This window comes from Crassostrea angulata, chromosome 7 (genome assembly GCF_025612915.1).
Source record: "Crassostrea angulata isolate pt1a10 chromosome 7, ASM2561291v2, whole genome shotgun sequence".
In the NCBI taxonomy this organism is placed as follows: Eukaryota; Metazoa; Mollusca; class Bivalvia; order Ostreida; family Ostreidae; genus Magallana; species Magallana angulata.
In genome coordinates, this window is record NC_069117.1 from 1,883,513 (window position 1) to 1,944,460 (window position 60,948).

The 60,948-nt window shown below is 32.9% G+C and overlaps 2 protein-coding genes and 1 long non-coding RNA gene across 4 annotated transcripts; 1 reads left to right on the forward strand and 2 right to left on the reverse strand.

The window, feature by feature from the left end:
* Positions 1–12,989: 12,989 nt before the first annotated feature.
* On the forward strand, positions 12,990–14,476 carry LOC128191188 (uncharacterized). The gene is made up of 3 exons (XR_008244425.1): positions 12,990–13,126; positions 13,689–13,830; positions 14,128–14,476. It is a non-coding gene; the product is annotated as an uncharacterized LOC128191188 (long non-coding RNA).
* A 22,447-nt stretch (positions 14,477–36,923) lies between these two features.
* Positions 36,924–48,415, reverse strand: LOC128191237 (uncharacterized). 2 transcript variants are annotated; one of them, XR_008244429.1, is made up of 12 exons: positions 48,271–48,415; positions 47,925–48,174; positions 46,925–47,167; positions 45,418–45,576; positions 44,838–45,188; positions 44,310–44,372; positions 43,018–43,170; positions 42,734–42,767; positions 42,481–42,527; positions 42,067–42,079; positions 38,985–39,100; positions 36,924–37,099 (listed from the first exon to the last, which is right to left on the reverse strand). XR_008244429.1 is itself a non-coding variant. In XM_052863329.1 (11 exons), the coding sequence occupies exons 2-11, from the start codon at positions 47,977–47,979 to the stop codon at positions 37,024–37,026; spliced, it is 1,194 nt and encodes a 397-aa protein (XP_052719289.1). In that variant the 5' UTR covers positions 47,980–48,174; positions 48,271–48,415; the 3' UTR covers positions 36,924–37,023. The 2 variants fall into 2 exon arrangements, 1 of the variants encoding a protein (XP_052719289.1); XM_052863329.1 differs by lacking the exon at positions 38,985–39,100.
* Positions 48,416–48,624: 209 nt separating this feature from the next.
* On the reverse strand, positions 48,625–58,832 carry LOC128156589 (uncharacterized). Its single transcript, XM_052818776.1, has 9 exons — positions 58,684–58,832; positions 55,820–56,068; positions 52,117–52,275; positions 51,157–51,243; positions 50,875–50,964; positions 50,749–50,761; positions 50,583–50,647; positions 49,951–49,972; positions 48,625–48,857 (listed from the first exon to the last, which is right to left on the reverse strand). The coding sequence occupies exons 1-9, from the start codon at positions 58,733–58,735 to the stop codon at positions 48,785–48,787; spliced, it is 810 nt and encodes a 269-aa protein (XP_052674736.1). The 5' UTR covers positions 58,736–58,832; the 3' UTR covers positions 48,625–48,784.
* Positions 58,833–60,948: the final 2,116 nt, after the last annotated feature.

A 60,948-nucleotide genomic window follows, 5' to 3' on the forward strand; every position in this document is an offset into this window, starting at 1 on the left:
AGGTAATCACCACATTGAACAAAGACATTTTTGAATTTTATTTGGAATGCCAAATGTGATAAAATAAAACGTGCAGTAGTTATTCAAGAATATCAAAAAGGCGGTTTAAAAATGTTGGATATTAACAAGTTTATTATGTCATTAAAATGTTCATGGATTAAAAGATTAATTGTTGGACATGGCTCATGGACTTCCATATTGAAGGCCATTAATGGTGAAGACTTTGTCAACTTGTTACTTGATTTTGGTGATGCATTAATTACTGAATGTGTTATTCCCAAAAATATTAATTTTTGGAAAGATGTATTTAAATCAATGCTGTATGTTATAAAATCTTTTGATGATAATGATATTGAAGAAAACTTTTTATTTATGCCTATTTGGTATAATAGTCATATTAGAGTTGGTATGAAAACATTGTTTATAAAAAGTTGGTCCAAAAAAGGTGTAAAGGTCATCAATGACTTTCTAGATGATAATGGAAATTTTTTGTCTCATGTTAGTTTTCAAAAGAAAATTGATTTGCATATTTGTACAATGCAATACAACAGAATAGTTAGTGCTATATCAACATATCTAAAATCCTCTCAACTAGTACATATCAAATGTTTATTTCAGAGATCCTTTACTCCATATTTTCCATTATACATGTATTACAATCCTTTTCTTTTGAAAGATAAATGTACAAAACCAATCTACAAACAAATAATTGCACGTAAAATAACCCCAAAGTGGAATTCAGAATTGGTACAATATGGGGTAGAAATTTGTGTTTATGATGCTTTTAATGTATGTTTTAAGACAACCAATGACTCATCTATTCAATGGTTACAATACAGGTTACTTCATAGAATTCTTCCTGTAAATTACTATTTGAAAAAAATCAATGTTGTATCTTCTGATTGCTGTTCCTTCTGTGAACGTGATGTTGAGACAATCCAACATGTTTTTGTAAGCTGTGAAAAAAATATCAACAATTTGGAGCAACCTAAGCATACATATTTACCAATATACTTCTATACGAATTGGTTTCAATGTTATCAATATTTTATTGGGTGAACTCCAATTGTCAAAAGACAATAAAGTTGTAAACTTTATAATTTTGTATACAAAACCATATTTATTTTGCTGTCTTAAAAAAGATATACGGCCTAGTCTATCAGGGCTGCTATTTTATCTATATAACAAATACAAAGCTGAAAAATATATTTCATGTCAGAAATTTCAAATGCAAAAGTTTACCAACAACTGGCATTTATTGAAACATATATTTGATACCGCTCAGTAATTTTTCATTTTTTGTTTCTTCTTTGTTTATTATTAATATTAACCGTTTGCCTTTGTTAAACAAGAAACCACTGCCAAATCTGGATGAATGTGAGCACGAATGTGTGAGTGGATGAATAAAAAATGGCTTTGATTTATATTATTAAAATGTTTGTATGCATATGAAAAAATAAATAAATTAATAAAAAATAAAAAATAAAACATACTTATTTTTTCAGTACATTTTCATTATTCATACTTTATATGATTTTTTTATTTATTTATAATTAGAATTTATATCAGATACAATGTTGTTGAATAATAAAGATTTTAACATAATGTCCATTGCAGTTTATTTCCTCTTTTCTCGCTGCAGACACTTTTCTTAAACTTACATATAAAAGTTAACTTATCTTAGAGCCCCCCCCCCCTTGCGTTCCAAAAAAAAAAATAATCTTTTTTTTTTATTTTACGTATAAAACATTTCCTTTGGGAGCATGTAATAAATCGAAGTGAAAATAAAGATACCATTTAGCAGCTAGCTAAAATGCTTAAGGCATTCTTCGCACTCCGGATTTGAATTTTCCTGATTTTGATGATTATTTTTATATTTCCTTGTGAAGATTTTTTTTTAATGAGGCTGCCACGCCCTTTTTAAATTTTGAGAAGATTGGTATTCATATTTCTGCAGATTTACAATAACTACTTAAAGTAATTTCCCCTTATTGTGACGTCAAAGTTCACGTCGGTCAAGTACCGCCTGTCTCTTTAAAAAACTACCCTAAAAAAAAAAGCGAAATATACTTTTTTGATATAAAAAGCATGATGTTCTTGAAATTACACATTTAAACCGTTTCTCAAAAGTTTAACTTCGCTTCTCGCGAGAAGGATGCTTTGTGGGTCGAAAGGACTATATATGGTTTGAGCCTAAAATGGCCCCCTTAAATAAACATTGTCATTTTACTGTAATTCTTTGTTTTATTTGTACAAATATACATTTGAAGTTTTTTCATAATTTTCATAGTGCCCACATTTTTTTTTTTTTTTTATTGTAAACAAAGGTTAAATATATAAATCATTTTATGAAACATTTACTCTCTCACTTCTCACAAACTCACATTTTCATCCCATATTGTAATATAAAATAAAGAGTAGGGTAGTTGCTTGTGATAGTTATGCCTATGCAGTAAAACTGCAATCCATGTGAAAAAAAACCAGACAAACAAACCAAAGAAAGAAAAAAAACAGAATACCAAAAAACAAAAAAAATAAAAATATTAAATTGATGCATTATTGTACACATGTTAATTCTAAACTGCCAGATGATTAATAAAATCAATCCAAGGAGAACATGCTTTTTCAAATTCATCAATTTCTGATTTCTGAATATTAATGTACTTTTCAGTCTTGTATCTTTGATTTAAATAGTGTAAAAGCCCTAAAAAATGTGGCGTCTTACTTTGTTTTAAACATAAAAATATATATTGTTTTGTATATAGGATTATAAAGTTTAGAATTCTGTTCTCCCAAACAAGGGGATAAACACCAAATAATACATTACAAACATCAAAATTAACATTTTTGTTGCATTTCTCATATATAAGTATACTAAGTACATTCCATAGAGGCTGGATTTTCTTGCAAGTTGCAAAAACATGTTTTATAGTTTCAGGCATATCATTACAGAACGTACAGCAGTCAGGGGTAGTAATTCTGATTTTCTTAAGATAATATTTAACAGGAAGAATTCTATGGAGAATTCTATATTGTAACCAATTAATAGTTGAATCATTGGTAGTTCTAAAACATATTTTAAAAACATCATGTACACAGAGATCATTTGGCAAAATATCACATAGCTCAGCATTCCATTTGTTGATAGCTGTAGGTACACAATCATTTAAGGTTAAACATATGTATATATGCTTTGTTACTTTTTCTTTCAAAAAAATAGACTCATAATAAAATGGCATAAATGCAGTGCAGTCTCTCTTCAAAGTAGACTTATCAATAGACAAATATGTCAAGTATTTTGATATTGCACATATAACACTATTATATAACATTGGGGGTATATATGAAAAATGGAATCTTTCAGAAAAATCTATTCTTGACAATATGTTTCCATTTTCATTCATAAAATCTCCAATGATTTTAACCCCTTTCATATACCAATCTTTGATAAATACATATTTACATGCAATTTTTATATTTGGGTTGTACCACACAGGAATATTGAAAACATTCTTGGTATTTAATGAGCTTTTAATCATTTTCTTAGTATAGCATAGCCAAGAATTAAAAACATCTTGCCAAAAAATATTGTTTCTTTGAACAACCATGCATGATAGAAAATCATCACCAAAATCAATAAGTTTTTTTGCAAAATCATTACCATTTATTGATAAAAAAAAAAAAGTCCATCCATGGTTTGTAGCCTTGAGTTAATTTCTTAATCCATGAACATTTAAGAGATGCCATGAAATTAGAAATGTTAACCATTTTTAAACCACCCTTTAGGTAATCGAGAGTAACAATTTCTCTCTTAACTTTATCACACTTTGAATTCCAAATGAATTCGAACAGGCTCTTACTAAGAGATAGAATGACATCTTGTATTGGATTTGGAAGTGAAATAAACAGGTGGTTAAGTTTTGGAATAATCAAACTTTTTACAACCGTGATGCGCCCAATGGGAGTTAAAATTCTCCTCCTCCATTGTTGAATTAGAGAAAAAACTTTTGGCAGTTGTTTGTTATAATTTAGTGATGTCATTTTATCTAAGTCGACAGAAAATTCTATTCCAAGTAAATTAAAAGAAGTGGAGCCCCAATCAAGTTTCCAACGTGAATGGTGAAAAACTTCATTAGAAATTTTTTTAGAACCTATCAATACAATTTTTGTTTTAGAGCTGTTTATCTTCAAACCTGAAATGTGTGAAAAAAATTCTAAAGTATCAAGATCTGCGAAAAGTGACATTGGTGAACCATCTAAGATGAGTGAAGTATCATCTGCATACTGAGAAATCTTATGTTCATTGCCATTAACAATTATACCTCTAATATCAAAGTTTTGTTTTATGAGAATAGATAAAATTTCTGCACATATCAAAAATAAGTAAGGAGCTACTGGGTCACCCTGTCTACATACTCTTTGGATTTTGAACTGTTCCGACAGGAAGCCACATTGTAAAACAGAAGCCTTAAAATCTTTGTTGAGAATCTTTATCCAATTTATAATATTATTTCCAAATCCAAAGTATTCTAGAGCTTTGTATATAAAGGACCATGAAACAGAATCGAAGGCTTTCTCAAAGTTAATAAGAACTAAAAGACCTGGTATGTTTTCATTTTCAGTGAATGACATTAAATCATAAATAATTCTAGTATTTTCTCAAATATATCTTCCTTTAGGAAAGCCTGTTTGTGTATCAGATATAATATAGTCTAGTGTAGATTTAATTCGATAACTAATACATCCTGATATAAGCTTATAGAGAACATTCAGAAGAGTGATGGGTCTCCAGTTTTTCAAATACTGTCTTGGTTTGTCACCTTTTGGTAAACATGATATAATTCCCAATCTCTGGGAAATAGGAAGTTCCTTTTTCAGAAAAATAAGGTTGATTGCATTTAAGATAAAAAGTTTTAGATCCTTCCAAAAGAATTTAAAGAATTCAACTGTAAAACCATCACTACCTGGTGATTTGTTATTTTTCATATTTTTTAGAACCTCAAGAACTTCTTTTTCAGAGATTTCAGCTTCTAACGAGCTAAATTTATCTGGTTCTAACTTTAATAATTTCTTCAAGGTTAATATTTATTAAATCTGAATCAGCACATGTATATAGATTTTCATAGAATTCTTTGACGTGATTCAATATATTCGATTGCTTGTATATAATTTCCCCTTCTTCAAGTTCTACTCTTTTGATAGTTTTGTTCAGAAAATTCCTAGACTCCAAATTTAGAAAATATTTTGTTGGTTTTTCTTCCTGCTCGATCCATCTTGCTCGAGATCTTATGAAATGGCCTTGAAGTTTGTGTTTTCTTAAATTTTCAAGATTTGATTTTTTTTGTTCTATTAGTTCACACTTAATGTGTTCTTGAGATTCTAAGGATGTTATTTCATTAACTAGGGAGATTTCAATCTTCTCTCTTTCCTTTTTCTTATAAGATGAGTATGAAATAGAAAGACCCCTTATTTCCATGAGAAGCACCTCTAGGAATATACTGTCGTCTATATCCTTACTGAAAAATGTATGAATATCAGCATTGTATGCATACTGACTCTTTACTCTATCTATAGTTTCCCTAACCTTATCAATGAAAACCATGTCAGTCAGTAAACTACTATTAAATTTCCAAAGCCCCCTACCTCTTTCAAAAGGGTTAAACTTTAGTTCTAAAATAACAATAGAATGGTCAGATCTGTAGCCTGATTTAATATCAAAATTTTCTACTATATTAGACAGACTGTTTGAAATCAAAATATAATCAAGGCGACTTTGCTTTAAAGGTGTTTTTTTTCTCCATGTATATATTTTTTTACCTGGGTTTAAGACCCTGTAGTAATCCACTATCTGCAAATCATCCATAATTTCTAAAAGTTTTTCTCTAGCCCTTGGATTGTTTATATACTTATAGTTGTAGGTATCTATATCTGGATTGAGAACAAGATTGAAATCTCCACATAAAATAAAATACTCATTATCCAATTCTAAAAATATATTTCTAATATTTTCATAAAAACCTGGCTGGTCAGAGTTTGGACCATATATATTAACAAGAGTAACCCTGGTTTCTTCTATGGTAAGATCAACAGCAAGGAAATTACCTTCCCCATCTTTTTTAATATTGTGGATATGAAACTCAAAATTATTATTGAACAATATGCATACCCCACGCGCATTAGACTTATAAGAGTTAAAAATACACTGATATCCCCACTGTGATTCAATAATATGTTCACTTTCCGTTATAAAATGTGTGTCCTGTAAACATAAAATCGAATAACCTTTTTTTCTATAAAATTCAAAAACATCCATACGCTTTGATATTGTAGATAAACCCTGGCAGTTAATCGTTGCAATTTTTAAAGTATCACCTATTATTTACAGTAAATATTAACAAGACAAGCAACTCCCTACCTGATTGAATAACATATACACAGTAATCTCTCGCACCTAGCTTTAATTTCCTTTCACACACTAGCATCTCACATACACACAGGTAAACAGTAAATGTCACTTCCGGTAAAGCCGATCCCGATCTACTTTCAGTTTGTCAAACCGATCCCGGGGTAATTGATTTTACAATGACTCCGCTATTACCGTTTTTTCAACTTATCACTTACTGTGTCCATGATGTCAAATTTGTACCGGTGTCCCTCTTCGTCAAGCGCAAATACCTTTCCGTTATAATACCATGCGGTCTGGATACGTTCATCGTTGTTTAAATCACGTATGAGTTTGGCGTTTGCTGGTGTCAAATGGTCATGCATTGTAAACACTTTTTTGATTTCGCTGTTGGACCTGTTACGAATGATCTTCAATTTACTTTCGGAATTTCGAAATTTAGCAATCACTGGTCTGGGTCCTCTCTGGTTTCCGTTCGGAATACGGTGGATTTCGAGAATATCGGTAGGATCCAGGTCAAGGTTGATCGCATTCTTGAGAATGTGGCAGAGATCATGGCGCAGATTTTCGTTAGTTTTTTCGGCCCAGTTCACAAACTTTATGTTGTTTTTTTGTGAATATTGTTGATTCTGATTTGAAAGGACAATAGCAGATTCAGATTTTATTTGGCAGTCTTTAAGAGAGTTTTGAAGGATTCTGATGTCTCGTGCTTGTGAATGTAGTTTTTCTTTAAGGCTTTCGAAATCCATATTGAACCCCTCTTCGATTTCTTTTGTTTTGGAGTTGAAATCTTTGTATTGTTTCTCTATTTTGGTTTCAAACTCTGTTTTGACATGGTCAGTGACTGATTCTGTGAGATCTTTTTTTTATTTCTGAAATTATTTCCTTTTTTAACTCGTTTTTGAGCCCAGTTATTATTTCTGTCACTATATCTTTAATGTCGGATTTTTTCACCATCGTTTCCTTTATTTCTGCTAAACTATCCTGTATTGTTGTAATGAAGTCTGAGTCGCCGTCTGGGGTTTGATCACTACTGCTTGTTCTAGGCTTCTTGGGGGGGATTTTTGTCCGAGACCACTAAATTTCTAACTGATGAAGGCGCCGACTTTAAATTCAGCTGAACCAGTTTTTTTGTTTTATTTGGTCAGTCTCTGGGGTTTTATTTACAGACTTTTTCTCACCTTTGTTTACTGCCCCCGTCTTGTCCGCCCGATCTCCCATTGTGAGCGACTACTCAGTTGTAACAAAAACAAGCAAACAAACACTTTCCTATGGCGCTATACACAAAAAATTCTAATTCTTCTACTCACTACTTTGAGAAATTAGTATCCTTATAACTTTTCTCCTTTTCCGGGTACTTAGAAAGTCATGAATACCTATTTACAGTAGATGTTAGCGGAGCCGACAAATCTCCGTGTTACTCCATTACCGTCACGTGACACCAGAATCCCACAATTGCCCACAATTTAATAATATGACATCATAAAGTTTACCTTTTCCCGCCATTTTCTCATTTCTAGCATAAAACGACTTGCTTTGAAGCAGTTTTTCTTTAAGGAAACATTGAGTGACCGCTTGAACAAACAAAATATTTTCACCAAAGATGTATTTCTCCAATACTTATAAGTGACAAAAAGTTCGTTCTTGTTCAAAGAGTCGCTCTATATTTCCCATTCGAAAAAAGATATGAAAAATGTCTATTTTTGACTGATTTTGATTGAATTATAAAAATAGCGTCACTTCTGACGTCATATACTGCCAGTGAGTGCATATAAATAAAATAAATAGGCGAAAAACATATTTTATATCAACTCTTTTATAAATTAACACAACAAATTAATGTACCTGAATCATTTTAAAAATAGCGAATTATGGGGGCCGAATTTGACTAATATCATATATAATTCTTTACTGACGCCGAAAAATTCTGTCGGATCAATGTGTAAGAAATCCATTGTGACGTCACTCGAAAGGACGATAACTCTGTTAGTCTTATGTAATGTAATTACGTTGTGTCAGCAGTATATTTACATTGCATGTACATAGCCTTTAATTATTTCATTTTGTTCTCGTGAGAGTGTGAATTTGGAAACCATATTTACAGGGAACTGCTGGTCCAATAAAACAAGGGCATTACTGGTCTGAGTAACTGACGCCTAAAAATCTGTTTAATCAAGGTGCAACTAGTCCGAATTTTCTATTCAAACACATCTTGCCGGTAGAGCTTGCTTCGCTCGCTATAAGATTTATCCTTCCTTAAGCTTGGGTCGCATAATTCAGTAGTTCTGAAATTGTTTTTCAAAGTTGTTTAAATGTGCTGAACGTGTATATCACTTTCATTACATTTTATAACATATTTAGAATTTTTCAGAAGCTGGTCAAAATATTTGATGATATATTGTGTATTGTAGCGGACTTATTACTATTTATTTTACTTTTTCAAGTAAACAACATGTAAATAATTATAGAAAAATCTACCCCTACCACCACCAACCCCCGAACACATATTTTTTAACAATAATTTGATAAACTAAATATCTATCTAGAAATAATACCTTATTATAAGGCTACGGTTTCGTTCTTCTTTAACTTACACGTTGTGTTAATTTGTATATATTCTTAAGATAAAGTATGAGAAACGCCTGGCTTTTTATTTAAAAATACTTCAAACTTTGTTTTCCAGAGATCTTTATGATGATAGATATTATAATGCACAAGGAGATTATAAGTCAAATAGGCGAAAATATGCGAATTTGAATTAAAAAAAAACTATGATTTTCCAAAATTTAATTCAGTAAAAATGAAATAAAGGGACATGGTCACGATTTTGGTCAAAGTCATTTTTCCGATTTGAATAATTACAAGGCTTTAGTGAGACATTCTTAATAGGTAAACAAAATTTGAGTGTCATTTGTTGAGTTAAAAGCGAGTTACAGAGCTTACAATTCTTTGACATGTAAACAAAGCTTTTGTTTACATTTTGAATGTTGAGGTAAAAATTTCAAAATTAAACCTAAAATGAATGTGGTGAACGTTCGGATCTGTTTATCTATGCTTGAAATGAATAAGAATATAGACAAATCAGATTGAAAAAGGTTTTTAATTGGTAAATTGAACCTATGTAAACAAAAACAGGGCACGAGCCTTGTTTACATGACACAGATTTGTGAGCTATGTATCTTGCTTAAAACTTAAAGACCGACTCTTAAATTTCATTTGTTTGTTAGAAATGCATTTCTAAAGCATTCTAAATAATAAAAATAGAATAATAGAATTTGACGAAAATCGTTACCATGCCCCTTTAAAGCCCCATTTGCATTTTAACTCCTGATTTAAGAAATTTCTTATCATTTAATAAAACATTTTCAAATAAAAAAATGTGATGCGTCATTGATCAAAAATGTAAATAATGTAAATGAAGCGGCGCGTATGAATACAAAACAACAACAGTAACAATATTCAAAATGGATGCGCCTCAGCTGATGCAGAGCTATTGAGCTGAATTAAAGGATTAAACACAAATAGTGAGTTAAAATCTGAACCGGCTGAATTGAAAACGAAGGGAAAATACATGCGATAGCTTGTGATATTATTCACTGTGCAGAAAAACTCGTAATAAAACTAGTTTTCATGCGAGATCGCTGGAATATGCAACTGGACATAACCATCCAAGGAAAGGCGATCGTGGATGAAAATAGCTGATATGTCGACAGAGATTAGTATGTATAAGCGACTTTTGTAAACGTTGTGGTAACTAGATAGCCAGTGATGTACTAAAATGGTATATCAGCCGCTTGGAATGCGCAGAAGGAGTTGATGCATCACTCATAGCTTTTCTTTACGACGCTTATTCTGATGACCGATCATGTACGTGTGTAAATTTTAAAATTATCGTTACCAAATTTGAACAGCAGTGTTACCGTGAAAGTGTATAGGCCTATATGTTCGTTATAATATTCCTGGAAAAGGAACAGCCAGCCTCGCTGTAAATGTTGATTGATCTCAAGCAGACGAAATCGTGAGAAGACGCTTAATTTTCTATTTCGTGAATCAAATAATGTGTTTTGTTTATTTTTGAAGGTTAAACTTTCAATTTTTTATATTCACAAGGTTGCATTTTGTTTGCTGACAATAAAACAGACACAACTTTACATTTTCTTGACAGTGTTTATCTTGGAAATTCCCGTTCTATAAATAGTGTTAGATAAGAACAGTTGAGAAAAGTAGATCCGGCAAATATTTTATTGATGCAGGTATCAAAGAAATTTTTCGACCAATCAGAAGCGCTGATATCTCATCAAATGAATAAATATTAAATGATATGGGGTTCAGAGGCCTCAAATTAACCACTAAGCTTTCTTGATATTCCACCTAATAAATTGATGCAAACAACTTAACACAACATTTAAATCACAATCTTGTGACGTAGTTTCTTAAAAATATGTTTTAGTGAAGTACCTTAAAACTATTTCCTGCTTTTCCATGATTTCATACTTATTTCACCGGTTATCTCATACGTACTCTTGATAGAAGGATTTTCATTGTATAAAGATTTGAGCTACCTCATTAAAATACTCAGATTAAAGTGTGAGATAATATGTTAACTTTCAATAACTCTGTATTGATTTCGCTAACTATCCACTTTATTAAAATGGGAAGGTTGGTAGCGGATTCTGTGTCCATCTTTAAACCACCATCGTTGTCCCTTTCCTGTCCTGTATAGGTCACTGTTGTACATAAAAATCTTTGTTTTAATGATAGTCATTTTAGCATATAAGATACTTTCTTGCGGTTTTTCTTGAAAATTAAAAACATACTTTTTAATATTGTTTGTGGAAAACTTTGTACTTCTTTTGAGACCACTAGGATATTGTCGTATTAAGCCAAAAACATATATTGAAGAATTTCTTTATTTTCTGCTTCCAAAATTAAAATTGTAAATAATATGTGAAATATGCAGAAAGATCCTGGATCCACATAGAATCATTGTAATTTGATAATGTATAATAGGTCATGGAGATCTTTGTTAAACAAGCTTTACGAGATTATAACAAACGCGTTTTGAAATATATGTTCTTTGTAATTTATTATTATCATTCATTTCCATCCATTATTAAACCATTTAAATAATTACCTAAATAATGATGCCCTAAAGCCTCCTCAACCGCTGAGTTCTGTTTTATATTGACGAAGAGAAATGCAAGCATTTTGTGTATACTTTACTTAGTGTTTTACGACTTTGTCATAAAAGATTCTAAACACGGACAAAAGAAATAGATGTTTTGTCTTACAAAACAAAAACAGTATATATAAATGCCCTTGATCTTTAACAATGTTTTATTAAGATTTGTTCATGAATATGTTGTTTTGTATTTGCAAACTTTATTTAATGTTTTGAAATTGGAATGGTGACCATTAGATGAAACCTTAAGGTAAACACCTGTGAAATTGAATTTAAACATGTCGATTCTTTTCTGGGAAGTAAAAATCATGTGAATCGATTCGTCTTTTGAAGATTGACGCTGTTAAGTTGAACGGTAATACTTCTTCTTATTCATTGGGAATTCAACGTCTTTACTACACATTCTTTCTTTAAAAAACGTTCATGAAATTGAATGCTTTCATGTTGTTTTTATTGGAATATTTTCAAAAACTTAAACATTCTGATGCATTGGAAATTAAAGTTTCGTAAGTAGAATAAAACCTTTGTTTGATAATTATGTAAATTAAATCAAGAATAAACAGTTTTCTTTTCTTTGCTTTGCTGAATCCATTTATTTATTTATTTGGTTTTCTATAAATTATTTAGCTACACGTGAAATATACTGCTTATAAATGATCATAACGAACAGAACATCAAAGGTTTAGAACAAGAAGTATGCTTCGTGTTAGTTTGAATACCATTTTTGTTTTTAAATTATTTCAATACGATGTAATATTGTAGGCTTTACGATGACTAGGTTCTAGTATAATGACACTTCTCCCAATGATCTGTTAAAGTTTATTTGCAAACAACTCTTTTAAAGTAAATTTACGAAAGTTATGGAAAAAAACGTAAATAGATATAACAAATAGGCCTAAGTGTTAATTCATTTCTGCTTAAAACTGTGCTTCTAATTAGATATCTGATTCAACTGAACTCAACATACGGATGACAATGCAGTCTGATTTACAACTTCAGTAGTCTTTATAGGAGTGATGATCTCTCTATTACCAATCAAAACCATCCGTCATTTTGACGGTTAAATTCTGACGCCTCACAATACCTGATTATATTGTCGGTATTATAAATACACTCTTCTCTTTCATCGCTAGGATTCGTACAACGAGCAACAGTAAGTTCCTGGGAGATTGGATTGGTTTTATAACGATTTAAGTTGTCAGCATTTAATTCACCTATAATTCTCTGTGTCGTTATTGTGTTATTAATGCATGGCTTTGGAAAAAGTAAAGATATTCATGGAGGAAGACAGGCATCATACCATAGCATTCGATTATCATTGTGTTTTGTATTTTTTTTCCTGTTCTACCGTTTATCAAAAAAGCTTATTTATATATTTCATATATTTTCTTTTTTGCAGATAAAATACTATGAGGACTGAACGGAGAGTCGTTTTTCTAGTTCTTGTATGCTGTCTGGCTCTGGATACCAGTAAAGCATGGTTGTTTGATATACCGCCGAAATACGTAGACAATACCGAAGTTTCCAAACGAATTTCATCAGTAAGTCAAGAAATAGTAACACATTAACCTATTGATATGCTAATTTAAAATATATCAACATACAATCTCCTTTTAAAGAAAATCCTGTAGACGAATGTCTAAGTCTTTTACTATCAAAACGTAGGTTATACAATGTTTAACTTTTGAATAAAGATTCTTTTTGAATATAACAAAAAATCATTGCAAAAGTATTCAAAATCAATAAAAAAAAATTATAAACACTGAAATATTCTATCGTTATAATGAAAAATTTATATTGAAACACTTACTATGATATTTTATTTCAGTCAAATATTATTTTATTGTTTTCTTCGAATTACAATTTCTGTTCTATGTTAATTTAACTTATATTTGAATAATTCACGTGATTTTAGTTAACGATGTCCAGTTCACATACGTATAACACAGTAATGGTATAGAAGCAATTCGTTAAACTTTCAAAGACAATTATTAAAAGGAAAAGTACTTATTTTCCTGAAAAGAATTGTTTTTAATAATTAAGTCTTTATCTTCAATCAAATCCAACAACATGCCGTAAGTTCTACTTTGTTTTTATCCAAAGGGACCACTCCGGGTTGAATCAGATAATAGATTCCTCCCAAAGGCTTTCAATCAAGAAATGAAGGACACAAATCGACAGAATATGCAGTTATTATTATGGATTTTTCAAAAACTACAACAATCCCAAAATAAAAACATAAAAGGTAGGTGTTTCATTAATTCCGTTGTGGGTCTTGTTTTTTATCTATTGTGTTTTAAAACGAAGAATCCTTTTTTAAAACATAACGAGATATTTCATCTATCTAAAAATGTAATGGATAGATTTTTGAAAAAGAACTTTGGTATAATATGAATTTTTTTTTACCAAATCCCTAGAGATCAAACCATTAAACTCCGTCAAGGATAACAGAAACATGCTGCTAACGTACAAGAATATTTATCATAACTCCAAATTGATTTAAGAATGCACGCATTGTACAATTATTATCATTATTTGACAGATCAAGAAGATGGAAACTTCAACGTGTGATGGAATCTTAGCCAACAGTGTCCGAATATTGCGCTGCTTGTAAGCAGAGGTGTGATTGACTCGTGTGCATTACTTTCTGTTTTGGAAAAGAGTATAATGGAGAATATTCATTTCCATATAACAATTTCCCTTAAAGTGGTGGTGAAAAAAATGGATAAATAAAAATATTACTTACTACTTGACGTATTTATTTCAGACAATACCAAGGTTATCTTTTGATTTGCTTTTTTCTCACAAACATAAAATAGTTTCATTGAAATAATTTTAATAAAAATAGTTTGTGTTATGAAATAAATAAGTTTATTTTGTGAAATAAATCAGTTCACTTAATCTGACGTATAGTTTCTTTTTCTTCAATATAAAATATGGATTTGAAAAAGCTGGTATTTAGACTATACGTGGACTTTTTCATAAAAAATGCAATTATTTTGATGAACTTTGCACTAATTTGCTCCAAATATGTGTAACATTTTGTAAGAGTTCGGAGATGCCAAAGCGTTTCCTTAAGCAGTCAATGACAATCCTTCCCAATGTTTTGTTTTGTCGAGGGCCTTTTGATAAAAAGAAAATGAACATATATGTCCCTTTGTATGAAACTCAAAAGGATTCGTACATGATCGTGGCAACGTGACGTTGGCAAATTATGTAATACAATATGGATGAATTTGTTGAAACAATTATGAAATGCGTGAAACCAAAATCAAATTATTAATATTTGTAAGAAGACCCATTCGAATAGAAGAATATTAAAGTAATGAAAAAATAATATTACATGGAATTTTTTATTCCAGTCTTCAATTTTTATGGACTTTCTTAATGAATACAAAAATAAACAAATGCGATTATAGGTCGCACAAGCCTTTATTAAGGGCAGTATACAAGGAAAAAACTTAAAAACCAATAGGATATACCGGTACTATCAATGACGCATCAACCTATCAAGTATGACGTGTTTATGCTAAAAAGTTTAAGAATTATAGACTGCATAAATCTGTTACATCACATAGTTGGCAAAAATACTTTTTCATGAGATATCAGTAATTAATTTGTTCGATATTTGCAGAGATAATGAACGGAAAATCCAAGGGGCATACCTCTGTCAAAATTGCTCGATGGTACCCAAAATCGAAGTTTAACATCGAAATATTCTTATGATAAATCTGCATACTAAATCCCATGTTAGTTTGTGCACGCTCTAAGAAAATTACCGGAAACTGTTAATGGACCAACTGACAGACAGACAGACGGACAGCAGCAAAGCAATAAGCTCTACATTCTTTACATTATTCCAATCTTCTTTTCATTTGCAGGAACCCTTTATATTACGTAAATATGAAAACCAATTTCAAACGGGGTTTAATAGAACAATCTGAACAATCTCACATCTTTTATACATCGGGACGTTTTTTCACCATCATTAAATGCGATCTCTTATTTACATTGCAACGCAAAATCCCGCAAACGTATTATGTTAAATGGCCGCATTCCTCACCCAAACATGATAGAGGAGGCGATTAAATTGAAATATGTAAATATTAACTGATATTACATTCAAGATTAGAGATTCAAAAATATTATTGAACAGAATATGGAACCAATATTCAATTCTTATGATTATTATGATGGTTTAGTTACCGAAAATATTTTGTAACGACGTCGGACCTTTTTTGATTTCGACTAATTTTTTGAACCGAGAACCGAGAATTTAGGAAACGCCTTGTATTCAAAGTAATATATTTAGCTGTCTCGTTACCGACATGATCATTATAAATTCTATAAAATATGTAATGTTGTATCGATTTTATCAGCGCATACAAAAACTTAAATTTATCTTAAATAGATACATGTATTAAGTTTAATGACGGCTACATTTTCACAAGGTAGGTTTCCCAGAAAGAAAATGATAAAAAAGCTTTTAAGCTTGAAGGTGGAATATAATGGACGCCTGTCGATATTAATGTGGATTAAAGTACATTATAATTGAAATACTTTCATCGGTTTAAAATTTTAAAATATTTAACCAAATTAAAATACTTTTTAAAAATATTTGGAGAGGTAAAAATTGACCCCTAGCGTGATTCGAACTCATGACCTACAGATTCGTAGTAAACCCTCTAAGCCACTGCGCTAAACTGTTATATGATAATTTTGGAAAAGACTTATAAAATTACATTTCATTTTGTTGTTTATTTCGATAAACGATACGTCACAAAATGGAAGTTTCCCATTCCACCTTATTACACTATATTTCTAATGAGGGCATAAAATTTGTGAAAATGGTAAATTTAACATTAAAACATGAATTTAGTCATTTGGTTTTCTATTTGCACAAATTGGTTAGGAACATTTTCAAATATATGGATTAATTTCTCATATGCATTGCACCATGTCGACTAGTATGTTCTATTAATAAAACTTCAGAAACTGGCTACATGATTTATATTTGGAATTTACTCTCATGATATGTAACAATATAAGAAAACATAAAGTTTTTGTGTCACTCTGTTAATTTTCAATTATTAAACTCTTTTAAGATATTGTAAAACGCGCAAAAACTATATCTAGTTCTACATGTATATTAAATCATTAAGAAAATTTTACTTGAACATCATTGAAACTTATGAACCATCAATTATTTAGTTTTTTAATGCATCAACTGGCCAATCTCATAGTGTAAGGCATCAACATACCAAAATATAACAAAACTGGAATATTATTATTGATAATGCGAAAAATAGGTTAATGTGACCTACTTTTTCATAACGATATAATGAGTTTGAAAGATACGCAAACAAAATTTCAATAAACAAAACGGTGCGATATATTTTATTAGTCCCCTTTCCTCTGCGTCCATCAGTCCGTCCCTCTGTCTGTCCGTCCGTCTGTCTGTCCCAATTCAGTTTTCAACACTTTTTTTTCTTTATGCGTTTGAAGAATAATATGAAATTTGCTTAACAGCTTCAAAATGTCAAGCTACAGATCGTGTTAACACGTTTTTAGCGTCTGGTTGACATGTTTTCGAGAAAATTATTTTTTAATATTCCAATTTTTTAATGTTCGGGTTCGTTATCGGGTTTGGTGTGTATTGAATAAACGAGGAAAGTAGTGAAGTAATAATATCGCGCATTACTTGGACCATTCCTTTTATTGTTTCTAACACAAAAAAAAGTTCTGTAAAATAGTGTCAAGCATTGTGTTGTTAATTTAAACGATATGTTTTTTTTTTTGAATTATTACAATCGGGTTCATTATCGGGTTGGTCTGTTGGTTCGGAGGACAGAAGACGGTAAGAAATTATATTCTGCCTAACAGTGTTCACAAATTTCTACCAGCAGATACTTAAAGGACTTAGCGAAATTATACAGGAGATAAAACAAAGAGTGTTATTTTACTCATTTTTTATTTCATTTATATATCAAATATATAGTTTGCATTTCCTCTGTTCTTTTATCTCTGATTAAAGCATACTAGTACATCTCGTTTATAATAGTTTTGAAATCGATGTACATGTATGCTTCGAAGCTTTCAAAGAATAAAACAAACCGGTAGGGGACGTGTATTGCTTATGCAATACTCTCAGAACGCTTGTTTAACATTGCACTGACCGTAATGCTTTTGTATTACATTAAGAGAGTTGTCCAATGATGTTATATGCCGATCATTCCTGTAAAAGAAATACTTTTCCCTTTCATGGCATTATCCCGAATTTGACACTTGCCTCGATCGTGGCATGCCCAATTGTGACAGGGAGCATACGGCGACCGGTGTCGTATAATTTAAGGTCCGACCCGTAAAATGGTCCGGCCGGACCTTTAATGTTAACATTTAAGGTCCGGCTTTCCCCTATAAGAAAAGGTCCTACCCGTAGTCACTTGTTATAATTTCTCTTAAAGTAATTGTTCTTTTTGCTCGTGTACTTGTATTCTAAATATGTCTTTGATTACATAATCCAGTCGGCCATTTGCGTATTACTTTGTGGAATATCAAATATTCATAGCGGATTAGATTTTGACCAATTGTTTAAGAATCTGAAAAAAAAGAAAACCAAGAGTATTTTGACGATAATTTGTACACACCATTTAGTCCCTTTGTTTTTAAATCTCTTCCGGTGTATACGTATTAGCAGAGGGTTTCATGACAGGTAAACACGGGTAAAAGAAGCCTTGCAGGCATTCACACCTGTATCAGAATACACCCCTTAACTGAGAGAGAAAAAATGTCTCCGCTGTAGTGCTCTACGCAACTAAGATTGTCAATTTAGCTTTTGCTTTGTTTAATTTTCAGTAGATCAGAAACTTATGATAATATACTAATAACTTATACGTCTCTAGGTAGATTTATCACAAGTTTAAGATAATTAATAAAAGGTCGCATATGTGGATTACCGTAACAGAGGATATACGTTGACAATATAGTGTATACATGTACGTACTGTGGTACAGTAAATATAAGAGCGAGAAAAGACAAAAAAATTAATCAAATGATACGTGTACCTATAATTAAAAAGCATGTTTAAATTGACTACAGGTAAATTGTTTAAAAACGTAATAAAGGTGATAATGTTGTAATAATCTCTCTCTCTCTCTCTCTCTCTCTCTCTCTCTCTCATGCGCATGCAATATAGTTTAAAAAGTGTAAGTGTTTATTTCCGACAGTATTCGATCACCTCATTATTCTAAAAGACTTATTCCCTCTTTCTTTAATCAAACGTACAATACTTTTATATGTATATAATGATGCATACATGTAATTAAGCAAGGATTTGGAAACAAGTAAACACTAGTCTTATTATAAGTAAATCCGTTTCCATCGATAATGTTTAAATTCTATATCACAAAGCGCTTTATTGCAGAAATATATTTGTAAACTGCCTAAAAAAAATCCTTGTTGATTTAAGAAAAAATTTGTATCTCCATGGAGTAAAATATTGACGTCCTTATCAAATGGATTGTGTCTAGAGTAGCAATCTTGCATTGGTATAGATTAATAACTCTAAATATTCGTATAAATACTTGTTTTGATTTATCCCTATAATCTTTTAATTTAGGGCTAGAACCTAATATTATGGCACAGAAAAGGTACATGTAGTGCTAGGACCTAATATTATGGCACAGAAAAGGTCCACTTGTTGAAATACCCAATGCAGAAAATTAACATTCATATTGATACTTGCTTTGATTGACCCCGATGTTCTTTTAATTTAGGGATAGGACCTACTAGTAGATGTAATATTATGGCTCATTTAGAAAAGGTCCACCCCATTGAAATACTGTTTGCAAAAAATTCACAGTATTTTGACCCGATGACCTTTCATTTTTGAGGTAGGACCCAACATAATAGTTCAAGAAAAGGTCCGCCTCGTTAAAAGAACTGCATAGTCATGCATGAATGTAGTGAGTTTGTTATAGATTTTTATTGTGATATTTTTCATTTGAACTACGTAATGTTGGAGTGAACATGAAACTGACTTCAGTTTAGGTTTTATTTTTTAAAATGTACTCAGAGTAGTTACACATTTACTGTAATAATATTAATATAAATAATTTTTATCGTAAAATATTTCAATTTAAGGGGCGAGACCCGATACATGTGCATATATATGTACATACATTGTGTCCTTAAAAATTAGTGTAATGTTAAGTAAGAGAAGTAGTAAAACATATTTAAATTGAGTTTTATCCTACGACTTTTAAAATGTGACAAACGCATGAAATTCGTTGCAAACGATTGTCCGTTTCGTTGATATGATCTTAAAATATTAAGGTAGGTTTGTCCTTTATGTCTGACGATATCGATTTTCATCTAATGGCAATAAGAAATATGTGGGAAAAATAATGAATGCTATATGTGGGGGTAGCAGGCAGGAATCTAGAGTAACATTTTACCGGAGTGTGAACATTCGGCTTTTTCACACAAATATTTTCCACAGGTGCATGAGGACAATCCCCCCCCCCCGGTCTGAACCTTTGGTGAAGTTGACTTTTTTTGGATAGAAATTCTTTTAATTAAAGTCATGTACACAACATGTTCCATTTTAAATATCTATAATTTAACGGAAAATAAACGATTAATGTAACCCCCCCCCCCCCCCAACCACCACCATTGCATATGAAAATGATAAAGAGATCTTTTATATGCAGGTTGGGGTTGTTTTAAATAAATTGGAGCTAGTTGTGTACATGATTTTAAAGGAATTTCTACCAAAACAGTGTCAACTACCCCAGGGATCTAAATTCAGAGGGGGGGGGGGGGTCCTGTTCTCAAGCACCTGTGTTATTTTTTTTTTCTAAGACTGAAGAAAATCGGATCCCTTTAAATATTTTGCCAGAAGCAAAATGCATATAACAGTGCGACATTTAAGTCCGGACATGACAAAGTCCGGGCTTTTAGCTACCATTTCCGTTGGACATAGCTTACTTTTGTTTATATATCTTGGTGGGACATTTTACTTTGATCCTATCATGTCAGCATGAATGTACACATTGCCCTAGTTTTCTTGTAATTGTCTCTCAAATATCAAAATCCCATGGGATTTTGGTGGGATTTTTCATCCCATCTCAAACCCCACCAAAATCCCATGGGAGAAAAAGTATTGTGGGATAAATTGTCCCATGTGGGAGAAAAAATCCCATCATTCATAAAAGATGGGATTAATTCTCCCATATAGGACAAAAAATCCCACATAATAAAGAAAATAGGATATATCCCATGATTTTTCACATAGGATAAATTTTCCCAGCAAAACTAGATATCTTTCTCATGATTTCTCATAATAAATTATTTTCTTTTGTTATTTCACCTTAATTTGCACATAACATTAAACTCTGTCTCATGGCAATTGATTGGATCAACAACTGTACAGACATTTCATATTTTCATCTGATATTAATCTTTTAAAGACATGTGAGATTGTATTGTGTTGATTTTTCAAAATACTGTAGGTGCATGTTTGCTATAAAATGCAGATTCTAATCCTAAATAAATAGTTATTTGGTTCTTCATTTTTAATCCATCTAATTAGACTTTCTTGTTATCTATTTCTTAGGAACTGTCTTCCCACAAATGTTTATTTAAGAATAAAATTTGGTGTTATGACTAGTCATAACACCAAATTTTATTTTTAAATAAACATTTGTGGGAAGACAGAACTAATAATTTCATTACATATTATATAGCTCTTTCTGGTAATTACCATAGGCGCTTCCCACCTAAAATCAGTGTATTAAAAATCCATCCGAAAAGAGATGAAGATTTCGCACAATGATGTATAGATAGTGAGCGTCTAACAGGTGCAGCTCTTTACCTCAGCAGATAAGAATGACCATTGTAAATGTTGCTGTGCAGTACTAATGCAACGCTAAAAAAATACCTAATGCAGATTGTAAACAACGAAATGTTTACCCAATGATGACGTTTTTTTCATATCTAATGCTCATAAACTTCTCATATTTCTCATGTACTCATTTCTCCAGTTTCCATCTTGGAGTGTAATAATTATGTTGAATTGCGAACCCGATTGTTAAATACACCCCCCCCTTTTAAAAGAATTCGGAATACTAGGACAATCTCATATCATGTTTCATGGAGTCAGGTGCACAGAACAAGAACCACATCGTCAATAACGGCGATTGTCTACGCCGCATTGTTACCCATTGTACGGATTTTTTTTAATAAAAGAGAGTAAAATATAACCTTTGAAAAAAAATGTTTTATATTGAGTTCAAAATCATGCTTAAATAACTGTATCAAGTTTTGTAGTTTGATTAAGTCATTATAGTGAGACTGTTTGGGGTTTTTTTTCAATGTGATTGTTGTTGTTTTGATACATGTAAGAAGGTAACAAGACTTCAAATTGTCGCTAAGTTTAATAAATTTCACAAACGCTATTTCTATTGGTTGGTTGCACCGAGCTCAGCTTGAGCGAGTTTCTGTACTTGTGTACATTACCTGCATACGTGTAAGTAACAGTATATCAAATAAGTGTATTTTAAAAATACATGCACATACATAGTACAGAAGATCAAAGGTGGCAATGTTGCATACATCAACCCGTTAATTGCCAGACTGTCACCTTGATTAAAATTCTTATCCCTCGGTGGTTCGTTTTATATATACATGTAATTATATCCCCGACTGTTTAAGACTTGTTACCTGTAATTAAATCCGAGATGTACGGTTCTAGGATAACACAAAAGTGAATTTTTTGTTTCAAATTCAATTAACGGGTTACAATATTATTTCCCTATAAAAGAAATTATATATGAATTAACCATTAACCATTTACCAAATGTTTCATTTTATTTTTTGAAATCTCTCTCTCTCTCTCTCTCTCTCTCTCTCTCTCTCTCTCTCTCTCTCTCTCTCTCTCTCTCTCTCTCTTTTGAACATTTGATGAGTACTCATGCGACCGCAGTTAAATTTTCAGGATGTTTTCACATATAGATCTCCATCATATCAAAAATTGACCGCACTTTACATGAAGGTAGTCTTGATACCGTTTGTCCCTGGTGTACTTTTCGAGATATTTGGGGGAAACCCGATTTCACACCTTCAGAACGATTTTTAATCAAGCCGATTTGGCGCGGGATGAACTGTGGCGTCACTGGGTCAACTACTATAATATGAGAAACAAGAATATCGTATGAAAACTGTTTGTTTTCTTGCATTGCATTTTCTATATATGAACATTTTTTTTATCGACCCTGAATGACTAAATATACTGTTGTTTGAGTTTAAACCCATATTTTATTGAACAAAAATGCCGAATTTGGAAACTTGTTAACGTTTGCTTCATGAATTTAGTCAAATGTGTGACACATTTTGCATCACATGTGTATCCTATGTAGCAAATTGACAATCAATCAAGGCACTGTTGTTATAAGAAATATTTTTTTGTAAAAGGTAACGTGGGGGGGGGGTCTATTCCTCGTATGAGACATAAAATTCAGGCACGTAGCATCGGGGGGGGGGGGGGGGAGGGTGGGAGCTTGCATTTACCATGTTTACATATAAAAAATTGAATTATCATGGAGCCTCCCCCCCCCACTTTTTGGGGGAGTATGTAAGTATTAATTAAGGAAATTAAGAGTGAAATCGAAGTTACAGATATAAACCACGCCAGCTCCCCCCCCCCCCCCCCCCCCCCCCCACGAATAAGGATATTTAAGATTTCAATTTCCCCTTTATTTTTTTGCTTGCTTGTCAAGATTTTTTGGATGAGTCTGAGATGTAATTTCAGGCAGGTAGCATCATTTTTGAATTGTGTGGGGGGGGGGGGGGGGGGGGGGAATCAAAAACGATGCTACCTGCCCGATATAGACCAATCCACACTTTACAAAAGTTATGTCCCTTGTCCGCCATCTTTGGGGAAAAACCCATATATTTCTCACAGTAGCCTTTGTAGTTTAGAGGGTTGTAACTTCGTCATTTGACATTAGAAATAGGGTTCCTCTGTGAATTTTGATTGCCCCAAGTTGGGGCAACCCACTCATCGAAGGAATAAATTAAATTCCAGGAGATTTCTTCACAGGACGCCCAAATATTTGGTTGCATAAAGAAGGGAAAAGTTGTTTTTTTTCCTTTTGACCTTTGGGTTGACCCCACAAAGGGGAACAACTTTTGCAAAGTGTGGATTGGACTATTACATCAATATTGCCCGATTATTCATTTTAATATTGATTTCGGACTATTAACAATCAAAATAGCATGCACATTTTAACAAACAATCGAGGGATTATTAATGGATCAAGGCGAAATTTAAGTCCAAGTTGGCCGCATGATGAAGTTTGTCTCGTAACTTCTTTGAAAATACGATAATGGAATTTTATTTTACACTTATTTACATCCTTTGTCAAGATATGTTAAAGTTTCTTTCAGTTTTAATATATAATGATTCGGTGTTAGTAAAACAATTTAATTTAAGCTATTTGGAGTTAAATTGCTGACTATAGCGCTCGAAAGAAAGGTGTTCTTTATTGGACAAGAAATTAAGACCAGGGACGTAATTACTTCCGAAATTATTACTTCATTATTACTTGATTGCATTTTTTAAACAAGGTTTAAATTGCTGAATTGTGAGTTTTGTCATTTCTTAAATGATAAGATAAGTAACAATTAAGGCATATTTTGAACATTAGTTTCTTTTTGATAGTCTCATGCATGATTCTTTAACCACTATTTGACGGACTATACCCGTGTATTAGCTAATGAATGCTTATTTTACACAGTCTAATTTAATTTATGTTTTAGCTGATAATAATTGAGTAGCTAATTATACACAAATCAATTTACCAGTCTAGAGGTGTGAAACCTCCTCTTTGTTCTCCAGACTCGTGTACCATGTGTATACATACCCCAGACACACACGTGTCTGGAGCAGTAGCTTCGTTAGTTTACCGGTGACATCGTCTCGGGTCATTCGTGTGTGAAGGGAGATTATGTAATCAGCAACTGAATAATGAACATCAATCTGTCCATGCAAGCATTTAAGATATCGTAATCATCGGTAAAAAGGCGACGAGAATAGCCAAAATCCCTAAAAAGAAACTTGATTGTGCCAAAATAATTACGGATACAAATTTCTAAATCTACAATACTTAAAATAACTAGATACGTCAAAACATCAGAGCTCTATCAATTTTTTGTAATTTTTTACTGCAAAATGGTATTTATTTTGTAAAGCTTTTTAAGGTAATTCCCTTCCTGTTGATCTCGTAACCTCTTTTCCGCATGTTGAATAAGCAAATTAATCAAATAATGTTAAATATGTCGCCTTAACTATAATTATATTATGTAAGTAGAACAAATAATTTTCAATAATATCAAACTGAGAGCATTCATGCCGTAAATACTCCATTTCATAGATCTTTATTTGTGATGCTGAATTAGTAAATATATTATTCACCAATTCCTATATATTTGCTTTGTATATCTGTTTGTATTTTTTGTATTCATGTCGTTTTGTATGTACATGTATATCGAGAAGGTCATTGTGTACACATCACAAGTCAGTGGATTTTGTCTAGATTTTTGTTTTTAGTGATTAATTTTGTGATTAATTTTGCTCTAAATTATAAAGTATTAATTATGAAGAAATTTTGGTGAAAAATCAGCGCCGCGAACGTGATTTGATCCCACGCTAGTACAATAGTGCTTCTTACACCGCCCTCCGCGCAGCCACTGCGCCACTCCCGCTTTAGTAATAAAGGCTTTTATTTTAAATATAAGGTAAGGCTATCTTATTAAAAAGGAAATATAAAGTGAAGCTAATTTTTTCTTTGGAATAATATATTCTTAAAAATATAGAGTATTTCACCCCTTGTTATGATTCTTTATTCAAAACTTGAATAATTACATTTCGATGTTTTATAGTACATGTACTACCAGGGACATTTATGTATATATATGTATCACCGGTGCTATGGACACGGAATGCACCGATCCAGCTTTTTTTCCTTGGGGAGGGGGGGGGGATGGGTTCGGAGTGACAATTTAGTTTGCCAGGGGGTCAGAGGCATATTTTCGATATTTCTTTCTGTATATTTAAATTTTCAAGGGGGTCCGTCCGGTCAATGATACGCGTTTTGTCACTGCCGGTTTAGATTTACTTTTGATACTCAGCTTAGCATTAGCTTTGAAATTCATGATCATTTATACGTTCTAATAAGAAACCAATGATATTTTTTCATTATAGCCGAAGCACTTGTTCATGTCTTGAAAATGATGCTCAAAATCACGCATGTATTGCATTTAACTTGGATTTACACGAAATAATTTAATTGAATGATCAGCCCAAGTTTGTGGGATCCCGTTTAATACAGGTTAAGAAGCCCGATAATTAACAGTGTTTTAAAACTTACGCACACTTGTATTGATTGGCAAAATGTGAATATAATAATCTTCGTTTCGGGATAGCATTGTAACGGGATTAGCAAAACCAGGCACGTTGGTGTCTCAATGGCAAAACAACTACCATTTACTTAAAACGATATATGTCGCATTGATCCACGTAAATATCTTATGCCAAAAGCTATCTGATTAATTAATTAAATAATTCATTAATATTGCTAGTAACGATTAAAGTTAACAAAATTGGTTAATAATGTTTACATTCACGTAATAAAAACTGTGTTTGTTTCGTGGAGACGGAAGACCTTAATGATAAGACAGTGTTCGGTGAAAACTTTCTCGCTTCTGAACTTCCAATTAAAAAAAAAAAATAAGAACCTTAAAAATGGATGAAAAACACTCCAAAATTAATCTAAAGATTCACAATTCACTCCTTGTATGTGCCAAATTTCCATTTTATCATGCAACTTGATAAACTGGTTCACAGTTTCCAAAACTCGGAAGTGGGGTGAAGAAAAACGAGGGGAATAATTTTGTTATCATGAGCAGTAAGTACATGTTTGTTCTTATTTATTTTCTTCACCCAATTTTAGCCCCAAGCGAGTTCACCTGTGTCACGTGTTTCTGTTCAATCTGGTTTCTGCTCGCACGTGTCTTACACGTGTATATCTCCATTCTTTGTAGAACAATAGGGTGCTAATTAATATACACAGACTGACACCTGTAGATACTGCCATGTAAATTGGTAGATGCTTTAGGACAATAGGATAGTTATTAGGTATACACAGAATGTGTCTCCTTGGTCAGTTGACTTATCTATAAGGAATTCATAATGAACACAACAAAGACTTTTGATGCTACATGTAAAGCTTATTTGTAATTGACATCAACACAATATTTAAAAGTTATTAAAAAGATATTATAAATGAAATGAATGTGCAAGTAATAAAATGTTGAAAAAGTATATTATCATATATAGTCAATGTAATACAAATCATTGCATTCCTAGAACTATATGCATTGATCTAAATTGATAACGTTTAAATACAGTTTTGTTACTATACTTGTATTGTTTTCATTTTAAGGAAATATCTATAAGTAATATGAACAGAACCATATTTTAATTTTGTCATTAGTACAATTGGCAACATTTTAAAAAACATTATATAGTCTGCATGGCATCATGTCTATATTATAGACTGTGCACTGTTGTATTCTCTCATGGGGGGGGGGGGGGGGGGGGAGTGAAGACTTTTGTTAGGAACCGTTTCTATTGTTATAGTCAAATTATTTTACTACTCCTATTACAAAGTAAACTCATATATCAACTTGTATTCTTCGAATAATATTAATTATAAATGTGTATAAAATTTTTCTTTTTCTTTTTAAAATAAAAGTTTTCTTCTGAGACTGTAATCTAAGTTCATTTCAGAAGAAATTGGAATGTGTCCTCTACATGTATTTCATCTACAGAGTTTTCATGTGCACTCAGTCTAGACAAGTTCACCCTGAAATGGTGCAGTCTCTATTTTCAGGGGTAGTACCCCACATCGAAACTGTGCTATTGTTGATCTAGCTAACAATATGTTTAGGAATGTTCATTGAGATGTATAATTTTCTAGGCAAGAATTTTCCTTTGATAGTTTTTATGTTCTTAATTTAGGAGTATTTAATGTGGATATCCATTTGCCATCTTAGTTCATGTTCTAACTGCTGTTTACTGATATGAGTTAATATATACATGAAGCATGCGCGGATCTAGAGGGGGGTCGGGGGGGTCCCGACCCCCCCCTGGAAAATGAAAATTTATTAAATTTACATAGTAAAATTATCGCGAAAATATGCCTCGGACCCCCCCTGGCAAACACAATTATCCTTCGGACCCCCCCTGGAAAAAATTTCTGGATCCGCGCATGCATGAAGTACATGGGGGCATATTTCCATAGGCTGCCAGTATATCTACATCATCTAGAATAGACATTGTGGTTTTATGAATAGTCCTTGTTACACTACTACATGTACATTTTAATAAGTGTATTGTCAAACAACAATATTCATGTACATGATATACCATATGACTGCCCAGAAAGACAACAACTTCAGTAAATAATGAGTAACATAAATACAAGGCTTTTAGTTACTAAAACATCTTGTCAATGAATAGAAGAAGTCGATCAGAAATAATTAAGTACTACATGTAGGTAACTGCAAGTTAAAAATCAGAATTAATCCTTTAAAACCTATGGCCAAAAATTTTCAGAGAATCGAGAGAAAGAAAACAAACCCGGTATATATAATCATGTTCATATTAATTAACTTTGAAACAAACCGAAATCATTCATTAGGGGAGAGAGAGAGAGTTGTTGAACATTAGGGTTCAGTGGTTAAAAATACATGTATGTATTCAGAGCTTTATTTAAGCTCATTGAGCAGAGTATTAGGACCAATATTCTATGTCTGTCTGTCGGTATGAATGAATGAGGTGATGGGTTTATAAATGTAGGAATGAATGTGTTCATGTATATGCTAAACAACAAGTTAATTTATCATCATATGACAAAAGTCAAGCTTATTATTTATTATCCAATTATCCTTTGTTTTGTATACAAATATATCAATAACATATCACTCTGTAAACTGGTAAATTATACTACATACTATATTATACTATATTCTATGATTATTTTATAACACCACTTCTTGACTTTTTATTTTGGAGAGGGTTAATTTATATAGGCTTTGCCTGTTGCCTAATCCATTTGATTACTCAATAAAATATGCTTAAATTAGAGTATTAGGAAAAATTTAATATGAAACATAACTATTGAATAAACATTTAAGTGTTTATAGTATAACCTCACAATATCCATAAAAGTACCACTGAGACCAACATAATACAACTGCATAATAAATAAATGTTATTTAAGAAATTAATGGGTTCCAGCTTCTGATCCGCCATTCAGTAGATATTTTAAAACAATCTTGACTAATAAATGTCAGTCATATAATAATGATTCCAATATAAGTCGATCAGATGAGCAAATCTAATGTTTTGAGGCTGTATGATCGAGCTATAATTTTTGAGAACCTTAAATTTATCACTATTATGGGACCCAGTTCATTTAACAGGCATGGGACAATTACTTTTTCATAAAGGAAAAGCATGGGACAAAAACTTCCTTAGGTACCCGTGGGATGAACACTTCTTTAAAAATGAGTTACAATTCTCAACTCAAGAGGAACAATTAATATCTTTAAACATATTTCATTTTAAAAAAAATAATCATTTAGGAGGGAGTTACTCTCATTATTATCCAAAACTGTGTGACTTGCTCTCTTTAACTTACACTAAAATTCTATGAAAAGATGAAATTAGAAAGCTTATGCAATTCTGAGAAAAAATATGCATCATATTGCCAATTCCATTGAGGTCTAAGAAAAATATAGCCATTTAAGTGAACCTACCATTTCCCCACTCCTCTATTTAACACAGATTCATGGGGCTCTCCTTTAGTAAAACATATTAACTTAATCTTTTAGACATCAATTGTTGTTCAACCTCCTTGAATAAGAAACCTTATTCAGTACTACATACATCTACATAATATTACCATGATAAAAGCATCAAATTACTTAGAAATACTCTTACATGTATTACACTCCCTCTATTTTGATTGTCATAAAAAGCATTTATAGTTTGAAATATTTTACCTAATATTATGAAATTTGTGGCAATTTTCTAGGGTCATTTCTTACACATATTTGAAATAATCATCACTGATGCTCAGAAATTGCTCTTTTTTTGGTAAATAGGATGATTTGTAGCATTTTTATTCACAACTAGACATGCCATCCTGCATGTGTTTTTTTTTTTTCATGAAAATGGAAGTTTAACAATCATATTTAGTGAATATCTTATCTATTCTGGTTTCTAGTCTCCTTTTGATAAACCATATGCATGCTAAAACAGTAGGACCTGCAAGTATGATATGCCTACCTTTAATTTAAATAAAATTCAAACACACCAGGGTAGCTGGAGATGGATAAGAATTTCATGAAAAATGTTCAATTTTTACATGTATTTCTACATTTTTGACGCATATATACAATAAAAGGGTAAAAATATGTTGATTCTTGTTCGATTCAATAGAAGTACCATAAATATAGTAGCTAGATGTTATTTGAATGTCAAGTGTACCTTTACATATCATACATGTATATATGCGTAATAAAAGAAGAGAGATGATTTTTTAACTAATGTAAAAACATCTTAAATATCACTTTTGCACAGGATACATACACTTGGGTTTTTAAGGTTGATACTATGATAACTACATTTGTTTACATGTAATTACTACATTTGAAAGAGACATATTCTTATAAAAAAAAAATGGGTATTTATAATTACCGTAGTCAGGTTTCTTAATGTTATTTCATAAAACCAGAGAGCAACTTCACTGCAGATTTATAAATTTAATGATTAAATTGATAAAAACTGTTTTTATCGCTTATCTCAGTAATTAACTTAAGCCTATAAATTGTCATCAGGATAGGAAATTCCAACTTTCTGGGTAGGCCAAATTTTACTCAAGTGGTGGCCATTCTACACATGTAACCGAAGAGGGAGTATTTATAAACTCTCCTTCTGTATGCATATAAAAATAATTGTTTACATTGTACCTTTTGTAATTAAGTCTCCCAAAAGAAGTTTGGAGACATTGTTTTTGAAAGCGGTTTCTTCTTTTTCTTCTTTCTTGCCTTTGAACTTGTCCATCGCGTTTCTCAGAGATGGTTGAACAGAGTTGTACACAACTCAAGGATATGATAGGCCTGCATACCCTGTTTTAAATTTTGAATTTATTGTTTTTAAATTGGGGTTGGGCAACCATAGTTTTGGGGGGTCAAATAGGGGTGGGGTCTAACATTGAATCCTTAGGGAAAAATTATACACTATATTGTAAATGGTTATAACTTGAAAACCGTTAAAGATATTGACATGGATTTTTCAAATGCTAAATATATTGAGTGTTAATTATGGTCAATACATGGTACATTATAGATATGATCTCTGGGGACTATATATATTCCCCAACCCCCAGGTTAATGGGAAATTACTTAATATTTGAAAAACCGTGACTCCTCACCCTTAAACCATAAATATTCTTGTTCCTTGTGTAATGGGGCATCATATGGTATATAGGTTATGGCCATACGGGGGTGGTTCCGTCTACCCCTGACACAGGAAGTGCCCTAATTTAAATATCTCATTAAATTCCTATGAGATCCCCAACCCCAGACTACTTATATTCTTGTCATTTGTGTTAAGGGGCATCAAATGGTATGTAGGTTATGGGCCCTGGGGGTTTTCCTGACCCCCATTGAACAGGAAGTGCCCAAATATCTCAAAAATGGTTGAGATCCCCACCCCTAAACTAAATATATTCTTGTTCCTTGTGTCAAGGAGCATCAAATAGTATATAGGTCATGGGCCCCAAGGGTGGTCATGACCCCCCTCCTCCCCCCCCCCCCCTTTGAACAGGAAGTGCCCAAATATCTTGAAAATAGTCGAGATCCCCGCCCATTAATCATATATTTTCTTGTTCCTTGGGTCATGCCGGTTCACCTGATGTACAGTATCAAATCAAATCATATCAATCAATCAAAATTTTAAACAAAAATGAGTCTCCTTGCAGCAGTGAAAAGTAAGAGTTTATGGGTTTACATAAACAGAAATATTTTCATTAATATTCAATAGAATTAAATTGGTAATTTTTGGTATTTATTTTCTCAGAATTTGTTAAATCTTATTGTTATAAGCTCTATTAAGTCATTTCAAGAAGAATATGTTATCGATAGTACCGGGGTACATATAATTTAGCACATGTAATTCATTAGATGGATATAATGACATTATCTAATAAATTAATACATTGGTTTTTTGAATACTAGTATTGCTTTTACCAGACTATATGATCAGACAATTGAATCATAAGAGTTTGTGGGTTTACATAAACAGAAATACTTTTATTAATATTCAATAGAATTGGTAATTCTTGGTATTTATTTTCTCAGAATTTGTTAGATCTTATTGTTATAAGCTCTATTAAGTCATTTCAAGAAGAATATGTTATTGATGGTACATATAATTTAGCACGTGTAATTCATTAGATGGATATAATGACATTATCTAATAAATTAATACATTGGTTGTTTGAATATTGCTTTTACTAGACTATATGATCAGACAATTGAATCATAAGTGTTTAGTTAACCCCAACATACAATCAATCAAGATGATATATTTAGAGGACTTTTTATCCTCTGGGATAAAATATCCCAACATGGTGATTCATAGGATTTTAAATCCTATAAAAGCCTTTTAGAGGATTATTTATCCTATAAACACCAATGATGGGAGAAAAAATCCCACAGGAGTTTATATCCCACAACGATTTTTTTATCCCATGGGATTTTAGTGGGGTTTGAGATGGGATGAAAAATCCCACCAAAATCCCATGGGATTTTGATATTTGAAAGACAATTACAAGAAAACTAGAGCAATGTGTACATTCATGCTGACATGATAGGATCAAAGGAAAATGTCCCACCAAGATATATAAACAAAAGTAAGCTATGTCCAATGGAAATGGTAGCTAAAAGCCCGGACTTTGTCATGTCCGGACTTAAATGTCGCACTGTTATATATAGCCGAAGGAATAGGGCTTTTTACTAATCTTACATGTATGTTTTTAATTTCTTATAAACAAATCAATTCCTTTGGATACTCCCCTTCCTTGATTATAATAGTCCGATCCAAATATAAAGTTCCAAATAGAAAGAGGAATTGAAGAACTGATTAATTTATAATAATTAACATAACTTTCACTTAATAATATACCCTAGTCACAGGGGCGTCGTATCTCTCTCTCTCTCTCTCTCTCTCTCTCTCTCGCTCTCTATCTCTCTCTCTCTCTCTCTCATTGTATTATTTATATATTTGTCATAGAGAGTGAAGCGGATACGATGCCCCTGTGCCCTAGTGCAAATAAAAAGTAGCAATGATACCGTTGTAATTGAATTGTAAAGAATATTTGATTTTAAAAAGGGTAACGTTTTTAAGCGTGTATCGTATTGGAAAGATGTGCAAAAAGAGGACTTTGGAAATGTCCATTGTTTACATGATTATTTCAAACAGTCAAAAACCTGAAGGTGTGAACCCCTCTCACCTGCAGGGTGGATTGTATATACAACACCTGGTTCAAGCCATTGTTTGATTTATGACACCAATCAGTTTCATTTCCTGTTTATATAAGATAGACCGGGCCGGGCAAAACTAAGGTTGAAATGAGAATCCAGTTTTAAACAGTAATAATTTTTGTGATTTATTTGTGTTCACCAAGCTACATGTATAAGTATTTTCATTAAAACTCTGTGCTGGATATATACTGTCTCGCCTCGGGTAGGTACTCCTTTATAAGAATTACAAAATAATGCCACTTATTTTGTAACAAAATAGTCGAAATTGAAGAAATAAAAATAAAAAAATATACCCCGGACCTTTAATGTTAGGCGGACCTTTTCTTATACGACCGGACCCTTTAAGAGCAAAGGCGGACCCTAAATGTTAACATTAAGGGTCCGCCCCGGACCATTTTACGGGGCGGACCTTAAATTATACGACACTGGTCAACGGGGATGCTTACTCCCCCTAGGCACCTGATCTTTAGAGGTATGTAAAAGAGGGTATTGGTTGTTTATAAACGATATACACTTGACTTTTCTGTTCCACGGCATTTTAGGCCAACGTTGTTCAGGTATTTAACGTGAACAGACATTATATCGTTTGTACTTAAAGTGAAAATTTTGATTACATGAGGTTAAGTTACCTCGTCAAAATAGAACCATGGGAAGGGGATATACACCATGGAGGTTTGCGAGAACATATAATTTTTGATGTTATTATGTTATCCACCACCTCAAACAAAACAAAAGCAAGCCAAAAACCCATAGTAATTTGAATTACATGTAATACATTTTTAAAACTGGAACATTCCGTTGCAATTTTGTTAAGGTTAATAATAAATTGACTAGACTAATAGGATATATCGCACCGACTGTCGACTTCCGAAATAGCAAAGAATAAATAAACTTTACTCTTAGTATGCGAATTGTACCTCCGATTGATATTCTTACGCAATGCATTGCAATCGCAACTTCTCAGGCCTTTCCGGCAGGCTCGGAAAAACACTTCGAATGTATAACCTATGCGTCCATGACACACACCCCCCTTTTTATAAAACTTGATATAAATACAACACATTTTACGATCTGTTGAGATGTGAGCTAGACTTCATTAAAGTAAATGATATACCCTAGAATATATCACAGAAGTGACTAATAAGGCTGTCTAGTCGATATTTATTTTAATGGGAAGCGACTCCATTTTGTATGAAATTCTAACATCCGGTGATGTTAATACATTCGAGGAGGTGTTTTCCGAGTTTGCCGGAAAGACCCGAGAAGTTGCGATTGAATGCATTGTAAAGAAAAACTTGATTTAATCTTCTTGTAACTGTAAAAATGTTTTAATCTCAATGCACACGCAAGGGAATATATCCTTCTATAAAGATACCACTAACAAAACTTTTAAACATATCAGTAAGACTAGGAAAACTTCCAGACTTGTGGAAAATAGCTCAGACAACACCCATTTTTAAAAATAAAGGTAGTGCCCGAAAAGCAGCCAATTATAGACCAATATCTTTGACAAGTGCCTTGTGTAAATTACTGGGGAAAATACTGTTTAAAAATTTACATAATCATTTGATTGACAATAACATAATTTATAAATATCAATCTGGTTTCAAGCCCGCTGACTCAATTGTTAATCATCTTGTTGAAATATAAAATACTATTATATTTCTAGTCTAGACAAAAGGAAAAGATATTCGATTTATTCTTTTTAGTGAGAGCACAAAGGCATTTGACAAAGTTTGGCATAATGGCGTTTCAGTTAAGCTACAAAACTATGGTATACACGTGTATGTGGTTATGTCTTCGGGTGGTATACGCGTGTATGTGGTTATGTCTTCGGGTGGTATACACGTGTATGTGGTTATGTCTTCGTATGGTATACACGTGTATGTGGTTATGTCTTCGTATGGTATACACGTGTATGTGGTTATGTCTTGGGTTGGATTGAGAACTATTTGTTCGATAGACAACAAAACGTTGTATTAGATGGTTTTTCATCTAATACTGAAAATATAAATGCTGGTATCCCCAAGGCTTTGTTTTGGGACCATTCCTGTTTTTATTGTATATTAATGGTATTTGTGTTGATCTTGTTAATCATATACGACTTTCTGCTGACGATACTTCTTTATATGCTTTTATAGACAATGATATAACTAATGTGACAAACTCACTTACCAATAATTTAGAGCATATTGTTCAATGGTTGAAAAATGGCTTGTTGAATTTAACAACAAAACTGTTTATATTGATTTTTCTAGGAAAAATATTGTATATCCCAATGTTAATTTTGGAAAACATGGGCCGAGTATTGGTTCAGGAAAAATCTCATACTCATTTAGGCCTTTGTTTTCAGAGTGATGCTCTATGGACATCACATATACATACTATCCATGATAAAGCTACAAAAAGATTTAACATTCTTAGAATGCTTAAGGATAAAGTAAACCGCAAAACTCTTGTCAAGGTAAATATTGTTTCTTAGATCTGTACTCAGATGTTGTTTGGGAGAACTGTTCAGAAAAGCATGCTTAACATTTAGAAGATATTCAAGTTGATGCAGCCAGAATAATTACAGGATTACGGTGCCATTCCTCTTGTACAGAACTGTATGATGAATTAGGGTGGGACCTTTTACAAACTAGGAGGAAAATACATACGTTAATTTTATTTATTTTAATTATTAATGGTTTTTCACCCTAGTATTTGTATAAATTATTAGAACCATATCGTCCACCAGTTCACACTTATAACCTAAGAACCAGTGATGTACGATTTAAAATTCCTTGAATAAGAAAGTTATCCTATATGGAAAGTTCTTTCCTTCCATTGTCAAACAATGGCTTGATTTGCCAGAGCACAGTGAACTTTTAATTTTGGGATACGTAAATATAATTTAATACATTGTCAATTAAGAAACAATGCAAGTATGTTAATGGCAGATATGTATAATCATGGTTTAACAGAAACCACAATTTGTGGTAATTGTGCGAATTCTGTTGAGGATGTTTATCATTATTTTTTCAAATGTCCCAAGTATGAATCATGTAGAATTACTCTTTTTCAAGCCATAAAAATATCATAATTAGTTCTAATCATCAACTTTTACTTAAATAAATGTTATATGGTAGTCCTAACCATGGACATAATATCAATGTTCAAATATTTAAAGCAGTACATACTTTCATAGCAGCAACAAAACGCTTTTTGTAATTATTCATGAAAACAGTATTTGGTCGTATCTTTTCAAACCAGTACCATATTGTTAGTTTTTTATGGGGGTTTTTCTTCTTTTTATTTGTATATTTCTATAGTCTGCCTTGTATTATCAATATTTAACATTTAAACATTTTGACCTTGATGTAGGGAGAGGGTTAAAACAGGCTGTGCCTGCTGCCCAATCCCATTCAATATATTATATTGAATAAAATATTGTTTAAATAAATAAAAATAGATGTTTTAAGCAATCTACATGAACTTAAAGACTAACATGAAGCTGTCGCTGCATAGTAAATAAAACAGTTCATGACGCAATGCGTGCGCAAATAGTAAACATTTATGGATACCTCATACGGACACAATCGGCTGAAGCCAACCACAACTAAATATGGGCCCCTCTTTAATAATTCTTAATTGAGGCTTCTAAAAGAAAAATCTACTCAAGTGCTTTGGTCATAGCAGTGTAATTTATTAAGAACAACACACAATGATACGTGTGGGCAATGATTCAGCTCTATTGCAATATGCCTAGTAAAATAAATCATCCTCATGGAGTCTCATAATCCAGTGAAGCGTAGGTATTTTCTTCTTTGCTTTCAAACGCTATAGTTTTGTATTCAGTTCTAAAAAAAAAATAAATAAAAATAAACAGCTGTTCAGAAACAAAATTGATTCTATATATTTATGATTTTTCAAAATGTTTTCAATAAACACTTTCACAGACTATGCGTTTTCAAATATGCCATATCAATGCCTCTGTGCATATTGCTGTTTTTTCCGAAGCTTAACATTATTCCGCTGTTCTATCCAATTCATGTATTCTTATATACTTGAATAAAAAACTTATTAAAATAAATTAACACTACTCGTAAATAAGCTGCAGGACTGTAGCTCCCGGTCTGAAAAAATTCGGATGGCCCAGGTCGTCCATCCGAATTTTTTCAGACCGGGAGCTACAGTCCTGCAGCTACTCGTAAATAGGCACCGTCACACACGTATATATATCCGTCCATTTCGTTACACCCGATTGTACACCTGAATTTCTGGTCTCAGATTTCGTGCATGTATTTCTTATTTTTATCTACATTTTCTGTTTGTAAATCATGCATTGCTCCGTAAATCTGATGTTTGTTTTCTCTTCGCTTGAAAAAAAGTGCGTAAAAATTAAATTATTTAATCAGAACATATTAACACAACGATGGAATATGTACATTTACACAGGTGAGACAGCTACAGCCAAATATTGTGAACTGTCATAGAAGCTTGTTGGTCATCAAATTATCCATCAGATCCCTTTGGTCATAAACTCTCATTTAGTAAAGAAAAATCCAAATATTTCAGCTTTTATATTTGACTGCTCTCTGTATATTTATATAAAAAATTCTTCTTCTTAAGGAGTTTTAAATAGAATTAAAACGGTCCCAGCCATCGACTCCTCGTAAGAGGTCTGTGGCTTATATAGGGGTTGTTGGGATAGCGGCGACTAAAGAGAAATATGGCGGACAACGAATGCTAATGATTAAAGCCCTGCTTCAATTTTACACTATAGCATTATCTTTTTTGTAGAATTACGATTCTTGTATATGAGCGAAATACCTTGTTAGTATTAATTTGGTCACATTTTACCACAAAAATCCCGGCAATATATTTTCACAGTCCGCTGTTCAGAGCTCTCGATCACAAACCATGTTTTTTTCTTTTATAATGGAATCAATCCTCAGTAGCATTTTAAAATGAGGATGAGATAATTGTTTTATAGAAATGAGTTTTCTCCATGTAGGTCTCCGTAAAAATGACAACAATAAACTGTTGTAAAACTAAATGAGTTCTTCTATAATCAATCCCTACAGTCGGGAGTTTTTTAAGTCCCTGAGTTTTATTTGAGTTTTATTTCATTACCACGGAAGATCGCACCAAGCCCCCTTGTTCTGAATTTTGAAAATAAATCGAAATGAATATGACAGGGGATTTATAACGTATAAGCAATCAAACGAGTTAAATCCCTTGAGAGAAATAGGGGAAATGTTTATACATATAAATGTGCTTCTGTATTGCATGCTCGGAGTTAACATTATTTAACACGAAAATGTAACTTATATATCATATACATGAATTTACAATAACTCTATAGTACAAATAACTAAAGAGTGTACAGCAAAGAGAGCAAACAAATGAATGCCACCTACACAAGCAGAAAACTGCTCTTTTTCGTTGGTTTGGTTTTTTTTAGGGTTGTTTTTTTTTTTTGTTTTTGGGGTTTTGGTTTGTTTTTTTTTGTTTTTTTTTTGATTTTTGTTATTTAGTATTTTCTTTAGATAAACATTCGTGTACGTAATATATTTAGGAAAAAGAGTAATCAATATATTGTTAATAGGAGCAAGCGGTAAATGACAACTGAATTAAAGAATTGTGTTTAAAGATAAAATAATTTCTATTTAAGAGGCATTGAAACTGTCAATAATACTCAAATTCATTCAGATATCAGAGGTGTGATAAAGTTTTTCTAACCATTACTCCCATAGCGTCGAGGCTAAGAATCAAGTAAAAAAGACGCCCACATCTTTGTCATACTGAACAAGCATTAATTTGATTTTACACTCTCAGACATGCCCTTCGATGATCGCCTTAAATATAGATTTTTTCCTAAATTTTTTTCTCCGTAAAGCTAAAAATGATGTCAATGGTGAACTATTAGACCACGTGTACATAGCTAAAATTGGTTTATTCTATGGAGAAAACCCCCCTGCAAAGACCCACCAATATAGACAACTCTTCTCATCGCTGATCCGCTTAAAGGGGAAAGAAAGTCAAACGCACATTTTATTTATATTAATAGAGTAGTTTAAATTAAATGGTTTAAAAATAAACTTCATAATTAAGCTTAAATGCACGTTTGAAGTTAGAGAAATCGTATCTACTGGAGGCTGACATGATGAAGAACTCTTTCGTAAAAAATTAATTACTTAACGTCACATCATCTATTCCGCTTGGTGTACATATACAATGTACACAGTGATCTGGATAAAACGCTAACTTGTGCCTTTCTGTTATTCAGGTAATCGACTGGAGAAAATTGATAGCGTTTAGATTCACAGTTCACTAGTCAATGTAAAGAATAGACACATGTATGCATGAATATATGCATTTTTATGAAATACTAGACTTTACCCGTGCGTGCACGGGTTGACATTGCATATCGTACATGTACATTTACGAAATAGATACATCGACACACCGTATTGTTGACATTTACATAACAAAGCTATGAGTATACAATAATACTATTAATTTCACTACACTTTCCTTAAGTAGAATAATCTAACTGTGTCTCGTGAATGGCCCTCGCCACAGTTAGGATGCCTCTCATATACCCGTAATATAACAGAAAATTGAAGTTGCATTGAAAATAACAGTCAAATTAATCATAATAAACCTTTTTGAGACTGTAAATACCTTTCATCTAAACTTTTAATCCATATAATGTAATATTTCAACACCTTTTCACCAACGTACACGTATATTTTCTTTGCTACAGAGACAATACACGGAACGCATTCTATCGTAAAAACAGGTCCGTAGGACATTTACCATTTTAACGATAAAACATTCTATCTTCACTCTCCTATGAAATATAATGTGAATTTTTTGCATGGAAACAAATATGTTTTTGCCATCACGGAGACAAAAGTAAGTACTAAGTTGATATGTATAATTGTTATTTTATAATTTCTCTCATAATAAATCATAAATATATATGAACAGAATATAAAGCAAATTTCCAGTTTAATGAAAATGTACACGTATGTGTATTATTGTTTCTGAGTTTATTCATGGAAAAATGATATCATGGAAACTTAAACTAAAAATCCCGTTAGCGTGAATGTATTGCGCACGCGCAAGATTGTAAAATCCAAAATATCCAGGTGAATTCCGAGATCTTTTGAGGAATTTTCGTTGATTATTAATTAGCGAAGCTTAATTTAGAAAAAATAAAAACAAATTGGCAATCTTCAAGTACCAATGATGTTTCAAAAATACAAAACAAAAGACAGTACTCTTCCGATTTATCAGTATCAAAGCCCAAAAATTATCTATTATTAATTATTATTAATAGTCTATTATCTAATATAGTAGTATAGAATTCGAAATGACAACTGTCAATCATTCAAAGTTGAATATAGCCTCGAATAAATATTTATTTAAAGTCAAGTTCTTCGCTAACAAAATAATTATGTTATAATTGTAATCAGGATGATTAAATCCTTTCTCTAAAGTCGGAATTACTATGTCGAAATAACGACGGCAGACATTTTCTACGATACTCGGCATTCACGCGGTGATTCCTCCGTCTCCAACACTAACCCCCGCCTATGATTTCAACGAGCATGCTCTGCTTGAGGTTGGTTTGTAATTTAGTCAAAGGTAAAAGAACGGTCTCAAGTCGAAATTGTTTCAATCTTTCCAGAACTTGTCATTTAGAGCAAATATCATGATTAGCTTATACGCTGATGCTACTGTACATGTACGTTGATAAAACAAACTGGAATAGATGGCGTGACGTCATAGATTAAAGTTCAATTGCAGCTTCCAAAGCGGCGGGAAATTTAAGAAAGCGATTTTCTTGATTAATTCATTGTTTCGAGGGTTTATTAATTGCTAGGAAACATAGAAAATTTTGGAAAACATAAGAAAAATATGGTATGAATTCCATCTACGTCCTTGGATGGGTCGTGGGATATTCGCAAATGCTACTTTTTTACATAGTCATCCACATCAAGTTTGAAGATTACATTGCTTGCTATTGTACAACAGCAATTGTTCGAGTTTTTGTGGTCTGTGTGACATCGCACTAGAAACGACGCGAGAGCGCGGTACAAACGCTAATAAACACAGAAAAAACGTAAAGAAAGCGCGATGAACGAAGCAAAAACTCTTAGAGGTCGCTGTGTGAACGCAGCCAAAAGAAAAACAACTTGTTCAAACGCTGTGGATGCGCAGTGAGAGCGCGATAAAGACGCAGTGACATCCGAAATGACTCCGAGAGGTCTCTGTGCAAGCGCAATTGACTTATCACTGTGACTAGCTGCGTTCCTTCAGCCCTCCAACGGAGCTCTCGTGACACTCTTGGAGATCTAACGGCGTTGTCACGGCGACCTCATTCCGTTTCTACTGCAGGTTAATCAGAACGCATAGCCACGGCACATGCTTTGTGCATTTTCAAAGTTCGCGCCGTCGCATGGCGTTCTCTAATGTTCGAGACAATCCCAACGATGATGCCTTTGTGTTGATACGGCGCTTTAGGAGACGCTACTGCGTGTACCTTGACGTTTTATATTATATAAGGACGCAGCGGGATCGCCATGAGGACGCAGTTCCGGTGTGACAGGGGTTTACAGAAAGTACAGTGATGCGATTTATCGGATTTTATAACACATTCTAAAACTCTTCACAAAATTTTCGTACAAATAGAGATCTCGTGGAATAATTTTATGTAAAATGATACTGGCTTTGACATAAACTTGCGAGAGAAGAGTAGTTTACAGAAGTATTTATGGCGAAAGTAACCCGTGCATATATTTGTCATACTTACTGACTGGAACTATCTGCAGAAGAAAATTAAACATCTTGATTAGTATTTTATATTGCCATTTAGCAATCTTCTATTCTTATCATAATTCTGCATAAAAGAGGATTGTGTGATTGTTAAAACATTTTCAAGTTCTCGGGGATTTTTTCTTGAATCTTTTCAAGGTTCTTGCATAATACTCTAAACCAAAAAACAGCTGTTTGTTATTAAAAGTGATATATTTCATCTTAACAAATAATCATTCTTAAAATAAAGTGGATAGCTCAACTCTTTAATTGATATTAGGAAAAATGCAATACCAAAAAAAGCTGAATAACTTATATTATACTAAGTGACAAATATAATCATTGCTATACGTTTATTGATGTGTCATTGCCCGATCTTAACACACCCGGGCCTTGATCTGTACGGACTTACCGTTCTCTGACGTAATCGTTGTTGAAATATCTGTTTGACAGCTTTCACTAGGAAAAAGAACCAACAAACATTAGGATGTTTACTAACTATAAGAACTTGCGTGTCTCATCTAGTGCTGGTCAGAATATGATAAAACGTTGGTAAAAAACCATTGATTGATTGAGCATTTATAAAATATGATTTTCTTTAAATTGCTTTACGAAATGCAAATGTGTTTGTTCCCTTGAATTACTTTATTTCATAACACACATACCTGACGGAATCTATACTCCTACTTCTAAAGTAATCTGTTATAAAACAGGAAACAAAAGCTGCTGAAGTAATTGTCATAATACAAAACAATAGAACATTGGCCTTTTTATGCAAGGGGGATTCTTCTTCTTTTCGCATTGATTCGGATTAAACCTGTTATTAAGAACGTGCCGTCCACCCTCGTTATCTGCTTTTTTTAAATTAATATCAATGTTCTTTGTGAATGAATATTTAATCATACAATTTCACAAGGTAATGTGTTAAGATATGATAAAAGACACGTACTTCTCAAATTTTGGAGTGTAATCTTCTTGTTACTGTCTGATGTTTTGCGTTTATACAGCCATAACGCTGCTAGTACAAACGATACCAGCAAAAAGACCATGGTAATTGAGATTATAGAAATCACTTCGGCAGAACTGGCTGATGAAGCTTTATCTAAAAAACAATCAGGATTAATCAGTACAGGTGATACAAACAGAGTCAGCCTCCAGAAATTGTGGCTGCGATTGGTGCACCTTATTCCTATGTGTAGCGAGTAGTAACCCGAGGCGGTGGAGAACACACCTACCATTTCAAATAGGGACATTGGGATCTCGTTATGATTAACAAAAGTCAAAAGGCATTACAATAAGAGAATGGCACAGATAGTGAGAGAAAAATCTCTCTACTTTGATGATTGATGAATCACTTTAAAACAGAAAACCTTTACCCTAAATATTTAATTATATTACACAATTTTTTAAACACTTTGAAGGAGGTGATATCCGTCTCAGCTACTGTTTGTCGCAATTTTAAAATCATTATAATAATGATATTGAAATAATGTAAGAAATCTTAATATTTCACAAAAGTTAAAAAGAAATTTATTTTAACAGAATAATGCATGTTTCATCACAAAATCGGTCAGTACGGGAATTGTGGTTGTCAAGATACCACAGACTTGTAAAAATATCATTCACACCAATCTAATTTTCTTATTACAAATTGCAGTAGGAGATCACAGTAATAAAAACAGTTCAAAAATGCAATTTAGTTTGTATAACATAGCGTATCGAAGCAAATGAAGACTGGTAGATTCAAAAGAGTTTAATATTATACAGAAATAAAAGTTGATTTAAAAATATAAGTAGTATAATCCATTTTAATTTATTAAAAGAAAACTAATTCCGGTCACACTCAGAACTTCCACGTCACAAGAACAAAGGGCGAAAAAAATCACATATTAGTAAGTTTCCTTAATCATACATTTTAAGGACTTTTGATTATTTGTTCCTGTCAGATTTCCGTGAATTCGAGCAGCATAGAGCGGATTCTCAAGATCAACGAAAAATGTAAATGTTCATGGTAATAAAACCTTAACTATCTAAAGATTCAAATAATTTTGGTTATTTTAAAGATATATATATTATATATCATTATATAAATGACAAATGGATTAATATTTTGATATATTTTCCCTGGTTCTTTGAAGATTTCTCCAATTTTGATATCCAAATAATTGGCAAACGATAGTTAAAGAAAAACTCAATCACATAACTGTACGTTTACAACTATCACGTGATAATAGTACTCACCGACTGGTACAGAGGTGGTCAAAAGGACTTCGATGTTAGAAATGTTTTTATATCCTTCAGAATCTGATAAAATACATGAAAAATTTGTATTTGAGCCAGTAAAGAAGTCTTATATTGGTATATAAAAAGATTATTTAAACAAACATAATTGGTAAACTTTGTTTAAGATGTTCCATCCATAACTATCGAATTTCATATCTATATCATCAATCAATCAATGACATGTTTGATCACTTAAATCTAATGCTAGGAATGATTTTAAAGAGTTTATCAAACAAAAAATTGATCTGGAATTTTTGAAATTTGTGAATAGTTATAAATAGTGGATCAAAAAACCACTTGAACTTATTCGTTTCAGGTGCAAACGTTCATTTATTTGACAACACACAAACTACTCCTGACTTTGGTTTTTGTCAGCATCATAACTTGTTAAATTCACCTCAGTTATGGATGAACTACCGGAAGTGTTATTCAAAATTAAAAGAATAAGAGTAGGAACAAACAAAAATATATGTTGCTGATACGTACAAGTGAAGGCAGAAAACACATTGGATTTGTCTGTGGAGGTGTCACAGGTACCGAATTTACAAATAATCCAGGTAAAAACATTACTTTCACTGAGCACATATTGAATTTCACTGAGTAAATGGTAGGCACACGGCTTGTTCATTCTCACTCGACTTCTCTTTACAGTATCGTACTCCATTGCTTTTGTTGAGTATCCGGTGTAGATGCACCATGTCAAGTCTCTACTTTCACTTTCGACTAACGCTGAACATGACAGTGTTAGCTCAGTGTTGAGTGGATACTGCCCGTACGGTGTGCTGCTTTGACTCTTGGGGTAAACTTTCATACTGTCATAAATCAATGTTTCGGTAGCTGAAAATATAAGGGAAAGTTTAAAATAACTTTGCGAACATCATAAAAAAGAAACATTGTTGATTGATAAACTTATTATGCAGCATACATATCTATTCATAAGAGAATATTTGGGGGGGGGGGGGTGTTTTGGAGGGTTTTGTAGTTGTTGTTGTTGTTTGGTGTTTTTTTTTTTTTGGAAAAAATAAATTGTGTTAAATGCGTTGGCCACACGCACATAAAAAATTACCAGATATGGATATTTGCGTATCTTTGATGTATGTCTTTACACTTCCGTCCGCCATAATGGTTTCCATTTGACACCTATAGTGCGCTGAGTCCTCACACGACACTTCCGTTCTGCTGATTGTCAGCTTCAGGTAGGACACGAGAGGGTTGCCGGTTTTACCTAAATGCAAGATAGGACTTGATGACCATGACTGTTTTGTTGGTCGACTTCGAGTTACTTTTTGTACAATTTAACACATAATGTCGTCAGAGATTGCTTCTCCAACTTTAGAATTCTCTTTGAGGAGAAGGGATTAGTATGTAAATGGGTTCTTTTAAAATCTAAAAGCAAAGATTTGGCTTATATTTAAATATTCTTGTTTTTCAAACAACGTATGTATAATTAAAATAATTTATTTACATTTCATAGCACGCGCTTATTATTTGTCGGTTTGATTATTGTAAACATAAAATCTCAGTAATATTAATAATTCTGAACGAGTTGCCTATTTTTAAATGTAAATATTACTAATAAACAGCAATTTTAAAAAGTTCACCGGGATATGAATTTGAATAACACATGATCTAATCTTTTCAGAAGCACTTCGGGCTTCACATGATTTGATCACGTGACCAACCAAGTTCATCCCCCGGTGAATTTCTTTACATGCCTTATATTTCTTAAGTAAAATTTTTAAAGTTTTGTAGCGTCGACTGACATAAATTGAAGTTAGTATCTGTTGTATGTCCCGTAATTTTTTTACCAGTAAGTTTGCATTTTAAGTCTGTCCAGTACTTATCTTTACCTGTAAGTTTATATCTGTTGTCTGTCCCGTATTTATCTTTACCTATAACTGGCTATAAGTCTGTATATTTTGTCTGTCCAGTACTTATCTTTACCTGTAAGTTTGTATCTGTTGTCTGTCCAGTACTTATTGTTACCTGTAAGTTTGTATTTAAGTCTGTCCAGTACTTATTGTTACCTGTAAGTTTATATCTATTGTCTGTCCAGTACTTATCTTTACCTGTAAGTTTGAATCTGTTGTCTGTCCATTATTTATCTTTATTTGTAAGTTTGTATGTTTTGTCAGTCTAGTAATTGTCTTTACCTGTCAGTTTATATCTATTGTCTGTCCAGTACTTATCTTTACCTGTAAGTTTGTATCTTTTGTCTGTTTAGTAATTGTCTTTACCTGTAAGTTTGTATCTGTTGTCTGTTTAGTAATTGTCTTTACCTGTCAGTTTATATCTATTGTCTGTCCAGTACTTATCTTTACCTGTAAGTTTGTATCTTTTGTCTGTCCAATACTTATCTTTTCCTTTAAGTTTGTATCTTTTGTCTGTTTAGTAATTGTCTTTACCTGTAAGTTTGTATCTGTTGTCTGTTTAGTAATTGTCTTTACCTGTAAGTTTGTATCATTTGTCTGTCTAGTAATTGTCTTTACCTGTAAGTTTGTATCTGTTGTCTGTCCATTATTTATCTTTACCTGTAAGTTTGTATCTGTTGTCTGTCCATTATTTATCTTTACCTGTAAGTTTGTATCTTTTGTCTGTCCAGTACTTGGTCAGCATGGTTTCGTTGGTGTTCCTGTTGACGGCCCGGGCTATCTGGGACACGCTGCTGGTGAAGGGCGCGGCCCTGTTACTGAGTAGGACGATACTGGTCACTCTATCAATAGTCTCTCCATCCTTTGAGGGTCTACACGTTATTTCCAGTCCGCTTCTCTGTAGAACTATGACTTCCGGTGCAAGAATGTCAACGTCACAGAAGGCTGTAAAAGAGTTGAAGAGACCGACACAAATGTTAAATATGATTCTGTCATATTAATCCTAAACACCTAAATTAATTTTAGTAAAACACTAATATGTTTTACGGTGCTACCGTTGAGGCGAGTACAGTAAGAATTATACATATATCTTGCATCATTGTTAACTTTCAGTTTGTGACATTTTGACAACTTTTAACTAACATCAAAGAATTTGTGTGTGTGTGTGTGAGAGAGAGAGAGAGAGAGAGAGAGAGAGAGAGAGAGAGAGAGTATTTCAAAGTTTAAAAAAAATAACGTAAAAAGAACGTAACATAGACTTGCTTCCCCCTAAAATCGTTCTTTAGTTTTGGAGAGCATCGATCTGTCTGTAAAATGTAATTTGATCAAACGTGTAAACGATAAATATTTTTTTGTACCATTTGTTTACATATCTCGGACTCAATACGAAGGAATGGAAATATGTTAAAATTCTTTTGGATCTCACCAAAGCTTGTGCAATACTCAAAACGTGTCTTAAAACCTCAAGGAATCGTAAATTATGAGTTAACTGTCAGCCATTTAGCATAGTACTACGAGAGAAAGCATTAGAGAGCATTACGGGATGTTACCAAAAAAATTTCCTTGATGAATCTGAAGGTTTAGCTCGTTCTTTTTCCGGGCGCGCACTGGTTCTTAGAGCTCGCTGCGCGCCGGCGAGCTGATCTCACTATAATTCTATCCAAAGGTGAAGTAAATAAATCAACACTCAATATACACTTACCGCAGTCAATTGCACAAAGCAAAACCCAAATCCAAGTTTGGTTTTGTTTTGTCATACTTTCTTACATCCGAAGCAGACCTGGAAATTCCTCAAGAGTCCTACCATGCCATCTGCGGTGTTGAATATTCCAGATCACTTAAATGCAGGTTTCAGAACGACATCTTTCATTTCGATCCTGGAGCGTCAGACGGACCATGTCTATCAACGATGACCAATCATGCGTGGAGAGCTATAAACCGTGTCTGTAAGACTATAAAACAATAATTCTGTGGCCATGATCCTCTTACTGGGGCCTTTTATGGACAGATTATTGATGCTTGTCAAAGGAAACCCATATAAAAAATACCTGAGTTATTCAACATTTCCTCATCACAGTTCTGGAGAGAGGTCTGCGTTCATGATTATTTATGCCATCATTAGTCAGGAATAGCGATCTCTTTTTGGTATAATATGGCCGTTTGTATGAACATTAGTGTATAGATTTAGTAGAAAGTAAATATTTACACTCTTTCTTTGTACAAAGAATACATTAAATTATGAAACTATATATTCATAGCGGTGCTATCAATAAACATCGGTCTTTCATAATTTGCATGGGAAGGGGGGGGGGGCACATTTACATTTAAAATTATTCACCATTGGGGGGGGGGGCATTTGCATTTGAAATTATTCACACCTTTACAAATAATTAACACAGTAATTAAGAATATATATAAAAGTTATATTCAATCTGTTGACAAACATACAAAACATACTTGTTCAAAAATAAACGTTCGAATGAAACATAACAGTTAATGTACGATCAAATCAAAAATGGTCCAATTGAACATCGGAAGCTCACAGTGATGTCAATTTTACAGTCATATTTTAAGTGCTGAGTACATATTTTCCTCTTGTTTCCTTTGCATCGTTGCCACATAATCATTGTTATTCCTACAATAAAGATATATATGTGCAATTTGTAAATCACATTTAATAAAACATCGTTAGGCGCAGGTATTTACAACCCGCTGACATTTTTTTATTAAAGAGGATTCGATGGTCGTGACCATTTTTGACTGTATTGATCTTCTTCCAGAAGAAGAGCTCTATATAAAAATATATGAAAATAACAAAAAAAAAGAAAAGGTAAAATATATGGAATTTTTCTTTACTAAAAATTAGTTCATAGCGAAACAAATTATGGCTTTAAGTAGTCGGGATTTATTGGATTTGATCACGCCCCGATCGAAATTATTCACCCAATCGCAACTTCTCCGGCCTTTCCGGCAAGCTCGGAAAAACACCTCGAATGTATTAACATCACCGGATGTTAGAATTTTATACAAAATGGAGTTGCTTCCCATTAAAATAAGTATCGGCTAGACAGTCTTGTATGTCGCTTCTGTGCTTTATTTTAGTGTATATCGTTTACTGTAATGAAGTATAGCTCACATCTCAACAGATCGTAAAATATAATGTGATCTATTTATTTCAAGTTTTACAAAAAGGGGGGCTGTCATGGACGCCTAGGTAATACATTCGAGGTGTTTTTCCGAGCTTGCCGGAAAGGCCCGAGAAGTTGCGATTGATTATTCACCTTATATAATACTCAAAGAATGATTCCTTATTCCTTAGATAATACTAAATTCGCTGTATAGGGTTATATAATACTAGATGCACTGTATAGGGTTATATAATACTAGATGCACTGTATGGGGTTATATAATAATACTAAATGCACTGTATAGGGTTATATAATACTAAATACAACTGTATGGGGTTATATAATACTAAATGCACTGTATAAGGTTATATAATACTAAATGCACTGTATGGGGTTATATAATACTAAATGCACTGTATAGGGTTATATAATACTAAATGCACTGTATAGGGTTATACAATACTAAATGCACTGTATGGGATTATATAATACTAAATGCACTGTATGGGGTTATATAGTATAGGATTATATAATTCTAGATGCACTGTATAAGTATAATTCACTGACAATATTCTTTATATTCTAGGGATCTTTTCTCACCTGTTCACATCTTGTACATCATCTGGAATTAATTACATCTGATCAGTGAAATATCGTAAAAAATTATCGATAACATATAAACGAAAGTGAAAAACATATATTATCTAAATCATAAGATAATTTTATGTCTCTGAAACATGTGCGAATTATGGGGACCAAATTTGACAGATAGCATATAAAAACTCATAGAAGTATATGATCAGTTATATAAAGGGAGAGAAGCAGTACTTATAATGTAACTCACCCTCAACCCTTTTAATTTATCAATAACATTTTCTTTCATAGTGGTATATGCATATGATAGGGAATATCGTACAAATGAACTCAAAGTTTTGTTTCTACTCTAATATCATAGTATATATACTCTGCTCACGACTACATAATGATACATTAAATACATTAAGTGTTAATGTAGGGGGGACATAGTGATACTATTATTTCCAGGGATCCTAATGCTCTTTCGTATATAAATCAACTGTGTAATAACACAATGCTATTTTGAATTACGATTACAAGTCATACATTTTTTAAAATTAAAACCTAATTTTATCTCCCAAGTAACCCCTAATTATATTCAGTGGTTTGTAATCATGTAGGTATTAATTTTTGTCAATGAATATTCATGAACTGACCTAATTCTGCATAGCATGCTGCGTTGTCGTGGGAATTACAAACAGCAATCGGGTTTCCGTTGGATCTGAAAAGTTGTTTATTGCAAGTCGTTTATTTTTCCTTCACAGATTATCTATATTCTTATTTCTTAATATGTGTTATTAACAACATTAAATACATACTTACCTAACCTTTTGTTCTAAAAGACAAAATGAAAAACAAATTCATTCCAATCCATGCATATTTGACGTATATTTTTCATTCATCAAAGATCTTACTTTAATGTTTTCAAAATGTCAAATGTAGACTTACCCTTCTTAGTTACGACAATGAGAGTGAGACCGGCCACGAGACAAAGAAAACCAATCACGGCTAGTCCCACACTGGCCAGGAACAGGGGGTCTACCAAATGCCACGATATGTTTAGTACGTGTAGAAAACAGTGGAATGTTTCACGTGAGTGATACATTCTATTTAATGCTCTACATGTATAAGTTACCGGTATCTCAATGAATGGAAACAGGTATCACCTCACCTTGACACGAAGGAGACGATGAGTATGTATAAATTTTGTTTAAGGATATAAGGCATTACCTTTCATTGTTTTTCCCATTTCGTCTGTTTGTTTATCTGTGCTTTCTACGAAATTTTGAGGACCAACTTCACATTTGTTACACGGTCCTGTCAATGACATTGGCGAAATGAATTTGAATATCTCAAACAGTTCAATGAATCACGTTGTCAGGCAGGTCTAGATGATTCAATTCGATTTTGGTCGAAAATTATGTTTCTGCTTTATGTATACAATGTTTTAATTGGGCATTTCTACTCGTCGACCAAAATTTGAGTGTCATTCGTCGTGTTATAAGCGAGGTACAGAGCTCACAATTCTTTGTCATTTAATCAAGCTTACATCATGTTTTTGTTTACGTTTTGAATGTTGAAGGGCAAAAACCAGTTTTAGACCTTAATTGAATGTAAAACGCTATGAACTATTTATTCAGCTTAAAACTAATAAGAAGCGAGAGAAATTAGCTTGAAGAGAACCTTTACAGGTATGCTACACCAATGTAAACAAAAACAGGGCACGAGTCTTGTTTACATGACAAGAAATTGGGAGCGCTGCTTCTTGCTTATGACTCTACGACTGACACTCAAATTTTGGTTGATTATTTAAATGCATTTTTAAGCATTGTAACCATTATCACTGAAAAATAAAATTTGACGAAAATCTTGACCACGCCCCTTTAATCTTCCATTACATGTGCGCTCTGTGAGGTTTAGTGTGTGCAACCCAATAACCAGCAACAGCAACAGATTTATACTTCAAATGCAATAATCCATGAAAAGAAATAGTTTTTCGAAATACAGTTAGGCGAGGAGTGGATTTCAAGGAGAATTGTTACTCATAGAAAATTATTTAAAAGTCAGAAAATCAGCCAAAGGAGCTATAGCTTTGTAATCGTTTAAACTGTCCGCAGACCTTGTAAGTTGATAGATCTTGTGCAAGGATCAGTTAAACAGTAGGATACATTCAAATTATCGTTGATGTACCTTGGACACATGTGGCCCTGTCACTGACATCATCGGCCCTTGTTTTGTTCTTAAATATAAACTGCATCTCGCACCGGAAGAGCCGGCTGTCAGAGCACATGACGTTACTGGCGCTCACGTGAACTCTCAGGTAGGCCGCGTCAACCGTGCTCATATTTCCTGAAAGGCAAACATACTTTTTCTTTATTAATTGGACTAAACTGATTAGGTACTATTCAAATTAAATATTCACATACAGGCTGTACAGTTAATAAGTTGTTTATTTCGACCTTTGTTCTACTATTCCACGTTATACAAATCTTGATGCGCCACGGGTACAAACAACCTATATAGCAGGGTATAAAATCCCACTACAGGCGGACGGCTTCCTTTCTGTTACACCTTGCCTTTACACATCACTATATAATCCATATAACAATGTTTACAATCCCATCAAGGAGTAGGATACCCATTGCACAGTGTATATAATTCCACACGACACTGTATTAATTCCTATATTTAGCTGTAATCATTCATAAACACTAATATACACAGTCCTATATACTAATGTACACAGTCCTATATACCAATGTACAAAGCCCCATATACTATTGTACAAAGTCCTATATACCAATGTACACAGTCCTATATATTAATGTAAACAGTCCTATATATTTATGTAAACAGTCCTATATACTAATGTACACAGTCCTATATACTATTGTACATAGTCCTATATACCAATGTACACAGTCCTATATACTATTGTACATAGTCCTATATACCAATGTACACAGTCCTATATATTAATGTAAACAGTCCTATATATTAATGTAAACAGTCCTATATATTTATGTAAACAGTCCTATATCCTAATGTACACAGTCCTATATACTCATGTACACAGTCCTATATATTCATGTATACAGTCCTATAAACTAATGTACACAGTCCTCTATAATATTGTACAAAGTCCTATATACTCATGAACACAGTCCTATATATTAATGTAAACAGTCCTATATATTAATGTAAACAGTCCTATATATTAATGTAAACAGTCCTATATCCTAATGTACACAGTCCTATATACCAATTTACACAGTCCTATATACCATTGTACATAGTCCTATATACCAATGTACACAGTCCTATATCCTAATGTACACAGTCCTACATACCAATGTACACAGTCCTATATAATATTGTACAAAGTCCTATATACCAATGTAAACAGTCCTATATATTAATTTAAACAGTCCTATATTCTGATGTACACAGTCCTATATACTCATGTACACAGTCCTATATATTCATGTACACAGTCATATAAACTAATGTACACAGTCCTATATAATATTGTACAAAGTCCTATATACTCATGTACACAGTCCTATATACTATGTACACAGTCCTATATACTTCTGCAGACATTCATGATATAAATGAGTACAACCATTCATAATAGATAAAAAATCATGGTAGACATATACCCGGTATGTACCACTAGATCCAATCCAATATATCAATGTACATGACCCTATACATGCATTCTAATATGTACCATCTTATACACAAAAGAACCCAATCCTACATATCATTTATACCAATGTACACAGTCCTATACACCACTTTACACAATCATATATACCACTGTACACAATCTTATATACCACTGTACACAATCTTATATACCACTGTACACAATCTTATATACCAATGCACACAACCTTATATACCAATGTACACAATCCTATATACCAATGTACAAAATCCTATATACCAATGTACACAATCATATATACCAATGTACACAATCATATATACCAATGTACACAATCCTATATACCGATGTACACAATCCTATATATCAATGTACACAATCATATATACCAATGTACACAATCCTATATACCAATGTACACAATCGTATATACCAATGTACACAATCATATATACCAATGTACACAATCCTATATACCGATGTACACAATCATATATATCAATGTGCACAATCATATATACCAATGTACACAATCCTATATACTGATGTACACAATCATATATATCAATGTACACAATCATATATACCAATGTATACAATCCTATATACCGATGTACACAATCATATATACCAATGTACACAGTCCTATATACCAATGTACACAATCAGATATACCAATGTACACAATCCTATATATCAATGTACACAGTCCTATATATATACCAATGTACACAATCATATATACCAATGTACACAATCCTATATATCAATGTACACAATCCTATATATCAATGTACACAATCATATATACCGATGTACACAATCCTATATATCAATGTACACAATCCTATAAACCAATGTACACAGTCCTATATATCAATGTACACAATCATATATATCAATGTACACAGTCCTATATATCAATGTACACAATCATATATACCAATGTACACAGTCCTATATATCAATGTACACAATCCTATATATCAATGTACACAGTTCTATTTATCAATGTACACAATCCTATATATCAATGTACACAATCCTATATATCAATGTACACAATCATATATACCGATGTACACAATCCTATATATCAATGTACACAATCCTATAAACCAAGGTACACAGTCCTATATATCAATGTACACAATCATATATATCAATGTACACAGTCCTATATATCAATGTACACAATCATATATACCAATGTACACAGTTCTATATATCAATGTACACAATCCTATATATCAATGTACACAGTCCTATTTATCAATGTACACAATCCTATATATCAATGTACACAATCTTATATACCAATGTTCACAATCTTATATACCAATGTACACAATCCTATATACCAATGTACACAATCATATATACCAATGTACACAATCCTATATATCAATGTACACAGTCCTATATATCAATGTACACAATCCTATATATCAATGTACACATTCCTATATACCAATGTACACAATCTTATATACCAATGTACACAATCCTATATACCAATGTACACAATCCTATATATCAATGTACACAATCCTATATATCAATGTACACAGTCCTATATATCAATGTACACAATCATATATATCAATGTACACAGTCCTATATATCAATGTACACAATCATATATACCAATGTACACAGTCCTATATATCAATGTACACAATCATATATCAATGTACACAGTCCTATATATCAATGTACACAATCATATATACCAATGTACACAATCATATATATCGATGTACACAATCATATATACCAATGTACACAGTCCTATATACCGATGTACACAATCATATATACCAATGTACACAATCCTACATACCAATGTACACAATCCTATATACCAATGTACACAATCCTATATACCACTGCATACAATCTTGTAGAAATCTATAAACCACTGTACAATTAAGGTGGTATGGGACACCTTTAATTGTTACGTACTTCCTATCAATATAAACATTAAAAGCAAGTATAATTTTATAATTTTTTTTATTTCCCAAATTCGTTACCAAGCACAGTTATGAGCGTTTACTACAAATCTTTAAGTCAAGGTCCGAATGCTGTTGGGGTTTATATGATTTTTTTGTAAAATTTGAAGATTCTGAAGTATTTTGATTAAAATGTACTTTTAACGATTACTTTGATATCAACCGGTGTCAAATGTCACTTTAAAAGTTTTTCATCTTAATCACTTACCTGTGATGATGTACCTGTCGGTTTTGGCCGGTCCTTTCTGTAAGACATCTGACCCGTTCTTTCTCATGATCCTGGCCAACTTTGACTGCATGGTCCCCAGTTTGGCGCCATCCCATTCAACATACACTCGGATCATCTCAATTCTTTCTATGCTTCCTTTGTAAGCAGCGTGGGGCTCACACACTACGGAGAGACTCTCATTGCCGTAGGTTATTGGTGTCCTCATCCCCACGTCCACGTAGGCAACAGCTAGAACATGACAAAAAGGAAATAGGTTCTATCAAAGTGTAACCAAATATCTCATGCAATCGATTAAAGTCTGTTTCGCGTGTGTTCCTTAAATTGGAGAAAACGGTAAAATTGGTTTTAAATTGATGACAATAGAAAATTTTTGCATTTTTTTGGGGGGGGGGGGTTATTATGCGTGTAGGGGCTGAGACAAAGATTGAGTAATGAAACCTATCAAATGAGAGTCTCTCCTTGCGAGTAATTTTTACACAAAAGCCACTGCAATGGGAGTCTCTCCTTGCGAGTAGTTTCTACATAAAAGCCACTGGTATTGTTAAACTTTTTGCGATGTTTTACAGTTAGTATACATATTAGATAAACAGTTTTTTACAGTTGCATGGCTCGTTCATTACTTTCTTTCTCTACAAATGTTTTTGTTGGGTTTTTTTTTTTTTTTTTGCCTTTCTGCAAATGGAAAATTACACAACTTAAAAGTGGGCCCGGGTGTGTGGATACAACGTATGTATTTATCATGCAGAAATAAACAAATAAAAAAAACCCGAATTTATTAACCAGTCAGAAAACAACAAGGTATAAAAGAAAAATAACATATATCGTTTACACATTTGATCAAATTTAAAATACATTTTACTGACTGATCAATTATCTCCAAAAGAACGATTTTAGAAGGAAGCAATGTATTTTGTAAGTTTCTTTTAAAATATTTAAATTCTCTCTCTCTCTCTCTCTCTCTCTCTCTCTCTCTCTCTCTCTCTCTCTCTCTCTCTCTCTCTCTCTCTCTGCAATTCACAACGGTAGTACCGTAAAACATATAACTGTTCACAGTCTTTGTTGAACATCTAGAATGAAATATACCGCGATACAAAACACCAAAGTAGACCATAGTAACTTAAGGTTTGAAACACTGTCTTCAACCGCGGAGAGAGACTTCGAAGAAATGATAATTTTTTTTGTAACAACGTGTATGCTCGTGACACTCGTGTGTCCTGTCATATTGATATGTATATGTTAATGTTTTATTCATAAAATTACAATAAAATCATTAACGTTTTTTTCACACCCTTAATATAAAAAAGAACAATATTCAATAGATATCAGGATTGCATTGAGTTCACACTAATACGACAGTACTGCAAAAATTAAAGTGTGAAATAAGGAATGCTTCAGTAGGATAAAGCTGTAAAAAATACTGAAACATGATCTATGTACTATTGCTGCTGTTAAATAGGGTCACTCCTTTTGAGCAAGCACTTTAACAGCACGACAGTGCTATACAGTATTTTGTATAGTACATTAGAAATAGATATCGCAAACCAAGAACAGAATGTTCAAAGCATGATTATTAATCAAAACAGTCAGCATTAAAATTACAAATAACTTTAAGTATTTGTTTGGCCCAGAAAGATTATCTGATAAATGACAATTTGTTAACTTGTACATGTTCTCTTTTTGAAAGCAGTTTCATTCATTACATGCTCCGACAAAAGTGGAGGGGGGGGGGGGGCAAAGCCATGATATTTCCAATTCTATATACAGCAAAACTCGAATATAACGAACACGGATATAGCGAATTTACGGCTATAACGAATTATTATTCATGTCCCGGCAAATTTCTTATATAAACCTATAGAAAATTGATGTATATAACGAACACGGCTATAACGAATTTACGGCTATAGCGAAGTAATTTTAAGACCCCCGCTGGCAAAATTTTAATGTATTTTATCATTTTATAACGATTTTTTTCCATTTCAAATTTCATTGAAGAAACATGCAATTTTAAGATGCATATATAAAATGCTCAAATTCAAATAGTAAACGGAATTTTTTTAAAAATTGAAATGAAATGGTTACATGACATTTTTTGTAAATGACGGTAATACTAATTTATAATAATACCGGAAAAACCTTTTTTTTTTATAACGAATTCACTATAATATTTTTTACGAATTCGTTATAAACGTATAGCGAATTACAGCTATAACGAAGTTTTTTCTATGGTCCCTTGAAATTCGTTATAAACGAGTTTTGCTGTATGTAAAGTTAAGAAAAGTGTCTGCTGCAAATATAGGGGGGGGGGAGGTAGAGCCCCCCCCCCCCCCCCCCTCGATGCTATGTGCCTGTGCCTGTGGTGTGTGTACCCGGTGTGCTCTGGAGTATTACAATGTCGCAAAGACTGAGGTTTGAATGAACTCATCCATTAGCATAGATCCAGGGGGAGGGGGTCAAATGAATATTTGGACATTTGTAACAACTACATATATTGTACTTTAGATCGAATCTATCGAATTAACACATACACCTGACAAGTCATTGTTTAATGTACATTTACTGAGACAGAGACGGTCCAATGATACCTCTCTGTTTAGTTTAATGGTGGATATCTTAGATTGTATGGAATAGTGTTCCCTATGCAAATGTCAATACGCAAATGAGCATCGAATTATTTTTAACTGATAAACGTACGCCATTTCATTTACCTCCTTTTATAGTCTACCGTATCATTTCTTTTATCAATAAAGAAATTTCTTCTATTAAGGCATCTACTAGTGTTGCTTAGTACACGTCATTTGATGATCTTGTTTCGGAACAGACATCGTCAATTACTTTCTTACCTGATAGATAGGCGAAACTTGAGATGTAAAGATGAAGACGTACCAACCACATTGTTTGATCGTCTGATATGTACTCTTCAACAATTCAGACAGGTTGAGTCACTCTGATTATGGATTAGTTAGCGCAAATCGGAAGCTAATATTGTAATATAGGAAGTGTACATTTTATCTCACTATTAACCTGTTAAGTGTTAACAACAGAGAGGCCCACGGAGTGTAGTACCACTATAGGATATCATACAACAGCGCATGTGGATGGTTAAGTAGGGGATCCTATGAGGTTTTCTCCTCAGAGTCACAAAATTTCTAGAACACCTTTAATTTGACCTTGGATCCTCCCACCCCTCATGAACCGAACTTCCTCGGAGTCGTAAGAAGAAATATATCCAAGAAAATTGCTTGTCCGTGAGAATGAAACCCACATCTAATCATGTACCATTCTTAATCGACTTTTTGGACAGCTTTAGAGCGCTGTAACCGTCATCCTAACTCTGTTTCTATTATCGTATAAATAAAGCATTAAACGGTGTATGGAGAACTCCCCAGAATTCCTTTTATCTTTGCATTCAGTCTTCTTAAAATTGGTCAACGGCGTTGGAATACTCCAATGATTGATACCATGCATCAAGAAATTCGTCATCGCCGGCAAAAAAATTCACCGGTATATATATAACAAAATACTTAATCACCGACTATTCAAACAAATGTAAGTTTATTGCCCCCGCCCCCTCCACCATGACAGCAATTTTTTCCATTGCAGATCTGATGTAAATAGTTGCTATCAGGGGGGGGGGGGGGGGGTTGCAATAAACTTGCTATCGTCCTCAAAGTCAGTATTTACTACTATTATCTTTTAAATTTGCATTTTTTGTGCTTTAATACCAGTAAATGAGTTGAAAATTGCCAACTTTTCCCCCTTTTTCGGGTATTACAAAGATTGTAACAAACTCATTTTGTTCTACTAGCGTTTATTAATAGTCAGCAAATTTTAGCTCAAAATATTTGAAATTGGAATTGGAGTTTATTACATTGTAATCGCTAAGACCTGAGCTTCTGGTTCACATCTAATGTAAAGGAAGCGGTTTTTAACTGAAGAAGTCTTGCAATATCATTGATGTCTGCCAATTAAACTTTAGAATTGTTATAGATCACGTGAAGACTAAGAACACAGCTACCCGCTGGACACCGTCGAGAAGTTTCTGGAAGCCCCTTTCACAATTGGCGCACGAGCAGTTTACATCACTTTGCGATCGGAAATTTGGGGTTTCGCGAGATCTATTGCATACGTCGCACGAGCTCCTGCATTCTTTGCATGAGTTTTTGTGGTCGCATCAAGTCTCCTCAAAATCGTTGACATGAGCATTCAGACGCGACCAATTGTGATCCAAAGTATTGAAATGTAGCACCACGATTTTTAAAGATAGTAAAATAAATTGCAGCTGTTTTTGCGTGTGTTGTGCGACCATGAGACTGTTGCTCAGCGTGTTTAAGATGATCTTGTAACGTTTTACTATTTACCATCATTGCAAAATTTATCGGTTTCAGTTTCCATGCTTTGCCACTAGTATGTACTGGATACAGGGTTATTTTCGCCCCGTGTTATTGTCTCGTCATGACTACGCCCCAACAATGTTTCAAGAATAACAGAGAGATAATATGAGACATTGGGATTTGCCAAGTTTTAATCCGCGAAACGAGCGAAAATAAAACGGGCTTATAGTTCTCTGATACAGAATACACTGTACAAGCATATCTGTTTCATGCCAAATTTGAACTTGATTTTGGCCGTTGCTTTTGTCATCTTGCGTGGTATCTTCTCTTGCATCAACTAGTTCTACTGAAGTGCGTCGGAAACTGGCGGTAAATATACCCCCTCTGACTCGTACAAGCATTCGTACTATGAAACGCATGATCGGACGAGCACCGGTCGTCCTATCGCATTGATGCCGTTCAATCGTTCGATCATCTGGTCTTTCGTGCGATCCTATCGCATTATCTTACAACACTCGCTTTCAATGTACAAAAGTCGCATATAGACGAAAGATAGACTGCAAGATTCAATGCGTTCACATCGCAAAACGGTCGCTCTGAATCGTGCGAGTTTTTTACGAGTACTTTTTCATATGCGATCATTCTGGAAACGTTTTACGAACCATATCAATTTTTTTCAGTCGCACGAATATTTTTTCGCTTCTGCTTGTGCAACAATTGTGAAAGTGGCCTTAAATGCACGCATAGGCTTTAGATTGCGGGGAGGAGGCGAAA

What these genes read in the sequence shown, in the direction of transcription:
- LOC128191237 (XM_052863329.1), bottom strand. Translation starts at nt 47,979, where the DNA reads ATGACAAAACAAAACCAAACTTGGATTTGGGTTTTGCTTTGTGCAATT. An exon ending in GCTTTGTGCAATTGACTGCG is followed by an intron (nt 47,168 to 47,924) that starts GTAAGTGTATAT and finishes ACTCTTTTACAG; the next exon opens with CCTTCTGTGACGTTGACATT. An exon ending in TACACTCCAAAATTTGAGAA is followed by an intron (nt 42,768 to 43,017) that starts GTACGTGTCTTT and finishes GTTTTATAACAG; the next exon opens with ATTACTTTAGAAGTAGGAGT.
- LOC128156589 (XM_052818776.1), bottom strand. Translation starts at nt 58,735, where the DNA reads ATGTGGTTGGTACGTCTTCATCTTTACATCTCAAGTTTCGCCTATCTA. An exon ending in CGACAGGTACATCATCACAG is followed by an intron (nt 52,276 to 55,819) that starts GTAAGTGATTAA and finishes TTTGCCTTTCAG; the next exon opens with GAAATATGAGCACGGTTGAC. An exon ending in AATGGGAAAAACAATGAAAG is followed by an intron (nt 50,965 to 51,156) that starts GTAATGCCTTAT and finishes GGCATTTGGTAG; the next exon opens with ACCCCCTGTTCCTGGCCAGT.